This window comes from Panthera uncia, chromosome D1 (assembly GCF_023721935.1).
Source record: "Panthera uncia isolate 11264 chromosome D1, Puncia_PCG_1.0, whole genome shotgun sequence".
Taxonomy (NCBI): domain Eukaryota; kingdom Metazoa; phylum Chordata; class Mammalia; order Carnivora; family Felidae; genus Panthera; species Panthera uncia.
Genome location: NC_064808.1, coordinates 19,069,984 through 19,142,072, shown reverse-complemented (window position 1 = coordinate 19,142,072; position 72,089 = coordinate 19,069,984).

The window sequence follows — 72,089 nt, the reverse complement described above, 5'->3', positions numbered from 1 at the left end:
GCATGTGTGCACATATGTGCAGTAGGAGAGAGAAGGAAAAAAGAAATAAATATCTTGGGTAAGTCATTATAGCACATAAAACCAATATACATTTACTATGAACCCGAAATGTAATAGGTACAGAGAATACAAAAGTAAATAAGAAATTACCCTGGCCTCTAAGTGACAAATCAAAATTCCTTTGACATTTTCAGTTTCCTAAATGAGACAGTTGGATCACATGATATTTAAAGTTACCTCAAATGCTAACATGGTGAGAGTGTACTTAATTTTTACATTTAAATTTCCTTTATAAGAAGAAGGTTATATCTTGGCTTCAGCCGGGGAGGAAAAGTTTTCCTTGAAGGAAATGGAATATGGATCCTTTCCTTGAAAGGACCACATTAACCAAAACAAAACTTCAGCTTGTCAGGGTTGGAATCTTTTTTTTTTTTTTTTTTCATCATTAGGAGTGAATAACAAAAAAGCATCAATGGGGGGAAAAACCTGATGGATAGCATTTTTATTTTTTCTTCCTTTAGTTATCTGTTTACTGTTTATTCCAAGGCCCCAAATTAGACCCAAAACCAGGTGGACAACCCAGGACACTGGGGTAGATCAGTGATTTTGCCCAATGGCTGCCCATTAGAAAACAGCAGCACCTTTAGAACAAATATGGCTTTCCTTGCCCTACCCCAGATCTACTAGAGTAGAATCTCAAAAGGCAAGGCCCAAGAATCTATAATTTTTTAAAGCTGCCAAGTCAACTCTGATCAATCTAATTTGGCAGAAGTCTGTGGATGACCTTTGGAGAATCCCTGCATTCCAGTAGTTTGCTTATGATGTCATTTGTCCTCTTCCTCGCAAATTCAGTGGTTCCACTTTAGTTCATAGATAGAATTGTTCATCTTTTCATCTAAGCTTATTTTTTTCTCCCATTTTTCCCTGGATTAATTTTATCTCTATTCCAGCCTGGGCATCTCATTTGATTTTCCTTCTTTTTCACCCTAAAATGACTCGCCAAACTCTACACTGAAATTGTTTAACAACTGCCGGATTTGACCTACGTTTTCCCCGACATGTTAGGTCAGAGTTGGTGGTCTTTCCCCCTCTTCCCAGGAGTACTTACTTTTAAATATATAACTGATTTTAAAGTGGATGAACTCTGGTTAAAGTAAGGGTATGAATCACAGAGCACCGCCACTCATTTCTACGTCCTGCATTTGAGAGTTCAAAAACCAGCAAACCAGACTATTTCAATATTCTCCTAACTGCTCACATCTGATCAGGATTTCCTTTGGTTCAAACATTCTTGCTGGGTTTCTGAGAATTCAAAGTCATTTATTATATCATTCCACATTTTCCCAATTTGTTTAACATTAAACCTCAAATCTCCCCAAATCTGATGCTCCAGTCACAAGATGACTCACTCTTCCTGGAACATGCCCTATATGTCTCGACTACCAAATCACACTGGAGGGCAAAGGCAGTGTCTCCATCATTCATTTTTTTTAATATTCTATAGCTCCTAAAGCTCTCCATCTAGTCTGTTCTTACTATATGAATGTTACATTATTGCTTATCATGCATCACAGTCTGTTTTCCTAATCTATGCATTTTTATTATTAAACACATGCTTATTGAACATCTATTGTATGCTAGGACTATTTCTTGGTACCACAAAGTACCTGCCTCCTAGAAATGCAAATTATTTGTTACAAGTTCGATCTAGCAAAATAATATGGACTGTCTCGTGCAATTCTATCACCTCTATCGGAAAAGCAATCTGAAGTACCCCCTATGATACCTCTAGTGATATGTAAGTGTTATTGTTTCTTTACTTAAAAGGGAAGGTTTTTTCTCCCCCTGAATGATTAAAACAGTAGCTACAATTTTTGAGCACCTCCTATGTATCAGAAGTATTATATACACTGTACAGAGGTATATCTTATTCTTATTCTCATTTGTTCTCACAAAGGTGGAACAGAAAGATCCAATCTTATAATTTTGAATCTAATATTTGAACCCTACCTTGGCTGTTGCCCTTCCTGCAGGCTGCTTTTCAATACACATGCTCAGAAGTTGCCCCTTGTGAGTTCTGATTTCAGGAGAACACTCTGCTCCCCTAACACATCCTTCATGTTCCCCTTTGCCTGGCACCCTAAGGGGCCTTGAAAAAGGGTAAGAGTTTGTGGGGGCTCCTCTTTCATAGTGAGAAGCCTGCTGTGAAATCTATCACAGCAGCAGAAAGATACAAGTAAATGTTTTCCAAATAAAAATCCCTCAGTAAATCAAAGAAAAAAAAAAGGTATAATTTTCCTTTGGTAAACGCAACATGCACAAGTTATTTGAAACAGCTGGTTCAAGTGGAAATGAATGACTTCCCCAGGGTCACAATCTGACAGTAAGTGCTTGCTGCTTACATGTGTGGAAGAGGGAACGGGGACAGACATTGTAACGGAGCAGAACAATTTCTCCGCCTCATCAGTTCATGAATATTTGAATGGAGAGGGTGTGATTCGGAGAGTTCCTTCATGGCTTTGCTTTTTATTTTCCCTAGAGTCTCCCTCTCATCCAGCAAGTATCCATCATATACCTCCTATAATGTAGGCATATTGCTAGGCACTGTGGCCATAGAGTTCAATATGATATATTCTCTTACCTCAAGGAGCAACCTTCTTTGTATTATTTTTCAAATTATCATACAACTGTATTAGACAAAGGAGGACAGCTATCCTTGCTTATATGGAGTGAGGATGAAGAAATAAAGGCATCTCAGCCCCCACCCCCTCTACGACTGCACTCTGTGCTACAATACATGCACAAAGTGGGAACTTTTGGATAGAAACATTGAACTGTATCTCCATATACTTTTCTAAGGAACTTAACTTACTTGCTGTGTCATTCAGTTCAATACATATTTTTTGAACATCTATATGCAATGTAACACTCTCTAGTCCAGGTCTTTTTCAACCAAGTCCTTTTATATTCTCCATCACAGGCTGTCTTTTGCTAGGAACTTATGTACCTCTGCTAAGAAATGTTTACTGAAAACTACATTCAAAAGCTTTACATTGGTAATGGTGTTGGTTAGCAAGGACTCTTTACAGATAGCAAGTATGGTTGTTACTGTTCTCCTTACACCTACTTTCTAAAACATTTCTCAGAGACTGGGAATTACACAGTGAAATAGAAATCTAAGCTATTTATTCAATCCAAAGCTGCCAGGAAGTCAGAGTCATTTGTTTCAAGTTCAGTGGTTTGGAGCTGGTGACATCCTGGCTCTATTTAGCTGAGGAAGGTGGATGTGTGTATTTAAAGGAACTAAAGGTGGGGGGAGACAACAATTTGTCAATGTCCAAAAAAGAAAGAGATGAGAAGATTAATGTAGTAAGTGAAGAGGAGACTGATGTAGGAAAATCCCACTTACCAAAGTTTGTGTAAAGAGCCAACACAATCTACTAAAAGACAGGAGTCTGGAACTTTAGAACAAAATGAGCTAGAGGAGTAACTAGCAGAGACAATCACTTCTAGTATGAGGTATAAAAAAGAGAGAGGAGGTACATTCTCAGTTCAGAACTCTGAGTAATAAATTCTCATTGACATGGGTTTGGGATTCACAATAATCTTTCATATGTAGAGACTTCTTCGGTTCCATCGACGGGCTGAGAAATTTGTGATTCTAAGAGCAAAGTGTGATACCAAGAGTCAAACTAGAACCTTGTAGGAAAAATTCAAATCTACTTTCTCACAATTGTCTATTTGCCAAATATCATATTGGCTAAAAAAAAAAAAGTATGCACTTTTTTGCCTTCTTTCTTCTTTTTTAAAGGAGGTTAAAAACTTGGAGATGATTTGGAGGAAATATGCCCTGTATAGACTGGGAAAATCAGTTGATGACTAGAAAAAAAGCACTGATCATAAAGCCTTAGTCCTCATGTGGAGGCGTGGCAGATCATAGAACTCCAAATACATGAAACCAAAGAGCTGAAGATTAGTGTGAGAACAGATGGTTATTCCATTGTCTTCCTTGATTTCTGAAACAGACAACCATTCACAGTCCAGCTCCAGAAAAGGGATACATATGGTAAGGATACAGAAGAGATTTTATAATAATCAAAGCGCAAGAATTGCAGCCTACTTTGCCTCCTCAGAATGGAAACAGGAACATATAGCAATTGTAATGGTTCCTATGTATGCATTATTACCTTCTTTCCCCTAACTTCCTTGACTTACTTTTTTTTTCCCCTCCCTCAAAACTTAAGACAACCATTTCTCAACACAGCAGTGGGTAAAATAACTTGTAATTCATTCAGTTCCAAACAGCTACTCACATGTCAGTCACTGCAGAAATGTTGCATTTCAGTTGAATTTTACTTTCTTTGAAACTGAAGATTACAACAAGAGAAGTGGCAGCAGACAGATGAGCCAGTTGTCATGCCAGTAAGAGATACAGCATTGCCCATACTCTTAGATATGAATTAACACGTGGTACTTGGCAATCAATCTATAGATGGTGGGAAAAGGCAGGTGAATATGAACTTCATGTTCCTTAAAAATTGTCCTCCAAAACTCAGGAACAAATCAGTGACCAGGAAGGGAGGAAGACAATGGTGGTTAAGAGCTTGATCAAAACTGGTGCAAAAGTAAGAAATATAAAATCATGACAAGTGTACCCTCACCCTCAGGGTTAAAGAGTGGGGTATGTGCTCTAAATGGTCCAGAGTAACAATATCCAGGGAATTCATAATCCCATGGGCTATATGAGTCTGTTCTTGGCCTAAGGAGATAGTGATCATATCATAACATAGGATACAGTGATCTTCTACAGAGTTTCATTCTTTATATGGGGACACCAGAAACCACTGTGCTCAGTATCTCAAATGGGCTACAGAGTCCATTTAAGTGCAGATCTGGAACCTTACCATTGCTTTCTTTACTTAGGGCATACAGTGATCCAACATCATGTAGACAAATGCTGTCCAAAGTGTTGTACCCAAACCCGCAGCTTAACCATCAGTCTTGGGCTTATTAGAAATGAAATGCATAAGCCCTGCCCTAATTCCATGAATCAAAAGGGGGGGGGGTGGGCATGGGAGAGAGATAAGAATTTTTAAATATGCTAAAGTTAGAATGCATTTGTATAAAGATGGCTTTCTTATCATTCCACCATTCATCCCAAAAGTATTTACTTTGTGCAAAGCACTTTTCTGAAAACTGGAGATTCAGATAAGCAAGACAAACATGAGTCTGCCCTTATGAAGCTGAATACATTTTAGCAGTGAAGAAAAATATTAAACAATAATTTCTCAATTAATGATTTCATTACAATTGTGGTCAATATGTTAAAAACAGACCAAGAAATATTTTGAGGTATTTGAAAACCTATGATTGAAACCAATGATGTCTTTGGTATATCTTGGCATTGTGATGATATATATGAAAAAGTACAAACTATTAGACAAAAGCCACACGCACGCACGCACACACACAAATAAAACACTTCAATTGATGCTGGTGTGTAACCCAGGGAATGATGACATTCATTCATAGATGAATCATCATTGTTCATAGATGATAAATCCAAGAAGTGGAGGCCTGTATGGAATGGTCCGACTGGCTTCCAGACATTTCCCACAGTTAGGCTTCTCTCTCTCCTTAAATAGAATTAAAGTGATTCAATAAAACCAATATCAGAATCTATTCTCAGTCTCCAAGGGATGATTTAACTCTTTACTGTGCAGTGCAATGATTCTTAATTGATCTGTCATTTACTAATCATAGCAGAAATCTCAGGATGCTAAGACCTGAAGATTAGGACAGGGCATATGCAAAGACATAATGGGATAGACGTTTGATTCCATCATTGAACAAGGTACCGTCCCTGCTTCTGTGGTCCCTATTGACTATTTCACAATTTCATCCTTTTAACTTAAAGGAACTATTTAGATGAGATAGATAAAGAATAATGAGCTGAAATAAATTGAAATGTACTTTCCAAGTACATTTTTATAGCTTTTATCCTTTTTTTCTTCCTTATGAACCTTTCAGTTTTTTTTCAAATGTGGTGTTGAAAATTCAGAATAGAATAACCTATCTTTGCAGACTGATATTTTCCTTCTTATTCTTGGGGGTCAGGGAGAGGGGTTCTGATTCCCTCAATGCTAAAACTTTCTATTCCTCTAGTTATGAAGGAGTTTTCTTTCTTCTGCTGCTCTCTTCCATTTAAATCAACATTTCATTCTCTGATGCTATGTTCTATTTGATTCAATACTTCATGGTACCAGCATAATGTCAGTTGTGTAATACAAATACTGATGCATATTAGTTCTTAATAAAGTTTTATTTGGTAAATGAATGAATGAATGAATGTGTATTGCTTTCACCCTATTTGACAAACCTTCTAGAAAGAGTTGGAATGGTGAAGGATCGTTTGTAAGGCTGGGTTCAAACCTGGATAATGACATGAAATTATGATGAACACAAGGGGCCTGATATATTTTATTAGCACTAGATTGTCCCTATCTCATCTCATGTCTCCTCATAGCACTTAAACTATTTTAATTTCTTCTAACATGATGAATCTGTCTCCATTGAAATGTTGACTCCATGACAATAGGCAATTTACTTTATACTGCTTTTTCAGAAATGCAGCAACTCCTACAATGCTCTTAACTTGGAAAATGCTCAGTAAATATTAGTTGAATGATGTCTTATCTTGAACTTGACCCGGAGGCAAGGATTTAGGATAAGTATTTTATTTGGGAACTGAACAAATCATCTGCAGAGGAGTGGGGAATTGAAAAAGGGGGGAAATGCAGTTAATAGAAGATATGATATGGAGTCCCGACTACCACCACTGGGTACCACCTCATTTTGCTTCACTGAGGCCAGATAGGGGTGGAAACTCAGCTCCCCACTCTACCCCTGTCTCAGAGGTAGGGAGTTGTGTATGACACTGCCTTGGTCATTCTCAGTGGTGCCAGGTGGGTTAGTGGAGGTTCATCTCCCCACCAGGTCCCACTGACATCAGGGTGGAGAAAAGTTGGGTACTGATTTCCTCTTACTTTAACTATCTAGTGGAGTCTCATTGCTATGGGGTGGGTGGGGGTGGGGATTCAGCTAGCCACTGGATCCTACTGACATGACATCCACAATTTGCTTCTGCTGGGTGGGGGATGGAGGACCAACTCCCAGTTCAGACCCCTTATACTACCTTGGTTGGCTAGAGAAATTGAGTACCGCCTGCTCATGTTGAGCTGGGATGGAAGAGGCACTTGTTCTCACAAGGTGGGGAAATGTGCTTCCTAGGGTTGGCTTGGTGGACTAGAACATCAACAACTTAATCAACCCTCCTGGAACCATGAGGGAGGGGATAGCAGTTTCTGTGTGGGTGTTTGGCTTGAGTAGGATGGGTATTGCCAAGAAAGTTCTTTTGCTCTTAGGCCATCACTTCCTCAGTCACTTGACTATGGATAACAGACTTTCTCAAAGTTTCTTTTGATCTCTTGACTGCACTGAACTGAAGCCTTCTATAGAGTCCTGCCTATAATATACAGGAGCCAATCAGGAAACTCAATGGCTATGTTGCTCTCAAGTTCCAAGATCTCTAGGCAACCCACCTTCTTCCTACCTTTTCACCTTCCTGTGATTGTTTGTTGGGTTATGTCCAGGGTTTTTTACTTGTAAGGTGGAGAACCAGGAGGAATGGGCTACTACATTTTGGCCAGAACCAGAAATCTCAAATTATCTTTAAAGCCCAAATGCTTATAGAAAACTTCATAAATTCTGAGTTTAACACGTTTTCTATTTATATTATTCATTTTCCTCTATAGTTAGAGAGTTAGATGAGTGGAAAAAGAAATTTCTATTTCATTTTAAGTGGTGCCACTTGTGCAAGTTATTATACATTTTTCACTTATGATGTTCCTAGCTGGCTTTTTTTTAATGTAAGGGAAGATAAACAAAAGATATTACAGCCCCACTCCATGTGCTAGGTTTTTAAACCGTTCTTCATGTTTTTTCTCTGTCACTGGATTCAGGGTACCCATAGGTGCAATGTACTCTATTTTTTCAGCCTCATTTATTTAGAAATTAATCTCACACTCAAAATCCAAAATCATTTTCTATTCCCAACTGCAGTGACCTAAAAAGTTTGCCTTAAATATGACTCCATAGATGTATTTATATTTAATCAAGCCTCTTTACTGACACTCCTGGTTACAGCTGCTGATTCTGCTGCTGACAAGGGCAGGAAGGACTTTGAGTAAAATGTTATGAGATCTAGCAAGTTCAGGGCAGGAATTTTTCCTTTGAACATTGTACATGAGTCATATGATATCATCTATTTACATCATCACAATTTCCAATAATGTGGCATACAAAACAGAGATCCAAGAATAAGGAAGGGTTAGAAAAAACAACAACAACAACAACACAATGACAACAACAATACTGAAGAGAATACATCCAGATAATTTTACTCCTGATTCTCAAAAAACAGTCATGTGAGTGAAACATTCATTAAGTTCAGAGGGCACTCTGCCTAAGTTCAAATTCTCATATTCCCACTTGTTGCACATGTGAATTTTGGACAATTATTCAATGTCTGTGACTCCATTCCCTTTTCTATAAAATGGTCATAAAAATAGTACCTACTTCAGAGATTAAAATGAAGAGCAAGTGAATTCATAAATGTGATGTACAAAGAATAGTGCTTAGCAGGACATTCATACTCAACAAATGCTGGTTATTATTCAGTAATCATTATGGCAACCAGATACTAAAATTTTGCTAACTGTTAAAAAAGATTTTAAGTCCACAAACATTCACAAAGTTATCTGGGACATCAGTAACAAATAAGCATAGTCTCTAACATCAAAGAAATTAATATATGCTAGAAAAAAAGGAGGGAGAAATTATAAAGTTGATTTACAGTGTGGAATGAATACTATATAACAGTTCATAATAGTAATTATTGTCTCCATTTTGCAACAAGAGTCAGAAAAGTGGAAGAATGTGGTCAAGACCACATGGTTGAATTCAAATATCCAAAGACAGATGTATTTGAAGTCAAAGATTACAGAAAACTCTTATAACATTAAAGTAATTAATAATCAAAGCAAAAATAAGCATTACCTATAGGGTTGAAGGTAATTCTAAACACACCATGAGCTGATGTCAGTTGTACCTTGTCTATGGCCAATGACTTGCCTGAAGGATATTCTAAGACCCAGTAAAGAGAAACTCTATCAGCCCAGTCTCCTCATCTGTAAAATGAGTTGAGGAGAATAGATATCTCTAAGGCCCCGTCCTGATCTAATAATCTGTAATCCTCTGAATGTTTATGTTCTGCAACTCCATTCCTATATTATTAGCCACAGTATTGGATGCTGTTTGATAAACTGGAACAAAATTTAGCAGAAGGGCTTACTGCCAACTGTGAAGGAGGTCAGTGCCGTTAGAGAAAGTATTTTCAAAACTTTTATAACATGAAGTAGGAAGGAGCCCAACTATTACAGAGATTAGGGGTGGAATAGGGGAACTAAAAGGGCAGGACAGGTGTGAGATTCTTGAAGGTTCCACAAGCTTCTATGCTCCTTTATTGATTTAGTAAAACCTATGACTACACCCAATGGTTAAAGCATATTACCTTAGGTAATCCTTAGAAAACCCCTATGGAACTGGAATATTTAATCCCCAATTTTATGTGAATGACTGAGCCTCAGAGAGGTTAAGTAATCACTGCTACAAGGTCACACAGCGAGTTTGCAGGGATGCTGAAATTAAAATTCAAGTCTACATGCAGCAATGCCCATTGTCTTTCTAATGTTTTATAAAGCCTCCCAAAGTTTTCTATGTACACAAATCATTTTTACTCTCAAGCATTTGTGTAAATGACAGTATGGGTTATTACTGATGAAATTGTTATTTATAATAACTATTGACATTAACCTTTCTGAACCCTGAATTGAAAGTGCTATTTTCATTCACTGATGAAGCTGGTCCTATTAAACATTATAATCTCCCATTGTAATTTTCTTAGGAACTATTTTCAGGGGATAGAAAGGCAAAGGGACTAACATTTGTGAGTACTTACTACGAGCCAAGCACTTAATATGTATTATCTTATTTAAACATTACATTTTTGGAAGGATATTATTTTCCCTTTCTAGTAGATGAAAAAATTCAGGTGCAGATAGGTTAAGAAACAAATTTCAGGTCCCTATTATTCAAAAGCCTCTGTTTTATGGTACCTCCCAGTACTTTCCATGGCCAGTTTCAAAAGCAGCCTCTAGTTTTCTTCTGTTTCTCTGAACTTTTAGCATGCATGTTCTTCAGATTTTTATTTTAGGGCATCTCTAAAAGTCCTGAAATATACATTGATATTAGTAATTAAAATATATGTTGTTCAAAAAAATAAAATGAAATATATGTTAAGAGAGTGATCAAATCATAGTCTCAAGACTCACATTATTAGTGTCTGACTTATGCTTTTAATGAACATAAAGATATATAATTTCTTTAGTTCTTGATCATTTTAGGGCCTCAATATGCATTTGGTTATTGAGTGAATTAGCAATTTGTATTGCTAAACAACAACCAGCTTTGTTGAGTACTGATGTCTGACCACAATGCTGAATCTGTTTGACAGTAAGTTGTGCTGGTTCCTTTTCCTTCCCCTAAATAAATCTTTTATTATTTTTTTTTCTACGAATACTTGTATTCAGCCATTTAAAATTTCCCCAAGTCAAAGAATACACATCCCTAGATGGAGACACCTAAATCTTTGTAATTTTTAAGCAAGAACTTGATTTGCTATATGCCATAAGCTAAATGGATAGTTTGGGGCACACATTTGTCTGGAGACAAAGTCTTGCTCTAAACAACAGTTTAAAATGTTTCAGTGAGCACCTATTGAAAGTGATATATTATGCAAGCAATTTCTTTGTAGTTATGTGTAGAAACAGCTCAGCTACTTAGACATAAATGAGTGGTGAAGCCAAGGTGAAGTGTTCCCCAAATTCCCATGCTGAGTTGTGTGTTCTGTCCTTTATGCTCCTACAGCACTTTTTTCTTACTTCTGAAATAGCATTCACCAGCTTGTACTTATTTGTTCACATATAAATCTTCTGCCACATCTGACCATTAATTGTTCATGGTCAAGGACAAGTCTTAATCCTCATTATCTCTTTCCTCTCTAGTACCTAGCACAGTGCCATATACATAATAAGAGCTCAATAGATATTTCTTGAGTGAATGATTGAATGAAAGAACAGAGATCTCCATTTTCTTCTAATGTATTAGGATTTGTGGGAACCAATGTTATATGCTATCTTCAACCTTTCACCCCAGCTCATGGGAATGTTGTCATCAGCCTGCCTTCAGTTATCAGTACCTTCAGGGACTGCCTCTGCTGCAAAGAGCTATTTAGCTCAAGGTCACACTCATTCTCATAGTGGGTCATGATCAATGAGGGACTATAAAGGCTTGGCCACCTAGGCCAAACAGGGAGCAGATATGGGGAGTCATTCAAACTCCAGAGTTCCCTTAGGGTTGGTGAAGACTGCAATTGGATTTACATATCAGTATAACTTTTCCCCATACCCAATCCTGTTTTATTCCCTTCTATGAGTGTTTATTCCAAGGCAACTCCTTAATAAATATATTTCAAGTTAGTCTACGTCTTAGTTCCTAAAGAACTCAATCTGCAGCAAGTTTAAAGAAACACATTTAAGCAAAAGTTGTATGAATCTGCTTTAGTGTCTTACCTCCAACCTTAAAACCTCTAGTGGTCATCAATGCTGATTTATAGATCACATGCCATGAACTATATTATGTAGTTTCACCTACATGATTTTATATAATTCTCACATTAGCTTTGAAGACTAGGATTTTTGTTTTAATTCCAAATTTTATATATGTGGCTTAGAGAGCCTAACAAAAATGTCTGAGATCTTACTGCTCATTTTAAAGGTAGTAGTTAAATTTCCCTTGATCCCAAAATAATATTAAAAAGGCAAGAACTAAATTTGAAGTCTGAGAGATTTTATATTATCTTCCCTACATGCCAAGAGACCATGGGCTTGTATAACATGCCTCTTTTAACAGGCATTCATTGAAATGTTCAGTAGACAAAAAAAAAAAAAAAAAAAAAAAAAAGAAAGAACAAAAGAAAGAAAGAAAGAAAAAGAAAGAAAGAAATGCTCTGCAAAATAACCTTTTCCATTTCACTGCCTTCTCTATCTTTCTTCAAAAAATAGTTAGAAGAGAAGGTGTCTAAATTTGTTTCTTGTAAATCTTCATCCTCTTTTAGGGAATCTTAGGTGGGTTCCCTAGAAGTAGAGCTTGAGATGAGAACTCTTATTCAAGTGATTTATTGGAAGAGAAAACTGAGGAGAGGGAAGTGAAGAAACCAGGTGGGGAGAGGAAAAATGCTAAGCCAGGTTATGTTCTCAGCTGAAGACTACTTGTAATCTGATCTCCACGTCTGGACAACTAATGCACCACAGAGCCAGTCCTGTGAGGCTAGGTTGCAGCCTTTTATACAACTGTGTAACCAGACATTAGCTATAGGCTATCTCCATACGGACAGGTAACCAACCAGGTAGCACCTGGTAGGCAGAGATGAATCTTCAGAGAAGGAACCACTGTATGCCATTAACAAAGAACTCAACAGCAGCCAGGGATAAGTGCACTGCTCAAAAAAGAAGACATGTGAAAGGCACCAGAATATATACTACATTAGGTATTTTTAATAGCCTATGGTCTACTTTATTCAATTAGTATTTATTGACCACTTACCAAATCTGGGCTCATCTTAGGCACTAGAAATATAGAAATAAATAAAACAAACAAAAAATCTTGCTCTATTGGAGTTTACATTCTAGTAGAGAGAGATAGGTAATAGACAAAGAGGTAATAGATCAGTAATAAATAAATTATTGATTTAATGTATCAGAAGTTAAGAAGTATGAAGGAAAATAGAGGAGGGACTACAATTTTAGATAGCATGATCAAGGAAAGCTTCATTAAGAAGATGTTGGAGCAAGGACCTAGAGGAGGTGAGTGAACAAGTCATGCAGATGTTCTGAGAAAGAACCTTCTAGTAGGAAGAACTACTGGCACAAATTCCTTAAGGTGAGAGTGCTGGTCATTTTAGAAAGACAAGATGCCAGTGTGACTGGAATAGAGAGATCTGTGGGGACAGCAAAAGAGATGGGATCTGGGACAGAGCAGCAGCAAGGCCAGGTAGAATCTTATAGGTCACTGCACATACTTGATTTTGCTTTGAGTATGATAGAAAATCACTAGGAGGATTCTCAGAAGAGTGACATGACCTGACTCACATCTTAAAAGAAACACTTTACCTGCAGTTTTGAAAAGAGGTGGGTGGACAGGGAAAGAACACAGACACCCATTAGAAGGCTATAACAGTATCTAGAAGAGAGCTATCTGTGGCTAGGGTCAGGATTAGAGCAGTGCAGGTGAGTGAGAATTTTTTCCAGATTCTGAGTACATTTTGAAAATACAGCCAACAGAACTTGTTGACTGAATATGGGGAATGAGAGCAGGAAACAAATCGAATGTGGTTCTAAACTGCAACACTCATAACAATTGACCAACAACATTGATCTTGGTTTCAGACCCATAGTCAAACTCACTGGATATAGTGTTTCACTATGCATCATGCTTACTGAGCTTTAAGAAAGGATGTAGGAGAGGAATCCATGTAGAACTCACGCCAATGGCATAACAGAGATCTTGTGACTCACATGAGCAACTTTTAAAACCCCCCAAACACTTTGCATTTGGCATGTACAAGTTCATAAGAGAAGCTGAGTGAGAGAGGTTGACATCGGCTCAGTTAAACACATCAGTTCTGTAGTCCCTTCAACTTTTATACTTTGTGCCCATTTACTGGTGCAGCTGTATCTCATAAATATTGGTTAGTCATTACTTGATAAACAATCTCAACAATGAGATACAGGTGCTTGGTCCTATACATAATAACCTTGGCCAGAATCTCACCCAGCTTGGATCTGTTATACTCCCATAAGTTTCATGAGTTAGTGTAGTACAGGAAGATTTGATCAAGATTTGATTCATCAATTGTCCCTGAGAATAAGAGAGGCCACTAATCAGCCACTGACACTTTCTTTCCATAAATATTTTGGCCACAGCAATTGGAAGGATGGAGTTGTCATCCTATGGGAGTTGTGGCTTTGGAAGGCATAGGAGGAAGAATATCAAGAATTCAACTTTGGACACATTAAATTTGAGGTATATTTTATACATCCAGTAGAGAAGATGAGTACAAAATTGGATACATGACCCTAAATTTCAGCAGAGAAGGGTTGGGATACAGATATATATATTTGAGAGTTAACAGCAAATAAATGGTATCCAAAGCCATGAGTTTAGATGGGACAAGGAGATCCAGAGAGAGTGAATATAGATAGAGAAGTATAAGAATTGAGAATTTTAGTTGTTGGAGAGATTAAAAAAAAAAAAAGGACTAGCAAAGGACACTGAGATCAAGAGGCCAGTAAAATAAGAGAGAATCAAAAGTATCTGATACTCCATATGCCAATGGAAGAAAGATTTAAAAATTAAGGACACAGAAATCAACTGCATCAAATTCTAATAACCAGATCATTAGAATGAGGACTGTTGGATTTAGTCACAAGAATGTCAATGCTGACATTTACAGAAGTGGTTTTGTGGAGTGGTGTAGAAAAACTGATTAGAGATGACTCAAGAGAAAATGGGAGGAAAAGAATTAGAACAGCAGTTATTGGTAAACTTGCTGTAAGAAGAATAGGATCACAGAATTGCAACATTAGCAATAGGAGAGATGGTCTTTGCTGTTGCTGCTGCTATTGTTTAAGATGGGAGCTATTGTGGGCTTGGGAGAATGATCTGTTAGATAAATAATGAAACTAATAATGAAGCAGAGAAGGAGAGTTATTGGAATAATGTTCTTAAGTGGGCAAGAGAGGATGGGACTAATGGACAAGTGGAGGTGTGGATCCAGAAGGGAGTGCAAACAGTTCTTCCATTTTAATAGGAGGGGAGGAAGAAATGCATTGGCAAAGATGCAGGTCAGTAGGTGGAAACTGGAAGATGTTCTTTCCTCAGTTTCTATTTTCTGTGAACCAGAACACAAAGCAAACATTTGAGAAGGAGGAGGGAAGAGGAAGTGCTGGATGTTAAAAAAAAAAAAAAAAAAAGGCTGCAAACAGGTTATGTGGGAGAGTGAATGGGAAAATAGGATTATTGGATGCAAGAGTCCACCTATGAACAGTGGCCAGGGTTTTACAGCAAGACAAAGCAGGATGGTTATATATTTTTCTCCAGCCATGTCCAATTCAGTGGTGAGGTTTAGTCAAGGCATGGGAAGAGAATTAGAGATCATCAAGGATAGATTTTTGTCAGGTGAGTATATAATGTGAGAAATGAGCAAAATATTGAAAGTGTGTACATGCAAGGGAGTTATTACAATGATAGGCCACGAAACCCAAACTGTTCAAGAATCCAAGTGAAGACCTAGAAGGTAGGGGGAATGAAGGACATTAAAAAGGAGACAAAATTGAAAAGACTGAAGGTCTTGGCAAGGTGGAATATTTGTTAGAGTCAAGTGCTACAGGGAGTAACTTGGAAAGATGGATTAAAGGTTATGGTCTAAATGTGGATTTCCTAAAATTTAGAATACAGAGGAAACTCATTTACAGGTCATAACTGTACCTAGGCTATGACTCTTGCAATGAGTAGTTAATGTAGGATAGAGGACACAATGAATCAGAGAATGCTAAGAATTTAAAGTCCAATATAATAGAACTCTCACCTAGATTGGCACTAAAATCACCAGTAGTTATGATGGAGGTAAGGTGGGAAAATGAAACTGTGAACCAAAGGTTAAAATCTTCAAGGAATCAGGGAATTATCCAAGAATACGTAAGTGAGCACATCAAGGCTGGATGGCAGGGACTTGTATGAAGATAGGAGGAAGAATAGTCAGAAAGCAGCAATTGGAAACAGAGGGACAGAGAGTCCATACACTTGCAGCCCAATGGTGGGCTGCATGGTATGCAGTGTCACAGGAGAGCGTGCGTATTATACGTGTAATGGCACACAGACTACCTCATTCATAAGCAATTCCAAATTCTGGGAGAAAGAGTCTTTTTAAATTTTTTTTTTAACGTTTACTTATTTTTGAGACACAGGGAGAGACAGAGCATGAATGGGGGAGAAGCAGAGACACACACACACACAGAATGCAAAGCAGGCTCCAGGCTCTGAGTTGTCTGCACAGAGCCTGACACAGGGCCACGAACTGTGAGATCTGAGCTGAAGTTGGATGCTTAACTGACTGAGCCACCCAGGCGCCCCCTGGCAGAAAGAGTCTTGACGTGGTTTTGGAGTGATGGTGGAGATCCGGAGCCTATGGCCAAGAAAGAATTCTTGAGACATCTTCCATACAAAAAAGGTGATTTTATTAAGGCACTGGGACAGAACCCATGGGCAGGAAGAGCTGCCCTGCGATTGTGAGGAGTGACTGATTATATACAGTACTTGGCAGTTAGAGGAGATAAAGGCAAGGGGAAATTTCTAATTTTTTTTTATGTTTATTTATTTTTGAGAAAGAGAGACAGAGCATGAGTGGGGGAGGAGTGGAGAGAGAGGGAGATACAGAATCCAAAGCAGGGTCCAGGCAATGAGCTATCAGCACAGAGCCCAACGAGGGGCTTGAACCTACACTGTGAGATCATGACCTGAGCCAAAGTCGGACGCTTAACTGACTGAGCCACCCAGGTGTCCCGGCAAGGGGAAATTTTCAAAGGAATTTTCATAGGCTAAAGAATACTCACAGCACACTGGAAGCCTAGCTATTGTCCAGCTAAGCTTGCCATTTTCTTCTGCCTTCGTTTCCCACATCAAGTCATATTTGTCCAACTTGGCTTTGTTGATGACATCCCTGGGAGCAGTCATGAGGGACTAAGGGCCTTCTCCTGTTACCTTGTAGATAGGGACAGAATTCTTATATATACTTCCTAACTTCTTCCTACTAAGGAAGAATTGCTTCCTAAAATAGCATTAACCTTTCTTCTATAGTCTCTTTTCCCTTTTCAAAATTCTAAACCAGCCAATTCTCTGCTTATCTAGGAAGAGCTGAGTCAATGGTCAGGCAATGGTCCACATGGTTGAGTTCCAGTTGGACATCCTAACACCATTATCCATAATTACACAGCTACCCCACATACAGAAACTTCCCAGCTTGAAATGAAAAGCTCAGTAAGAAGCTGTGGCAACTTACCTGGCATTGGCACAGTTTATTGTTGTGCAAGCAATCTCGCTTGGCACAGGACATCTTGATTTGTGTTAACATTCTAATGCACTAATCTTCCTAATACCCCTTATATTTATTTATGACATAAATCAAATCTTGCTCAGAACTAAGTTGTTGCTTTTTTTTCTCTCCTACTCTCCTGCTGGGTGTATTTATGTTATGCTGTGTTGTGTTGCCACCCTTGCTGCAAATTTATCTGAGCTTCGACTTTTACTGCTGATTTAGCAAACATTTTATATTCTGCAATGAACTGTAAACATTTTTTTTTCTGACAGATCCATTATGACAAGTGTTATAAACTCTTCACTGCAGACTGTATCTCTTCTATTGAGCTGCTCTTTCTATCAATTTTACTATGCACAGAAAATGATGCTGGTAGTATTGCACCTATCTGAGCTTGGCCAGGACAATCAGTAAGTCCTGCGACATAGAGCATGTATATACTTAGTTTTATTACATCTGTTTCTGGTTTATACAGCATGTTAGTGGAAATCAAGTTTTAAGAGTAGTCAAATGAGCTGAAACTAGCCTGTGAACTCCAATTTCTTTCCATTTAAAGTTTGTCTGTCTATAAACATACAAAATATTTTTCAGTAGCTCTTAAGGTTTCCCATCCCCCATCAGGTATAAAATGTCATAATATAGCTACATTAAACCCAGGTTATATCTGAGAATAAAAACTGATCCCAAAGAAAAGCCTTCATCCTGCCAAACCACACCTATATCCTTTGCTAATCTTTGCTGGTGGTGGTGGGAGGGGATTCATTTACAAGAAGTTTTCAGTAAGTTAGAATATCAAAACTACTCAAAAAAAAAAAGTGATGGAAAAACAAAAACACACAAAAAAGAAACTCATATATTATGTGCCAAATTTTGTCCCTACCAAATTTCATATGTAGAAGTCTTAACACCCATTATCTCAGATTGCAACTCTATTTGGAGATAGAATTTTTAAAGAAGTACTTAAGTGAAAATGAGTCAGCCCTAATCCAATATGACTGGTGTCCTTATGAGAAAAAATGAGATTAGGACACAGACACACACAGAGGGAAGATTAGATGAAGACACAGGGATTAGGCACCTGTCTACAAGCCAAAGAGAGAGGACTCAGAATAAACTAACACCGCCAACATCTTGATTTTGGACTTGTATCCTCCAAATTGTGAGAAAATAATTTTTTCTTTGTTTAAGCCACCCAATCTGTGGTATTTTGTTATAGCAGCCCCAACTAATTAATTCACCATGTTTTTTATTTCTAATTTTCACTGAAACCTTCACACATTATTTCATTTGTGCAATAATCCTGAGATGTGTCTACCACCTTCATTCTTAAAGATAAAGAGACTCAGAGACATTAAGCAATTTCTCTAGGTCATCCAGCTAAATGCTAGATTGCTGTGGTTAAAATCTAGGTTTTTCTGACTCAAAATCTATGCTCCTTTTCCTTTACATGTTGCTCATCTATATGTTTACTCCTCTAGCCCAATGGCTCTATGATGTAATGGGTAGTGAAATAGGATGGAAAAGAAGGGCATGTCTAGGCTATCCACAAGGCTTCAAAGAAGTTCTCCACCTATAGTTACTCCCCTATTCCTGCTAAATAAGGTGTGCATTTAGTGAGACTTTACTTCAAATACATATAAGAACAGCCCATTTAAGCCAGACATAATTTCATATTCATGGAATTGCTTCTAAGAAAGAAAAGACTAGAAACCAATACTTCATTTGAAGAAGACATTCTTTTTTTTCTTTTATTTTCTTTTCTTTTTAATTTTGGAGGGGGGAGGGGCATGGGGGGGAGAGAGAGAGAGTGAGAGAGAGAGAGAGAGAGAGAGAGAGAGAGAGAATCTTAAGCAGGTTCCACACTCAGTGCAGAGCCCGAATGCAGGGCTCAATCCCACAACCCTGAGATTATGACCTGAGCCAAAATCAAGAGTCAGATGCTTAGCAGAGACTAAGCCACCCAGGTACCCCTGAAGAAGGCATTCTGATTGAAAATATCACATAATCTGAGAATATTTCTAGAGTTTCACTTTTCATTCCTAAACTTAAAATTGAATAAATAGCTGTTGGTTACTATCTGCATTTTGGGCAAAGGATACAAAGTGGATAAAACAGATATGGTCCCTGCCCCCACAGAGATTTCCTTATGATAATCACACTGAATTTGGTGGATTTTGTTTGTTTGCTTGTGTTTGTTTTGCCTTTGGTTTTAAACATGTCTTTCTTCTGTCTAAATGAAAACCTTTGAGGTCATGGACTATGTCTTGTTTGTCTTTGTGGCTGCAATGCCTTGGCAGAGTGCCTGGCACATATTAAGAGCTCAATAAATATTTTTAAATTGAATTGGGATTCCAAATTTATAGCTGATGAAGATGAATGAATATCCAGTTACCTGACAAAAGTTCAAGTGACATTCTGAAAACTGCTGATGGCAGCTCAGCCTTTGTGCATTACACATAAATACCAACCATCTGAATGGCTCATAAAGCTGCACTAATGTGCAAAGGTAATCTTAGACACCAGATAAGTAATTGTTGCTTTTTTCCTTACTTTTCCCATTCCTATTTTAGTAACATCATGTGATTTTATAACGTTTTTTACTTTGATTTAAAAACAACAATTAGAGGGAATATGAAATGCACAAAATATAAGATAGCTCATCTTTCTGTCATAACCTAGGGATAAACACTTTTACAGTTTCTGAAATTTATCCTTCTAGTCTTTTATGCCTAAAGTTATTATAAATATATTATTTTATATGTGGGAATCATACTATGCAGAAAATTCTGTAACATGTCTCTTTCACAAAATATTTATTAAAACATTGCCCCATACCATTAAATATTCAAGTGTGAGTTAACAGATTTGAACAGACTTAATAGATTTAATGGGTAGTATCTATTTTTCATTTATTTATTCAGTGCATATCTACTGTTTACCAGACACTATGGTAGATACTAGAGCTACAAAGATGATGAAGCATAGGACCTACTCTTAAAGGTTATATTATGACCTTTGGATATTCTGTCTTCACTGTATGCAATTATCTTGCATGAACTTATTTCTTTGTCTGGTATTAATTTCTCCAGTAAATATTATTCATTGAACATACTTTATGTGCTAACCCCATTCCTTAAACCCATCATTTTACTCAAAAACATTTACTGAGTGTAAATATTTGAAAGGCTCTGTTCTAAGCAATGACAAGATATCAGTAAAGGAGACTATTCATGTTTGGGAAGATATCAGTGAATAAGACTGTCAATGTTTTTGTCCCCATGAAGGTTATTTTTAATGGAAGGACAGAGACAATAAACAAAATAGATAATGTCAGGTGTGTTTAGGGGTAAGAGGTACAGAGAAAGATAAAGCAGTGTTGAGGTGTGGGGAGAAAATACAGTATTATACAGAGTAGCTGGGGAAGACCAGACATAAGGTAGCTGTGACCTTAGCAATGTGAGAGAACAAGTTCTTCAGATGTCTAGGGAAAGAGTTTCAGGCAGAGGAAACAGCAAGTGCAAAAGCCCTGAAGCAGGAATATACACCTGGTTAGCTGGAGAAATACTGAGGAGGCCTGTGTGAGTAATATGGCAGGGGGCAGTGGAAGGGAATGGGATGGGATAGGTCTCAGGAAATCATAGGGCATTTGAGCAGTAGGGAGATAAAACTTCTAGAAGTTCTTTTCTACATACTTTCATTTTCTTAGTTAATAAAAAAAAATAAAGTCATCATTTGAAAGCAGAGAGTGAAAGGAAAAGTTTTGGAGATTTAAGAAAGGGGGCAGGAATCTTTGAAGGGAGGAGGAGCCTGAATGAATGGCCAGGATGTTGTACAGGACTGCAAAAAAGCACTAAGATCTCATTCTTGGAAATGTGACTCGTGACACTATTAAATGGCTCTTCCTATTTAGTCCCATGGGACTTTGCACATCACTCTTTTATGGTATGTATCCTGTGTTATTGTAATTAGTCTCTCACATGGGTTTCTCCCTGGGCAGACTGTGAGCTCTTCAAAGGCAAGGGTAATGCTTGATTTACCAGAGTAACCAAAGCACAGCTTTTAATGTACAGTAAATACTACTAAATCTTTTTGGCATGAACATGTTTGACAAGCGGATGTTTTTCATAACCTGTTTCCATTCCAATTTTTTCCAACAGTCTCAGCAACCAAGACCAAGCATGGATATTAAGATTTGTCGGGCGCCTGGGTGGCGCAGTCGGTTAAGCGTCCGACTTCAGCCAGGTCACGATCTCGTGGTCCGTGAGTTCGAGCCCCGCGTCGGGCTCTGGGCTGATGGCTCGGAGCCTGGAGCCTGTTTCCGATTCTGTGTCTCCCTCTCTCTCTGCCCCTCCCCCGTTCATGCTCTGTCTCTCTCTGTCCCAAAAATAAATAAAAAACGTTGAAAAAAAAAAATTAAAAAAAAAAGATTTGTCATGCAACCTCACTGGAAGCATTTTGGTCTTTTTTAGAATTATTATTATTATTTTGGAATCTAGATTACATACTTTTGTCAGCAGCAGTTTTTTTATGCTTCCAAAAATGGTATGGAGATGTCAACATAGCACAAAAACCATGAATGAACCTAAGAGGTTTAAGAACATTGTCACCCATTTAGATTTAGTCCAGCACATGGAAGAAAAATAAGTTTTATGCCACATAGCAACTTCTGGTGGTTGGTAGTGGCTGCATATATAAATGGATTTTAACATCTTAGTTGGATTCAGAATGGAAGAGTAACATCATGAGTTAGGGATGTCTACCTTGGATTTGTAGTAATGGATGGTGGCATGAATGCTATGAAATGTCAAATATGGATTATGGTATTGTTAGACTTCTGCTAAATCCCAAAATATGTTTTTTTAATCTTTCAGTTACCCAGTTATTCAGTACCATTTATTAAGAACTTCTCTGATTATTGTGGTATATCCTGAAAATACACTGATGAATGAATTTGGATTCTTCATGTCTGCTTACAGTCTACGGAAATAAAGCAAATAAGTCTAATTATAACGCAATGCAAAGGGAACTTCTTAGGGAAAGTTTAGGGTGCAGCAGGAACACCTATAATGAGGTACCTAAATCAGACTTGGGGGAAACAAAGAACCAGTCACTTCCAGTTTTCCATTCTGCATATTAGGAGCTTAGAAGTTGCCACTCTGTCCTAACAAGTAAAAAGCTAAACACACTGAATAATCAACAACTTTTCTCAGATCTGTAAGAGAGAGGAGGACTCAGGGCAAATCACTGCCCTCAAGATTGGAGAGAAAGGCAAATACTGGAAGTGATGGTTTGTTGGAACAGAAACTAATGGGAACCAGTGCTGGGTGGGAAAGTAGAACGTTGGTAGCTCAGTGTGGACAATTATTAGGGTTAAAATCTCCAGAGCCCCTCCCTCCCAAACAATATTGTGAGACTTAATTCCAGAGGCTTGACCAAGTTCTCACAGTAAATACCTGAGAAAATCCCCTCATGGTTGCAGCACAGGGAGGGGAGAAGGAACCATTTTGCATTATGCCAGAGCATTGTTCTTTTACAAGGCCTGTCCTAAGGGAAAACTAGTTAACCAGAACCAAACAAGCTGTGGTATTATCAACTCCTAAAATACCTCAGGGAAGGGAAATACCCAACTCCAGGCTGCTGTAGCCATCCTGTTCTACCTAAGCAGAAAGAACATGGAAAAAATCTTGTGAAATTCACAGTTCAGAGGCATAGGCTCATTGAAAGACTGAGTCCTATGCATAGGACCATAGAATACTTCCCCTCCCCCTACGCCTCACAACCACATTACTAAAGGGCTATTTATAGCAGCTCCTTATACTGTGTCTGTCATGCCTGGCTATCAAGAAAAAAAATGACAAAGTTTACCCCCCAAAAAAGGAATTTCTGAGCTAAAAAAAATAAAGAATGGATGACTTAAGTAATGCAAAAGGTTGTCCTTTTTTTTTTTTTTTTAATCTACTGACAAGTTGCTCTAGTAACCTAAAGAAGTGAAGGAGAAAGCAGCTGCCTCACTGCCCAGATATTGATTTGTTTGGATGTTTCAATGCCTCATGATACAATAAAACCATAAAAAGTAGGGGCGCCTGGGTGGCGCAGTCGGTTAAGTGTCCGACTTCAGCCAGGTCACGATCTCGCGGTCCGTGAGTTCGAGCCCCGCGTCAGGCTCTGGGCTGATGGCTCGGAGCCTGGAGCCTGTTTCCGATTCTGTGTCTCCCTCTCTCTCTGCCCCTCCTCCGTTCATGCTCTGTCTCTCTCTGTCCCAAAAATAAATAAAAAACGTTGAAAAAAAAATTAAAAAAAAAAAGGAATGGAAGTTATCCAAGAAAAAAATAAGAGCATGGTTCAAAACCAGTAAGAATACTCCAGGCGGAGAGGAAACTATATCCAAAGACCCGGAGGTAGGAAGGAACATGGTTACATTTGAGGAACTGAAAGAAGGCTAATGAGGCTAGAGTGAGAAGCAAGGGGAAGAACAGTGTGAAGTAATACTGCAGAGATAAGCAAAGTCCAGATTATAAATCTTCAAATTGGATTAATACAATTGGATGTAATTTTAAAGACACTGCAAAGACTTTGAAGAGGTGTAATAAGGAGAATAACAAAATTAATAATGCATGTTAAAATTACCATTCCACCGATGTTAGGCAGAGCAAACTGTCATGAACCAGGTTTGGTGCTGGGCAAACAACTAAGTAGTTGCTGCAAATATCAGACAACAGGTAATCATGGCCTACACTGGGATAATGTCAAGAAAGAAATGAAAATAAGTGAATGTAATTGAGTGGTATTTAGCAAATAAAATCAACAAGACTTGGTCTATGATTAAAAATTGGTAAAACAAGAGAAAGACAAATGACCTTTCGGTTACTTGTTTGGCCAATGAGATGAATTAAAATAACATCAATTAATATGCGGGGGAAGGAGAAGCAGGTTTGAAGGAAACAGATTATGACCTCAGTTTGGCAGGTTGAAATTTTGAGGTTTATGTAATATTTAAGAGGAGATGTCCTCTACACAGTTAGATATAGGAATGTGAACTTCAAAGGCAAAAATACAGGTGGGATGAATAAGCCTGGGAGTCATAGCCATAAATAATTATTAAAATCACATATGATGATGAAATGATCCAAGGAAAGGATCAAGGAATGACATGAAAAATTGTTGCAAATATCTGCCTGATTCCCTAAGTCTCACTGCTGTTTTTGGTTCTGGAAAAACAAACAAACAAACAAAACCATCTATTCTGAATTGCCATTAGATGCCAAGCCCATGGCTTCTCCTCAGCCCATGACCATTGGACATCTCAGTTCTGGTCTCATTCACATGGCTATTGACTATCAAGGAGCATCAGCATCTAATGCTTCAAAGGCAGTCCCCATGCTCGTAGGGCAAACAATAACACCAGAGCTGGAATCCAGTATTTTGAATGGATGTCCCTTTTAGGTTGAGTGGCCATGGAAAATTGGAGGATACCTGCAAAAAAGAGATTTGGCCCTGAATGTTTCTAATAACTCTTAGGACTGGATCCCTATAGGAACTATTCTTATCAAGAGCAGCAAAAGCCTCTTTATTACTGAATCTTTTAGGCAGTCTTAAAAATTGTATCTCTTGACCTCTCCTGAACATTTATTAGTGTTGAGAATTCCCATCGACTTGAAACAATCTCTTCCCTTAATTTTGTGCCAACACATACTTCACAATTTATTGCGGCCTTCTCTGGATACTCATCAATCCCTTTATAGTTTCCTCCTTTTCTACCTGAAACACAAATTTTAGTTACTCAGGGTTATTTACAAAATTCATTTTTCTTTTTTTCTACGTTATTTTCTTGAGTCATCAATTTGCACGATTTCCTGCTTTTTCATTGTTAACCCCTTTGGTCATGTTCTAAGTTGTGGTGCTTTTCCCTACTAAAATACTGATTTCCATTCACTTATCTTCATTTTTCTTGATATTATTAACCCATTCTAGCTACTACCACATCTTGTCTTATCATTTCAATACATGGGTAGGTCTGTGAGGCATAGAGAACAGGAGCTCCCAACTCCACATATGGTCAATTAAAATAGCTATGTTATTTTCTGGCTTCTTTTAAAAATGTATTATTTAATTAACAAATTAGTAAGTTAAAAAAAAAAGTAATTTTTGGACTCTCCAGCTGCTGATTTTAACCTATTTTAGATTTTCTAAGACAGATGATTTCACTAACAAGATGTATCACAAGACCAGCTCAGAAGTGCATTATGAGTAATTATATCTCAAGACAATTTATACTCTGGCATACAGTCTCTTATGGCATTAAAGCCCCTTAGGAAATGATCCTATTGTAATATTAATTCCATTTCATAAAGCTTTGGTAGATGTCAATGAGATTATAACCAACACTATTCTTTTTAAATAATAAGTCATATCAATGCGTGTATAAAGCATGTTTTGACAAGACAGTACGATGTTATTATTATTATTTATTGTGTCCAAGGCACCTCTCAGCCTGTAGGAAATTAGCTTTAATATCACATTACTGCTCTTCTAGCTCCCGCTTTAATGGGCTTCCAGGCAAAAGCAGCCTTGTTTCCTCTCCTTCGTGATGGCTTAAAGAATCTGACTACTCCTGCTGAGCTGGTCTCTGTGAAGTGTGAAGTTTTTAATCTGATCTCTGTTCATCCTCAAGCATTTAATTTGCAGCTTAGGAATTTATAGAGGTCTGCCATGCAGATCAACAAGGGTAAAAGCTGTTAAGATTTGCCAATACATTTTGAAGAAAGCTGAGTGAGAAACAGCAAGCCAATTTCACTGGAAGAAACTATACACCAACACCTGAAGGACTGATTCTGCCTTCCATGTAGAGTTTGAACTCTTCCTGCACTGCCCTGAGACATTACTGTGCTCTCTTCGAGGAAGATCCTAAGGTGGAAAATTAGTGCAAGGATACCTTGATTTCCTGCAGCTCAGGAAAATGAAAGGTTTCAAACCAAAAGAAAGCAAATGAACAAAAAAAGGGAGATTCAAACCAAGAGAAAACAACTGGACCAAAAACAAAAACGAAACAAAAAAACAAGAGAGGTAGAAAGGAAAGAAAAGAAAAGAAAGGAAAAAAGAAAAGAAAAACCAAACACCTAATAATTACCCAAGGATCAATGTTGTTAAGTTTGTCAAAATAGAATGAATGAATATACACTTTATCACTGTCTCCAGTTCTGACCTTCTGATACCACAAGAAAGGTCTGTTGCATCCACCCTCTACCAAAGCTCCACCAACACAACATCACATTCATTTTATTAAAGGCCCTCCACCTAACATCCCTCCATCTGTCTCTCCATTATCTAAATCCTACTCACCGCCATGACTCACACTACATATTTCCATATTCATACCTCCTTAGAAGATTTCTGGACTATGCCAAAACAATTCCACACCCAATTCTCTCTTATTTTACACATATAATACATCTAACTATATTTACATAATACATACAATTCAAAACAAGTGATACCATGTGTGATACTGATTTTATATATATATATATATATATATATATATATATATATATACACTGTATCACATCATTGTTTTGAATTGTCTCAGAGATATTGGTTCTTCCTCCACAGTTAGATTATAATTTCAAAAAGAGCAGGTACATTCTCTAAGGGATGGCCTGGTTCTTAGCCCTGACTCTGATATTAACCTGCTTTGAGGCTTGCTCATGGCTGCCATAAAATTATATGCATCTCTGCCTTGAAAAAATCACTTCCTATTACTTGGAACCTTCATTTTCCACCTTCACAAAGATAGTGTTAGAGTAGATGAATCTATTTTCTTTGACAGCTCAGATTTTTATATGATTTATTATTCTGTTTCTCATATTTCCAACAAAAGTTCATATAATTCTGTATGCATTGTTATTTCTTAATAAATAAGTGGATTTCATTGTAGTGGTTGGATAGCTGGACATTTAGATGAATGGATGAAATAACAAAAGGATATCTGTATAAACTAGCTATTTGGAAGTCTTTCATTTCTTCTTAGCATTTGGTAGAAGGTATAGATTGACTTACAACCGGGTTCTTGCTTTACCCAACATTGAATGTTGAGTGGAACCCTAGACTCTTTGCTGGAGACACCACAGGACAGAAACTATCTGCCTGAAAAATAAACTTGTGTGATGTATTTCTATGGAGTAATAATAATCCCCAGGGGTTTCAAAGGTAGTACCCAAATACTAAAAGAGCCTTAGATTCTTATCTAGGGAATAGAAAAAGAAATATTACAAGCCATTTATTTTTTCAAAAGGAAAAGGCACCCACTTGTCCTGCATTCAGGTATCACATAATGAAAATGTCTCCCGGACATCATCAGAGTCCATTGAAACTCATAACCCCCAAGCTCATTTTTCACCCTGTTGCTGGCTGATCTATTTTTCATATTACCTTAGCCTTTTGACAAGTCATATAAAAGAAAGGGTGAGAGAATGTTTCTGGCGTCAAAGACTGCCTCTATCTCTGGAACACACCATATCAGGTGGCAGGTAAGAAATGACCCTATTATCATTTCCAAGAAGTAAAATGGCCAAGGCTTTCCAAAAGAGCTGTTTTCCCTGAACAAGTGTATACCACAGATGGATAGCAGCCTATTTATGTGCAAAGCCACAAACACCACTTGGCCACATCGCCCAGTAAAAAAGAGTCAAGTAACCTTACACAGGTGCTAATTTTTAGACATTGTCTGGTTGAGGGCCCATAACTTCATTTACAAGTGATCTAAATAAATCTATATTGATGTTTCCCATATGTTCCTGCTGCACCCTTACCTTAACTTTCAACATGAAATGGAGTAGCATAAGGTAACATCAATAAGGATGATCTGGATTGTTTCTGGGCTACTTAATGTCCCTTTGCTTATTAACAATCTCATTTTCCCTTAATAGATAAGCCAAACTACCTCACAATTTCCTATTCTCTCAGTTTATCCACTGACAAGAGAAGACTGACATGTCCAAGTAGAATACTTAGCTTTAATTTAATAGAATCTGTGTTCAGGAACAGTGTTGGGTTCCCTGGTGGACGCATTCATATTTTGAGCATTAAGATGTCTGTGTTTACAGGATCCAGAGTCACAGAGCTTAAAAACTAAATTAAACTAGTAGGTAATTAGGGATAATAACACATGGAATGACCTTTGTTTCTGTCCTTTGGTTCCTAGAACCATGTATACATACTTGACTGTATTCTACACATCATATACCAGAGCATCCCAACATTATAAAGCACTATCTCAAAGCTAGAGCTTACATGAGTCTCTCTAGCCATTCTACTATTATGCAAGTCTGTTTCCTTGGGTGATATGGATATGGTGAGACCAGTGATTCCTATAGATATGATTGCTTCATTCTTTCTCTGAAAAGTGAGTTTACTTTGCATGGCCCAACATGGTAAGATACTCAGTTTCAGGTGACAGTTCAGGCAAAAAAAAAAAAAAAAAAAAAAAAAAAAAAAAAAAAAAAAAAAAAAAAGGATGATAAGCTAGAGGAAGCAACTAACAACTCAGATGTGTTTCAAGTTAGCATAAATGACTATTTCCTAACTGATGGATGGGAGTTCACCTGTGGCTTTTTTTTTTTTTTTTTGAAAAAGTCATATTGTTTGGGGGCTGAAGTTCAATTTCTATTGTTTGCAAGCTGAAGAGTAGAAAGAGAGAAATCAACCTTGTGGAAGGAAGTCCATATTACTGAGCACATGCATAGTTTTCATGACTACTTAGTTCACAAGCCTAGTGAGCAATCTTTGGAGAGCTGAGGAAGAAAGTTAAGTTACCTGTCTTCTCCTTAAAAACCTTCTTTATGAAAAGGGTATTTAGTAAAATTTCACTTGAGAAACCAGTATTACCTAAATGCTGGGCCCATTTCAAGAAATTCACCCTTATAAGTCTCCACAGGTACCTTTGCCACGAACTCTAGCTCCTCCCAAGACTTTGACCATCCATCAAAATCTTTACCTCACCATTCATAAATCACTGAGAGGATTCCCCCTTCCCCTAGCTGTTTATCAATGTCTTATTGGCTAAGAATGTATTAGCAGTCATTTTCCATTGGATATCAATTTATTATGCATATATATATATATATATATATATATATATAACATTATTGACTTCTTTTTTTCTTCCTTAGACGACTGGTCACAGGTCACTACCCACGAGGCTAAAATTACAGGTTCAAGGAGGCATGACATTGAATTTGAAGTAACCCATTGAAAATATGTGTATGCTATGTCTTTAATACCTTTTCAACTTGGATCTATCACTTTCACACGATTATTAAAGGTTGTTGGGCACGACCAATCTGAAAAATCAGTGGATCAAATAATAAACATTTTATGATAGGTAACTTGAGCTACATGGTCAATGGTATCTCATACTAGGTATTTATTCTATCTTAGTGTGTCAAGGTAGAGAAAATCTGCTTTGTTAAATGACGGTAAGTTAAATTTATATGATGGCACAATTTTGTCCCCAAATCATAAAGACCTTCACTAGAAATTAACCACTGGAGGGAGCATCACAGGTATGATGTAACATATCCATCTTCCCCAGACATTCCAAGCACCCCTGGGTCTCTCCATCTATAAGAACCAACTGGCAGTACTACTTGTTCATGTACTTACTGGAGTATCTTTTCATATCCTAGTTTCCTAACCCGAAACTAGAAGTGTTTCAGGTCATCTGGCAAATTGGTCAGAGTGTGGTTTATGTGGTTTATTCTGCTCTCAAAACTCAAAGATACACAGTAATCATTGGATATACTTCTTGGTATGGGAGTGGGCAATGTTGTAGGCACTGCAGGTGATATTCCAACATGTTTCAGGTTATTGAAAGCACAGAAACTCCACTAATGTGGCATATAAATATACTGAAGTTTATCTCTAACCTTATTGTGTGCATATGCCATGCTGAAACATCTAGGATATCTGCTACTTCCTGCTTTATAGCTTCTATCAATATAAAGTTATCACTGAAGTCAGTCTGTATAATGACCTATGGGTTGATAAGACACTCAAGGCATCAGTAAACTAAATTGTGATACAGAGCTAAAAGGATGGCATAATTCTGATATTTTATAGCAAAGGTGTATTGCCATTTGAGCCAAATAACTATAGAATAGCTAGTATTTTCAGTTTATTAGGATAAAGGAAAAATATCAGATCAATAGCTGTACAAAGACACAGTGATTAATCTTTCTCAAATGAGGAGACTATATCTGGAACCAAGCCATCAGCTTCCTTCAGTCCCCTTTTGAGAAGTGTGGAAGCTTTGAGAAGTGGGATGCTCCACTTAGGTCCCTCTTCAAGGAAGGCTCTGCTGCCCAGCTGCAAGGAATGGGTGTAGCAGACAGCTTCCAGCTGGTAGCACCTTCCAAATTCCCATTTCCACTCAGCTGAGGTCATTACTGTTTTCAGAGCAGCCCTGGCCAATGGCGTAGCAAGGTGATGGGTGGCAAAACAGCCTGGCACTTTTTGTTCAATGTGAGACTTCTCTAATGGGCCATCTTTGCCCTAGAGCTCTCCTTTGGGCTGACAGAGATTTTCTCAGATCTGCATCATGGTTTTATGGATTCCCTTGTGCAACCCTGCTTTCTCCGACTTTCTGTTCACAGATGTTACAGACCAATAAAACTTTTGTGCTCTTAACTCCATCTCAGCCTGTTTCCTAACGAATCTAACCTGCAGCACTAAGTTTGCATTAATTTCCTGTCTTTTTTTTTACAAACTGCCTATCCTCTGCACCCGAACTACAGTCTTGAAGGGAATTTTTAAAATGGAAACCATCCCCTCTCTACCTGTAAATTTTCTGGTGATAGCATAAACTGTCAGGTTTTTCAGAGATGAGATATTAATTCAAATGTGCTATTTTGGTGGGAAGGATTAGCACTAGTGCTCCTTCCTTTGCTTTTCCTGCCATAGTAATTGCCACTCTATGGGTTAGGACATCACTCCAGGAATGCTACTAGGCTCCCAGTATGCACCAACTATATATTAAGGAACTTGGAAAGAGACAATAGGGTTATAATCTGCTCTGATCCCTGCACTGTTTCCTCTCATTTCTTTTTTGTTGTTGTTTTTATTTGGTGTGTGTGTGTGTGTGTGTGTGTGTGTGTGTGTGTGTGTCTAATGTTACAGGATGCTCTCAAATGTTGGTGATCTTTAGGACTCTGCTCCTATTTAAGACTGAAACAGGAAAGGTTAATGAGTAATGTTTTATGCATAGCCTGAGTTTGTCAAATGGTGGACTTCACTATAAGATGATCTTGTTGAGCTGTTTCATAGGAAGGACATCTAGCTATTTATTTTTATAGGTACTTTTTTTTTTTTGAGCTAGCCAGTATGACTACAAAAGAAATATCTATCCTTCTGCCTGAATGATTTAAGCCTGGCTACCAGCATTCTGGAAGCTTAGCAGAGAAAGAGGGCAAGTAGTCTCACTTTTCACTCAACCACCCTGTGTTAATTACGACAGCCCTGCCCAGAGCTGTGTACCCTGTCACCAAGAGCAGTGCGTCTCACTCACTCTCTCCAAGGAATCATCTTCCAGATTCCTTTTTGAATATGGTGTCTATATGATTCTTCTATAGGCTTCCAACCAATCTCATGGCTTCAGCCACACGTTCAGGACTTTTTCAGAGTTATTTTTATTCTTAATTCTTGATGCTTTTTATGCTTCTGTGATGGTAATCCTCTCACTCTGGAACTTCTACCATACCAGTTTAGGTTTCTTTGTTATCTGCCCTGCTAAGCCCATTGCTAATCACCATACATTACTGCTCTCATCTCCTCTCCTTTTATTTGTGTCCTTGGGAGTTACAGTTTACTGCTTTCTACCAGGTTTCAGACATAACAATTGTGTCCAGTTCACTCTGTGAGGTAGAAATGTCCCTTGCTTATTTTTGTCACTCACTCCCAAGCATCAAACTGACAGAACCTAAATATATTCTTGAGCCCTAGCTGCTAGAATTCTCAAAAAACAAATCAGGGTGGCCTTGAAACAGGCATCTCTCACCAACACCGATACAATAGAAGCTCTAAACACTGAAGATTTCAAAAGAGTTTTGTAGGGGAGGCAGTATTGCACTGTTCCAGAGCTCCAATATTCTTCACCTAAGGCCATACCATCCAAACCTGTCATCAGTGAGTAGTTTCTTCCTGAGCTGGCTCTCCACCAAGCTGCCCCTATTCAAGGTTTCAATCCTCAAGATGTTGGTCTCCATACGTCTATGTAATTAGTAATGATGATAATGATAATAACAACACCACCTACATTGGTACATTGGTACAACTTGTACCTTGGTACATGTGCTTTTTGCGAGGTTAATAAACATTAGAAAAGTGTCTCATTCTCAAACCAATTTATAAACTTGTAGTAAATAAATATAAAAAGGCTTCTTTCTAATAGGACTCTTCAGATCCTTTTAAAATATATTAATGTATTAAAATGGAAATAAAAGAATGTAATAAGAAATGATAGAATACCAGAGCTGAAAAATGTATCAAGATCTATTTAGCCTAAAATCCTAAATTTACAATGATGTAACTCAGGTCTACTGTGGAAAATTGACTTGTTCCAGGAAATGCAGCCGAGTTTTGAAAATATCAGACAAGGTACCCAGGACTGCTAACTTCTAGTTAAAGGCTCTTTTGAATTTCTATTTCTTGCCTTCAAGGAACTTATAAATGGAATATATGTGAACTGTTGAAGGTAGATACATTGTTATAATTTGTGTGTATTTTTTCCTAATACTTAAAAATTAAGGTAGATGTATCAATTAAGAACAAGGGTTAGGATCTGGAATGAAACAATTCTAGGTTCACATTGGAGTCCCAATATTTATTTGTTTGTTTATTTTGAAGCTTATTTATTTATTTATTTTGAAACACAGAGAGAGAGAGCACACATAGGGGAGGGGCAGACAGCGAGACAGAGAGAGAGAGAATCCCAAGCAGGCTTCACACTGAGGGGTCTTGAACTCACGAACCGTGAGATCATGATCTGAGCCTAAACCAAGATTCAAACACTTAACCTAACTGAACCACCCAGGTGCCCCGGGTTCCGCTATTTAATATTTAACAACCTTGGACAAGTCACTTAATCACCTTAAATGCAAGTTTTCTCATATCTAAGAAGATAATGAAACTGACTTTATGAGTTTATTAAGCCTACATGAAAAAAATTAATAACAACAATTTATATAAGTCCAATACCTAGAACCTAAGGATCACTTAATAAATTATATATTTATTATTGGCATTATTTTTAATTCCATTATTATTCATGAAGTTCAAGTCAGATTCTAATGAACCATTTTATATGGAGGTACAGTTTCTATTGCCCACACCCATAATAACTTATTAAAGGAACTCCAAGATTTCTCGATTTGTCTTATAGCTAAGCTTCTAGATAAAGAATGGACATATTGCCTACAGTTTTGTGCTTTCCACTTACTTTCAACCAGCTTAAAATAGGTCATACCCCTATCTCCACAGAAAGAATACATGTTAACGTTATCAATGACCTTTATGTTGATAAATCCAGTACATGTTTTTTTCTTGCCATCCCGATCTTTTAGCAACATTCAACACAGCTGGGCCCTGTCTGTCTTTCTGTGTGTTTCTGATTTTTTTTCCTCACCCTACCCCTAACCCCTAAACAGTGTCTTTTAGAATGCTGTGCAGTTTAGAGGAATGGGGTTAGTAAGGAAAGCTGGGGCTTGGAATGCAATAGACTTAGGTTTATATCTGCTGACCTCTTTATTTGACAGAGTCACTAATCATGTACCATGTGCCAGACACTGTGCTAACCACCCAGAGGTTTCTCCTTAGCCTCTTTTTTTCCCATTCTACATTCTATGTGGTCTAATCTACTCTAACGGGTACAACTCTGAAGTCTATACCTCAGCCCAGACTTTGCTTCCTGAGCTTCTAATCCATGCATCTGCTTACCGATGTCCCCATTTGGATAGTTCATAGATAATCTCAAAGTTAAAGTATTTAAAAATGAATTCATCAGGGGCGCCTGGGTGGCTCAGTCAGTTAAGCGTCTGACTTCAGCTCAGGTCATGGTCTTGCTGTCCGTGAGTTCGAGCCCCACATCGGGCTCTGTGCTGACAGCTCAGAGCCTGGAGCCTATTTCAGATTCTGTGTCTCCCTCTCTCTGACCCTCTCCCGTTCATGCTTTGTCTCTCTCTGTCTCAAAAATAAATAAATGTTAAAAAAATTTTTTTAAAAATGAATTCATGAGCTATAAAGACAACATGAATCTGCTACTCTTCTGGTGTTTCCTATATTAGGAAGTGGCATCAGCAAACTTCCAGGAACTCAACATAAACAAACACCTGGGAGTTTTCTATGACACCACCCCCTCCCAACAGTCTCTTCCCCAGCATCAATACAATTAAGCACCAAATTCAGTTTCTTTTCTTGGAGCCCTTCAGGTCTGTCAGCTGCATTCATTTATTTATTCATCTTGCATTAATTCAGTGCCTCTTTGTGCTAGAACCTGTCCTGGATTCTGGAAAAATAAAGGTAAACCTGGGTTCAAATTATGATGGCAAATGACCATTTCTTTCTTTTTTATTCCAATAAGTCACAGATAGATTCTTTGATAAAATAAAATGAAATCAATTAGTAGACAAGTAAAATGAAAATGGAGATACAAAATACAAGCCCTAGTTTTCCTTATTAGATTCAATAAACATAAATTATTCACCAAACTGCTGTAAAAGTTTGTAAACGCTTTTTTCAATTTCTGTACCTATCTCCTTACAGACTAGTAAATTTTACAAACTGATGTCATCTATGATTGCACTTTGAGTACCACTGAGGAGAGAGCCTGACTTTTTTTTTAACATCAAAAATATAACAATAACATTATGCCATTAATTTGTGCTTACACTGAAGAATCAAAAAGTAGAAGCGTGTAAATAGAAAAACCAGAGTCCCATTTTTCCTATTCCCTAGTCTCAGTTTTAAGAGTTTGTACATTTTTCTAGAAATTTCCATATGTTTGGAAGCATATTTATTCTATATGAAAAAAATAAGTGGATGAGGCACCTGGGTACCTCAGTCAGTTGAACGTCTGAATTTGGCTTAGGTCATGATCTCACCGTCCGTGAGTTCAAGCCCATCAGGCTCTGGGTTAACAGCTCACAGCCTGGACCCTGCTTCAGATCCTCTGTCTTCCTCTCTTTCTGTCCCTTCCCAGCTTGTACCTTGTCTCTTTCTCTCTCAAAAATAAACATTAAAAATATTTTAAAAAATAAGTGGAGTCATAGAGTGCATTTTCTTCTAAAATTTACCTTTTTATTTAGGTAAGCAGATTTTGAGAACTTTTCTTTTGTAAAAACATAACACATCAAATTTCTTTCTTTTATACTGCTAGATATTGGGTGATGTTAGATGTTAGGTGAACCACATGGGATTGCTGATATTCAATACTTTTGATTTATAAAATGGCAATTCCAAATGGTTCAGTGTCATATTTTATTGTATGGCCATACCATAATGGAGTTGAACAATCCTCTATCTGTAAATAACATGATTGACTCCAGTATTTTATATGTAACATACTTACAAACTTTGAAAGAATACTACTCCTGGTCCATTTAATGGGAATGATCAAGGAAACATTCTTTCTCCTAAAAGTTTACATTGTTTTTAGAAACTAAAAACACAAATAAAATGTTGTTGTTTTTTTAAGTACACCGTGTCTAATTTGATTGTTGGCCTTGAAAAATCTGGATCTTTGTTACTATTGAAAAGATTGTACCAATATAAGGGAGTTCTAAAGTATATTTTAATAACATGGGGCACCTGGGTGGCTCAGTCGGTGAAGCATCTGACTCTGGCTCAGGTCATGATCTGGTGGTTCATGAGTTCAAGTCTTGTGTTGGGCTCTGTGCTGTCAGTGTGGAGCCTGCTTGGGATCCTCTCTCTCTCCCACTCTCTTTGCTCCTCCCCCACTTGTGCATGCTCTCTCTCAAAATAAATAAATAAATAAATAAATAAATAAATAAATAAACATTTAAAAATTTTTAAAAATAAAGTACATTTTAATAACAAACTAATAGTTTCACACATATAAATGCAAATAACTTCAAATGGCAGAGGGAAGTATTTATAAAATTTGTCACTGTCAGCTCATATAGAGAAAAATGCTAAAAATATCTCTGCAGGCAGCAAAATAACTGGTAAACAACTAGCAAGAAAGGTTATCTGTAGTACAAGCTTTAATATTCATTTGTTACCAATTACAGGGTCCAAAATAAATATCTGAGATAATGAAAAAAATCTGATATTCTCTTTTTAAAAGCAGCAGCTGGAAGAATATGTTTATGATAGGAACAGAATGAAAAAAAAATAAATTAATAAAGTATATGTCTTCCAGACTACAAAACCTGGTTCTCAAAGCACTTTTTTTTTGTTTTATTTATTTTGAGAGAGAGAGAGAGAGAGAGAGAGAGAGAGAATGTGTGCACACAGTGGAGGGGCAGAGAAACAGGGAAAGGGCGAATCCCAAACATATTCCATGCTGTCTGTGTGGAACCTAATGCAGGACTCAAACTCACAAACTGAGATCATGGCCTGAGCCAAAATCAAGAGTCTGAGGCTTAAATTATGGAAAGAGCCTAAATGTCCATCAACTGATGAATGGATAAAGAAATTGTGGTTTATATACACAATGGAATACTACGTGGCAATGAGAAAAAATGAAATCTGGCCTTTTGTAGCAACGTGGATGGAACTGGAGAGTGTGATGCTAAGTGAAATAAGCCATACAGAGAAAGACAGATACCATATGGTTTCACTCTTATGTGGATCCTGAGAAACTTAACAGAAACCCATGGGGGAGGGGAAGGAAAAAGAAAAAAAAAGAGGTTAGAGTGGGAGAGAGCCAAAGCATAAGAGACTGTTAAAAACTGAGAACAAGCTGAGGGTTGATGGGGGGTGGGAGGGAGGGTAGGGTGGGTGATGGGTATTGAGGAGGGCACCTTTTGGGATGAGCACTGGGTGTTGTACGGAAACCAATTTGACAGTAAATTTCATATATTAAATAAATAAATAAATAAATAAATAAATAAACATTAAAAAAAAAAAAAGAGTCTGAGGCTTAACTGATTGAGCCACCTAGGCACCTCTCAAGGCACTTTAGAAATAGATGATGAGAACTTGGTTGTTATTATATTTTCCCTTTCCCTCTACTTCATTGTGGCATCTTAACACATTTTCTTCTTCATAGAACAAGACAAAAATGTGAAATTTTTAGTGAAAGAAGCTGGAAGCCTACCAGAGTGTTTGAGGTTGCTTTTATTTATTTGTTTATTTTTTCAAATTGGATAGGTACTAGAAAAATAATCTCTGGTGATAGTCTTAAGAAGAAAGGGTTATTGGATCCATTTAGAACCTGAGTAAACCTTTTGTTATAGTCAGATTTTAAGTCAAATGAAAGACATTTGCAAGAGTTCAGTTTTTCCCATTTCCCAAAAATGACAAATGAAAAGGGGCCATTTTGAAATTTCTAAGCATGTACTGATTATGTTTGGTCATTATTGTTTATAGTCTTAGCCCAGCCAGCTGCTGACTTCAGGGGTAGAGATGTTCTCACAGACTCAATTCCCCCCGTTTGCAATATTTGCATTCAAACTGTTCAGGCTATTTAAAGCTATTTTTAAAACAATACTGTAATTAAGATTATTAGTCATATTTCTAATGATCAGAAGACAGCTGATGTATGAATAACAGTTTGGTTAAATGACAAAATTGGGTACCTGAATCATTATCCTGAGTGACCAAAATTATTTCAAGAATTACAAGAGGGGCGCCTGGGTGGCTCAGTCAGTTAAGCTTCCTACTTCGGCTCATATTATGATCTGTCAGTTCATGGATTCAAGCCCCACATCGGGCTCTGTGCTGACAGCTCAGAGCCTGAAGCCTGCTTCGGATTCTGTGCCCTTTTCTCTCTGCCCTTCCCCTGTTTGCACTCTATCTATCTCAAAAATAAATAAACATTAAAAAAAAAGAATTACAAGAAAATCAGCTGACTGAAATAAAGGAGCCTTTAAAGTCATTCTACATTTAGAACATTATTGCTTAATCCTACATGAGGATTTTTATGGATATTGAGGGTCATGTCTTGAGCGAGTGGCTCCCTGTCCTCCTGCCTAGATTAGACTATAAATGTAGACCTGACTCACTCTCTCTCATTTGTTACCTGGGAATAAGCCAGCTTCCATATTGTGAGGGAATCTCACAATAAAGAGGGCCATGTAACAAGGAACTGCAGAGAAGATTCTAAGAAACCTATGGAAGCAAGAAACCAATATATATAGTACCAGATGGATTCATTCATACCGTCATATATTTACTATTCACTTCATATTTATTTGCTTATGTATTTGGCACATATCCGTTGAGTGCATATCATGTGTCAGACATGGAAAGCAGTGAGGAATAAAAGGCAAGCATAGTTCCAGATAGATAAAGCACAAATGAATAATTACAAGTTAGGAAAAGTGCTAGGAAAGAGGAAAAGGAATGCAATGATGGATAAAAACATTGGAGGGGCATAAACTACAATGAAGTGGTCATAACACTTCTGTGAAGGTGAAATTCTGAAACTAGAATAATGAAAAGAAATCACCATAGAAGGCTTATGAAGGATATTGAAGAAGTTACAAAGAAACGGAAAAACATTGTGTGCTTATGGGTTGGAAGAATAAATATTGTTAAAATGTCAATACTACTCAAAGGTATCTACACATTCAATGCAATCCCAATCAAAATTGCACCAGCATTCTTCTCGAAGCTAAAACAAGCAATCCTAAAATTTGCATGGAACCACAAAAGACCCCAAATAGCCAAAGTAATATTGAAGAAGAAAACCAAAATGGGAGGCGTCACAATCCCAGACTTTAGCCTCTACTACGAAGCTGTAATCATCAAGACAGCATGGTATTGGCACAAAAACAGACACATAGACCAACGGAATAGATAGAGACTCCAGAACTGGACCCACAAAAGTATGGCCAACTAATCTTTGACAAAGCAGGAAAGAATATCCAATGGAAAAAAGACAGTCTTTTTAACAAATGATGCTGGGAGAACTGGACAGCAACATGCAGAAGAATGAAACTAGACCACTTTTTTACACCATTCACAAAAATAAACTCAAAACGGATAAAGGACCTGAATGTGAGACAGGAAACCATCAAAACCCTAGAGGAGAAAGCAGGAAAAAACCTCTCTGATCTCAGCTGCAGCAACTGCTTACTTGACACATCTCTAAAGGCAAGGGAATTAAAAGCAAAAATGAACTATTGGGACCTCATCAAGATAAAAAGCTTCTGCACAGCAAAGGAAATAATCAACAAAACTAAAAGTCAACCAATGGAATGGAAAAAGATATTTGCAAATGACATATCGGACAAAGGGCTAGTATCCAAAATCTATAAAGAGCTTACCAAACTCCACACCCGAAAAACAAATAATCCAGTGAAAAAATGGGCAGAAAACATGAATAGACACTTCTCCAAAGAAGACATCCAGATGGCCAACAGGCACATGAAAAGATGCTCAACGTCACTCCTCATCAGGGAAACACAAATCAAAACCACACTGAGATACCACCTCGTGCCAGTCAGAGTGGCTAAAATGAACAAATCAGGAGACTATAGATACTGGTGAGGATGTGGAGAAACGGGAACCCTCTTGCACTGTTGGTGGGAATGCAAACTGTGCAGCCACTCTGGAAAACAGTGTGGAGGTTCCTCAAAAAATTAAAAAAAGATCTACCCTATGACCCAGCAATAGCACTCCTAGGAATTTACCCAAGGGATACAGGAGTGCTGATGCATAGGGGCACTTGTACCCCAATGTTTACGGCAGCACTTTCAACAATAGCCAAATTATGGAAAGAACCTAAATGTCCATCAGCTGATGAGTGGATAAAGAAATTGTGGTTTATATACACAATGGAATACTATGTGGCAATGAGAAAGAATGAAATATGGCCCTTTGTAGCAACGTGGATGGAACTAGAGAGTGTTATGTTAAGTGAAATAAATCATACAGAGAAATACAGATGCCATATGTTTTCACTCTTATGTGGATCCTGAGAAACTTAACAGAAGACCATGGGGCAGGGGAAGGGGAAGAAAAAAAAGTTACAGAGAGGAAAGGAGGCAAACCATAAGAGACTCTTAAAAACTGAGAATAAACTGAGGGTTGATGAGGGGTGCAGGGAGGGGAGGGTAGGTGATGGGCATTGAGCAGGGCACCTGTTGGGATGAGCACTGGGTGTTGTATGGAAACCAATTTGACAATAAATTTCATATTAAAAAATAAAAATAAAAATAAAAATAAAGAAATCACCAATAGTTAGCAGAGAAAGAGAGAGAGCAAGTATCATGACATTGAGGTAGTAAAGAGCTTAGTATGTTTGAAGGACTGAAAGAGAGTCTATATATGGCCTCAGGTGAAGAAGAAAATGCAAAGTCATAACTGGAGATTATAATATCCTTCTCTAAGTAATTAGTAGAAGAACCAGACAAAGAAGTCAGTGAGTTATAGAATATTTGGAAAATACTATTAATCAGCTTGATCTAATTAAAATTTATAGAGCACCACATCCAGTAACTGAAGAGTACATACTCTTTAAGTACATATGTAATGATAACAAAGATATACTATATAATTGATAATAAAATGTTTCAATGAATTTCAAATGACTAAAATTTTATAGAGTATTTCTTATCACAACAGAATTAAAATTAGAAATCAATAGCAGTATCTAGAAAATCCACAAATATTTGAAAAATAAACAACACAATTGTATATAACTTATATGTCAAGAAAAAAAAATAAATGGGAAATTAAAACCATAATCTCAACTGAATGACAATAAGATTACAGCATATCAAAATTTATGGGATGAGCTAAAACAGTGCCTATAGAGACATGTGTAGCTTTATATCTTCATATTAGTAAAGAAGAAAAAGGCTCAAAATTAATATCTAATTTCCACCTTAAAAACCTGGCAGAAGAAAAGTAAATAAACCGCATTAATTGGAAGGAGGCAAATAATGGTCAGAGGAAAAACCAGTGAAAAAAAATTAATGAATAAAAGAGAAACAAAATATATGATGCTAAAAACTGATTACTTGAACAGATAAATAAAATTGATTGATTAGGAAAAAAGGAAGAGATATGACTAGACATCTTACACGTATTAAAAATATAGTAGGTAATATCACAAAAAGTATGCCAAAAAAGTTAACAATTTAGAAGGAATGTAACTGAAAAACAGAATTTTTCAAAACTGATATAAGAATAAACAGATCTGAGTAAGTTTATAAACAAGAAAGAAGCAATATTCATAATCCAACACCCTTCCATAAAGAACATTCCTAACTTGATATTTTTTCAGGGAGTTCCATTACAAATTTAAAGAGAATATAATCCTAAATTCTGACTCTTTCACCAACTAATGGAGGACAAATACCTCCCCGACTTATTTTAGGAAAGCAACATAATCCTACCACCAAAATCTTATAACCATACTATAAAAAAGAAACAAATCAATATCCCTTATGAACATAAACATCCCAAAGAAAACTATCAAAAAATCAAATCCAGAAATATATAAACAGAATAATATATCACCAGTGAAATTTTCAAACTAACAAATGAATTTAAGCACATTAACAAAATAAAGGAGAACATCCATAGGATCATTTCAAAATGAACAAAATTCAATACCCTTCTATGGTAAAACTGTGTGGCAAATCACAAATAGAAGTTTCTCTTTTATGCCAATTCTGAATGTTCACATTTCCTTCCTTGGCTAAAGGAATAAATAATTTCTAGACTTTTCAGATGAAGCATTCTGGTACCTTCATGTAATGAAAACAAATGGAAAACCTCTTTTTTCAAAAAACAAAACAAAACAAAACAAAACACCTTTCTTCAAATGGGAAATGAAGTTTTAATTCTGTGGGGTTTGCCTACTTCATGGGTGATCTTTTAAAACAGATTCTACTTAGGTAAAGTCCTAGAGATCAATTCACATCTGAGCAAAATATCCATACCTATTTTAGTCCTTCTTGAACTCAATTATATATTCATTAGACTGTAACAATGTTCCACTGGTTATTTATAATCAGTTTTTCTTTAATTTTTAAATTTTTTTCTATGAACTTCTGTTTAGTTAATTCTTACTGACTTGTTTTCAAGGTCACTAATCCTTGCTTTTGTAGTATTCAATCATCTATTAAGTCTGTCTAGTGTTTATTGTTTTCTTTTTTGGTTTTTGTTTCTTTTTTCAAGTATGAACTGTTTTTACCTATAGAATTTTGACTTGCTTTTGTAGATTCCCATTCTTTGCTGAGACTTTGCATCTGCTCACTTATTCATCTTTTCCTGTAAGTCCTTGACATATTTAAAGTAACTATTGTCAAGTTCCTGCCTGCAAATTCTGACATTTATTGTATATTTCACATTTTTAATTACAAACAAGACGTTGCATGTAGAAGAACAGTGATGTTTGAAATACACTATTTTTTCTGGTTTTCCTAGAAATACTGAGCTCTTTTCCTATGTCTAGCACCTGAGTTGAAGTGCCAAGTTGATCTACAACTGAACTTCAGATTTAATAAGATTAATGCATTTGTGGTTAGCTCACCCACCAACCAGTGTGTTACTGTGGCTCCTCTTATGAGGGGCTAATCTCTTTTATTTTATTAGGTTTGATCCAAGAGGCAGTTGGCTCATGCTTTCACCTTCAAAGTCAGGGGCAGGGATCACTTTTTTTCCAAGCACAGTGAAAATGCTCAAGACGGCAGAAATTATACTCTGTAGCCCTGCCTTCACTGTCACTTACTTTGACAAATTGGGCATGATTATGAATTGCCAATCTAAAATTATTACTTTTACTTTTATTGTACTTGAAACTCCAAACCTCCTTACCTTCCCTATCATTGCCAATAGCTTGACCTTGTTATTAGTCTCTCCTCAACCCTGAAAATTATCTAAAAGAAATTCTTCTATCGCCCACACCCCAGACTTGGTGTTTCTCTCCAGAAAAGAGCCAGGACTCTCACCTCACTTGCGAAGGGCTCCCCTCTTCTGAAATTAGTGCTTCTGAACTTTCTTGAATTTACCATTCTTTTTTTAATGTTTATTATTTATTTTTGAGAAAGAGAGAGACAGAGCACAAGTTGGGGGGGCGGGCAGAGGCAGAGAGAGAGAGCGAGACAGAGACTCTGAAGCAGGCTCTAGGCTCTGAGCTGTCAGCATGGAGCCCCATGCGGGGATAGCACTCACGAACCATGAGATCATGACATGAGCCAATATCAGACGTTTAACCAACTGAGCCACCCAGGTGCCCGATGATTTCACCATTCTTTAACAGTCTCACATACAATTTCAATTAAACTAGACTTTTTTTTTTTTTTCATGTGAAAATCCTTTTATGTCCTATCTTGAAATGGAACTTTTATCCACTCCTAGACTGTTCTCTGGAATGTTCCCATTTGTTGTTAGTTAATGGTTCAGTCTAGTCTCTAGTCTGATGCATTTACTAATGATTTAAAAGCATCTGACTAATCTCACCTCTGTTCATTTGTTTGTTTTAATCAATATGCTACAAAACCAGAGCACTGGATTTTCTTTAGTTCCTAAATTCCTAGATAAACTTTTGGGGTTGCATATCTTTGTTCTTCAATTCCTCACTGTATCATATTTGATATCCATTTAGGATAGGTTCTCTAGAAACAGAGCCTGATGTTGACGTTTGCATGCACGTGGTTTACTGTGAGAAATTTCTCTGGAGAAGCTACTAAGGCTGAGAGAAACAGGATAGGAATAAGGTGTCAGTGAAATTTAAATTCAGCATGATCGCTCAGGAATGTCTGGAGTCTGTACTCTATCAGAGGCTGTCCTTTCTAGAAGCAAGGGGAGTAGAGTGACGTAACTGCCAAGCCTCTCTAGGTAAGGAAGCTTTAATCTCTCAAGGACAATCTTCAGGGAAAATATGCCAGTGGGAGCCATCAGTAAAATACTCCTCACAGCTGGGGGATGAATGCTACAACAGACTTGGTGACAGGGATATCAGGGAACTGGGTGGGACACACATAACATTCTATTAATGTTTCTAATTCTTAAATGGCACATTGCTTCTACATTTAATCCTCCTGGGAACCACCCAGGAATAATCTTCACTATAGACAGGCTGTCAAAAGATCTGGAATACTAAAAGTTAATTACCTAAGACACAGGTTGTCTCTATCTTCCTACAGAAGATACTTATATGATGGGGGAAAAAGACAAATAAACCCAGAAACATTACCGCTCCATTGCAGACAGAAATCCAAACAGTGTGGTGTCTTCAAACAACAGTTGGTAAACCAAAAGAGAGGTCAAAGCATAGGTCCCATGTTTTATTGAACAACATTATCTGTTTAATAATTGGGGGTTAAAAAGAATCTGTTGGCCCATTTGGACTGACTTGGGAGAAACTAAAGTTAACTTTCTTAATGGATCATGACCCCCATTGCCAATTTTTTAGAGCCACTGATTCTAAAGGAAGAGACCATCTTAAAAGGCTATTCAAATATAAATCTTACTTTTCTTTAATAAATTGTATTTTACTCCCCTAAATATGTATGTATATAGTCCAATAATAATTTCTTGTTGAGCATTAATCACACTGCAGGGGCCAAAGGCAGGCCACACCAAGATGGACCAGTTTGGCATGAAGATTATTTCCAGCTGAAAGCAATTGAAACTTTGTGGGTTCGAGAGAAACTTTTGCCCCTCCCTTAACTACCTGAAGAATCTAAACTGGGGCTCTTTCCCAGTATAAGGGTTATTAGCAAAGATAAATTTTATGTGAGTGACCCATAATTACCAAACATCTCCCATTCTTATTACCCAATGAATTGCATTCCTCTCCTCTGAAGTTCCAGACACCCTCTTCTCCTTAGTTCAGGATGACATATATATTTCATTTTGCCTGTCTTTGAAATTTCCATGTCTGAGTATTTTTCCTGTATGTACAAAATTAAATTTGATTTTCTCCTGTCTCATGTCAATGTGGTTCTTAGTCCAGATAGAAGGACTTTTGAAAGGGACAGGAAATTCTTGCTCCTGACAACATAGAGACTGAAAGTTTAGAAGATAGTCTATCACATAGTTCTGTTCTTTAGAGTGTGTGGCCCCCTTTTGATGGAAGGTAAGGTTATAGAATGGGTTTTCTGTCTGGGAATATGGGCACAGTCTTTATAATTAGACCACTAAGTGATAAACTATTCTGGTTGTACTGCATAATTCTGTTTGGGATAAAATTATAGATATATTTTTCTTAATTTTTCCTGTGTAAATCCTTATGTAGGCTAGCTCCCTAACAGGTGGATAATTTCTTAATGCATTCTGAGGTGTGTACTGTGAGACACTATGACATGCCTCATAAGAAAAATCAATAAGATTTCATGGTCAGTTAAGTTACCATCCCTTACACCACCACATTAAAAGCACAGAAATGTTTTAGAGCAAAGAAATACGTTTACTTTTGAATATTTTAGTGTTGGTGGGATAATACTTTGGCAGTCTATATTTTTATGAGTGTTACTTTTATTTACTATTACTATTAACACTCAAAAAACTGGAATATCATTTGAGAAACAGGAATTGGAATGATCATACAGGCATTCGGTATAAATGAAATCTAGAGGAAGTTAAAATTTAGAATGTTTTACTTCTTTTTTCTTTATTTTCCCTCAATGTTCTTTTTGTTCCTACTATTTTGCTAGATGGACCATGCTCCCACAATGCACTAATACCAATGGAAGAAAGATGGAAATAATAAATCTACATTAATTTGTTTCTTAGGTACTGGAACGCATGCTCAATTTGACTTAAGAAATCTGAATTCGAATAGCAGATCTGCTGGGGTGCCTGGGTGGCTGTTGGTTGAGCATCTGACATTGGCTCAGGTCATGATCTCATGGTTCCTGACTTAGGGCCCCTCATCAGGCTCTGTGCTGACAGCTCAGAGCCTGGAGCCTGCTTCAGATTCTGTGTCTCCTTCTCTCTCTGCCCCTCCCTCACTTGCACTCTGTCTCTGTCTGTCTCAAAAATAAACAAACATTAATATGAATATATTATGAATATAAACATGAATATGAATATATTAATGTTTCTTTATTTTTGAGAAAAAATATATATTCAAAATAGCAGATCTGCTAATGACTAGCCATGTAACTTTGGGCAAGTTAACCTTCAGATTTCTTTTTTTTTTTTTTTTTTTTTTTCAACGTTTTTTATTTATTTTTGGGACAGAGAGAGACAGAGCATGAACGGGGGAGGGGCAGAGAGAGAGAGAGACACAGAATCGGAAACATAACCTTCAGATTTCTATACCATAAAAAAGAAAAAGAAATCATGCCTCCATCTGCCTCACAGAGTTAAAATGGTAAAGAATGCAAAGCTTAAGTAATAAGTGCTCATTTGTTGGTAGTGACTTTTTTTGACATTAAAATGCTATGAAAGTTTAGGATAATTGTTATATGTATATAGTTGTTATACATACATAGAATATATTATATATGTTGTTATATATCATGGCCTTGTTGCAAAAGCATATGTCAGACAGTCTTAAAAATAAATTATTTTCATATATAAAAAATGAAACTAAAATCAGATGCAACAAAAGATAAGGACCAGATAGTGAAATGAAATCTGTAAGAGTTAATATACAGATGTGCACTCTGTATGGAACTGCCTGCTTAATTGATTGAATCATTACTATTTTTTTTTAATTCCAGAATAGCTAATATATAGTGCTATATTAGTTTCAGGTGTACAATATAGTGATTCCATAATTCTATACATTACTTAGTGCCTATCATCATGGTAAGTGTACTCTTAGTCCCCTTCACCTATTTCACCCATACCCCCACCCACCTCTTCTCTGGTAACCATCAGTTTGTTCTCTACAGTTAAGAGTCTATTTTTTTTGTTTGTCTCTTTCTTTCTTCGTTCTTTTTGTTTGTTTCTTAAATTCCACATATAAGTGAAATCATATGGTAGTGATCTTTTTCTGACTTCCTATTTCACTTAGCATTGTACCCTACAGATCCATCCATGTTGTTGCAAATAGCAAGATTTCATTCTTTTACATTGCTAATGTTCCATTATACCACTTTTTTAATCCATTTATATATCCATGAAACTTGGGTTGCTTCCACAATTTGGCTATTTGAAATAATGCTGCAATAATACGTTTGGGTGCATATATCTTTTCAAATTAATGTTTTCATATTCTTTGGGTAAATACTGGATCATATGGGAATTCTATTTTCAATTGTTTGAGGAACCTCCATACTGTTTTCCACAGTGGCTGCACCACTTTGCATTCCCACCAAAAGTGCACGAGGGCTCCTTTTTCTCTACATCCTCACCAACACTTGTTGTTTCTTGTGTTTTTGATTTTAGCTTTTCTGACAGATGTGAGGTGATATCTCACTGTGGTTTTGATCTGCATTTCCCTGATGATGAGTGATAATGAGCATTGTTTACATGTGTCTTGTTGGCCATCTGTGTCTTCTTTGGGGAAATGTCTGTTTACGTCTCCTTTCCATTTTTAATTGGATTATTTGGTTTTTGGTGTTGAATTGTATAAATTCTTTATACATTTTGGATACTACCTCTTTATATATATCATTTGCAAACATCTTCTCCCATTCAGTAGGTTGTCTTTTAGTTTTGTTGATGGTTTTGTTTGCTGTGCAAAACCTTGTCATTTTGATGTAGTACTAATAGTTTAGTACTTTTGTTTCCCTTGCCTTAGGAAAATATCTAGAAAAATGTTGCTATGTCGGATGTCAAAGAAATTACTGCTTGGGCTCTGTTCGAGGATTTTTATGGTTTCAGGTCTCATATTTATGTCTTTAATCCATTTTGAGCTTATTTTTGTGTATGGTGTGAAAAAAGTGGTCCAGTTTCATTCTTCTGCATGTAATTGTCCAGTTTTCCAACATCATTTGTTGAAGAGACTTTTTCCCATTGCATATTCTTGCCTCTATGTTACAGATTAATTGACATATAATCATTGGTTTGTTTCTGGGCTCTTTATTCTGTTCTATTGACCTATGTGTCTACTTTTTTTGTGTGCCAGTACCATACTGTTTTGATTATTACAGTTTTTCAGTATAACCTGATATCTGGGATTGTGATACCTCCAGTTTTGTTTTGTTTTGTTTTGTTTTCCAAGATAGCCTTGGCTCTTTGGGTTTTTTGTGGTTCCATACAAATTTTAAGATTATCTATGCCATTCTGTGAAAAAAATTCTGCTAGTATTTTGATAGGAATTGCATTAAATATGTGAATAATTACTAGTCTTAAATGCTCTAGTCAAAAAACAATTTTATAGCAAAAGTGGGGAAAATATGGAGGAATAGTTTAATAGAAAATAAGAATGGAAAGAAATTTCTTTAGGGACAAAAAGGTCATTTAAATCTGATTTCTTAAAACTCCAAAATTATCAGTAACATAAAATAAATCTATTCAAATGAAAATTATTTATCATGTAAAATTCCCCAAACATTTTGTAAATCAGTCAGAGAAGCTGTCAAGTCCCTGGTTTGATCCAATGGCCAACATTAAAGACTTTAGTGATTAGTGTAAGAATTCATGGGGCATAAATTAGCTTTTACTTTGTTAGCTATTGAAAAGTAAACATGGAAAACATATCTGGCTTTATCACTATAAAGCCTAAAGGTATTTACCCAAGTATTTGCCTGAGATAAATGCTTTCAATCTTTAACCCAGTGTTCAAGTAAAAATCTACTTTTAAAAAATATTTTACTTCATCTGCTACTTTCATAGCTTTTGCATAGTTTGGCATTATTTATTAGATTTTTAAACTTATTACTATATATCCAGTTTGTAGCCTGAACAGTCCCAGAACAAAATACCATGACTTCTTTCTTTGCCATATTTTGCCCTCCAACTATTATGCTTGGCTTCCAATAACCACATATTGAATGAATATGTGAATAAGTTACTAAAAAGCTATTCTCTAACAAATATCTGGTTAGCAGATAAGTGTGAATGAATTAAAACATAAACATGATATTGAGTGAAAAAAAAAACAGACTAAGACAAAATTCTACCAAATGACTCCATTTAAAATAGTTCATAAACAGGCAAACTCATGACATCAAAGTGAGGATATTGCTAATTTTTGAGAAGAATAGTTATGGAAGGGAGCACTATAGGGCTTCTGGATACTGGAAATGCTGTTTCTTAATCTGCTGCTGGCTACACAGGTATTTTCAAGTTTGTGTAAAATCCATTGAGACTTGACCTGTATACTTTTCTATATGTATGCTCTCCTTTATAAAAATATGTTCAAAATATACTTAATCACCTGGAGCAAAAATAGATTAGGTCATTTGACTGCCCTTTTTTTCTAATGGGAAATATTAGGTGAATATTCTGTCAGTAGTCATAAAGATACTTCATATCCTCTCCTTAGCTTAGCTTTTATGAGACATTTGCAAGGAAAGAGGCAAACCACCAATGATCATCCAATCACAGATCTTATAGATGTGCACTTGAGCATGACAACCTTCATGGCAGACTCATTTTCTATTTCCTCAATACCTACTTCTTTCTTCACATTCCTATTGTGCTACTGACTTTAAACTGGATTTCTCCCTGTTCTCTCAGCTATATGCCATGAATCACATATCTTCTTTTCTACAATATCTCATGCTTCAAAGATATTCAACATATTCCCAGACACAGGAACAATGGAAATATTATACAGTAGTCAAAATGGACAGACTGCTCTATCATTCTTTCTTAAATTTTCCTCTCATGGTTGAAAACCATGTTGGTTCAGAGACTGGGTGTTGATTTTTTAAATTTCCAATCAAAACACAATCTTGGATCCTCCTCATCCCTGGAAAAACATCCATATCATTGGCATTTAAAGCAGTGCAAAAAAAATTGTCTTTCTTAAAGACGGATATCTTACAAAAGTGCTCTGGGATCAATCCCATGATGAAAGTTTGTTACTTCACATGGAGGGATTGAAAAATTCATAGTTTAGGTTATGTGTGTCCTGAATTAGGAATACACATTCACAAAATCACAAAGTAAATGCCATCGTTTTGCATCTACTTGCTAGACAGAAACACTGGCATCAGTAACACAACTGTGAAGAGCCAGTCTTCCTATTTTCATATGTGTATATGCAACTCTCTTTGCATTACTATATACCAGATCATTAGATACCATTTGTTTACCCCAGCTTGTTTTACTTGTCATCTGCCCAACCCTCCCCTACCAAACCTTGAAACTGCTAAAGAGGGATAACTGGCAAGACCTGTCTGGTGGAAGGGAGAAGAGTAGTTTAAGAAGTTTATGAAGATTCAACTTATTTCCTCAGGGGTTTTAAACCAATACAAAAAAAATGTATGTTGAAGAGTTAAGATTAAGATTTGCATCTGGGTTTCATTCTGATACACTTTACATGTCATGCACCCTTTGTAAACGTTAGTTTCCTATCGGTGAAGTGAAATATGATCATGATAACAGCAAACGTTTATGTGGATACTGTAAGAAACAAGTACATTAGAAGTACTGGAAATATATTGAAGACAGTATAAAATGTGAGTAAACATTGAATGATTTATTTGACAAATTATAACAAAAGGGGATATGTGGCAATTCCTCAGATCTTTCTTTGATATATCACCTTCCAAAATAATCATAATTTTTCATTTTTTTAACTTTTTAAAAATGTTGATTTATTTTTGAGAGAGAGAGAGAGAGAGAGCGAGCAGGGGAGAGGCAGAGAGAGGGAGACACAGAATCCAAAGCAGGCTCCAGGCTCTGAGCTGTCAGCACAGAGTCTGAGGCGCGGCTTGAATTCATGAACCGTGAGACCCCATGACCCTAGCCAAAGTTGGCTGCTTAACCAACTGAGCCACCCAGGTGCCCCTCATTTTTTTAAAGGTAGCTTTAAATTACTTTCCTCCATTTTTCATTTTTATTTAGTGCATTAACATAATTGAGAGCAGAGTTATAGAAAGATTACTAGGACTTAACAATGACAAAAAAAAGTGTTGAGTGGCATCATTTTGAGAAAAAAAAACAGTAAATTTTAAATTGCATTTGTCTTTCTTATTAACCACGTGTAAACTGTATTGTCCTTCTTATTAACACATATTTGTATAGCACAATATTCACTTCAATAAGCATTTCACCAAAGAATAGTGAGTTACTATAATCATTTATTTCTCCCTATGAAAATTTAGAAATATATTTGTTTTTAGTGATCATATATTTAATGATTATTTAAAAACATAAAAGTTATGTAAAATTGACAGGGAAAATGATCCAATGGTGAAACTTCCTCAAGAGTGTGATTTAGGGACAATCCTTAAAATGTGGTTGATTATATAATATATTAATGTAAATAATAAATATATATAATACATAATAAATATATATTATTTACATATAATATATACCATAATACATAACAAATATTGTATCTTTATTTTATTTCAGGTTTTCTGAAACTGTCCTGTTACAAAATATCCAAAAAAACCCACTATATAAATAATAAAATATTTGCCAAAAGAATAAAAAGTATATAGGCTAAAAAAGTACAGACTAAGGAAGTGCTAAAATCAAAGTTTTCTGATGTTGTCTGTCATCAAATTGGGTAACCAGGTGCTTTAGTATAAAAGGTTACATACAGTGGTCAAGAGACAAAATACTAAATTCATGAAAGAAGGAGAGTAGGATAGACGACACATGCATAAATCAGAGAACCAATGAATTACAATCTCACGTAAAGTTTAAACAAGGAAGAAAAATCTTCCCACTAAAGAAAGATGGGGAAAAAATCTGATTGACTTACTCTGGGCTGCATATAAAGAGGAAAATATAGAAATAAAATTTCTTCAAATTTAATATCTGCAAAAAAGGCTAGTAATTGGGCCTAAGTTAAGGCTATCTTTGTAAATTAAAAAGGAGGCAAGCAGAAAATTTGGTTTTTCCCAATGCGTAGTCAATTTGAAGTAGATAAAGCTGATATGTGCTTTATGAATAATTAAGATTTATTTTGCTTTTCATTTCTTTCTATCTACAAGTAATACTGTCATTTACTTCATCCTTTTAATCTATATTTAACACATAAACGCTTATTTATTCTATCCATATTTAACGTGTCCTATAGGTTAATAATGCACTTATTATCTATAGTTAATATTTTGTTTGAGTTTCATCTAACCCATTTGTTATTCTTTTCCTTAAAATCAGCAAAGACAATTCTGAAATAATGTAGCAAACACACTATACTATGGATGAAACATATATCTGAGGCACAGGGCATATATCTGAATCACCACAGTTTGGTAGTATGCCCAGATACTGTGAACTGTAGAGTTCCTACAAATAACTTTAAATAGCAATAGCTGTTAATAAAATTCATAGAATTTATCAGAAAGTAATTAGAAACTGACAAACAAAAGCCAGAATCAGATACTAGAATTACTGGGTGCATAAAATGAAAATCAATATTTATTATGTTTTAAGGAAATCTAATGCAGGAGCAAAAAGCATAAATTAAAAGATTGGCATCTATGAAAAATGATCAACTACAAGTTTTATTTTAATCAAATAAACTTCTATAAATGTAAAACATAAAATTAAAGTAAAAACTAAATAGCAATAGCAAACAAACAATCCAATTAAAAAAATGCACAGAGAAAAACTACAGTGAGATACCACCTCACACCTGTCAGAATGTCTAAAATGAAAAAAAAAAAAACAAAAACAAAAACAAAAACAAGAAAAAAGTGTTGGCCAGGGTGTGGAGAAATAGGAACCTTTGGTGGTGGGAACACAAACTGGTGCAGCCACTGTGGAAAAGAGTATGGTTCCTCAAAAAGTTAAAAATAGAACTCCCCTATGATCCAGTAATCATGCTACTGGGTATTTACCCCAAAATACAAAAACACTAGTTCAAAGGGATATGGGCACCTCTATGTTTATGATTATTTACAGTAGCCAAATTATGAAAGCAACCCAAGTGTCCATCCATAGATGAACAGATAAAGAAGTGGTATATATACACAATGGAATATAATTCAGCCATAAAAAATGAATCTTGCCATTTGCAATGACATGGATGGAGTCAGAGACTATAAAGCTAAGTGAAATAAGTCAGTCAGAGAAAGAAATAACATATAATTTCACTCATATGTGAACTTAAGAAACAAAAGAAATGAGCAAAGGGAAGGGGAAAGAGAGGGAGAGAGAAACCAAGAAATGGACTCAACTATAGAGAACAACTGATGGTTATGAGAGGGGAGATGAATGTGGGGATGAGTGAAATAGAAGATGGGGATTAAGGAGGGCACTTGTAATGATGAGCGCTGGGTGATGTATGGAATTGCTGAATCAATATATTGTACACCTGAAACTAATATAACACTATATATTAACAACATTGGGATTAGAAAGAAAGAAAGAAAGAAAGAAAGAAAGAAAGAAAGCAGAGTATCTGAAAAGAGATTTTCCATAGAAGACTTACAAATGGCCACCAGGTACATGAAAAGGTGCTCAACATCACTAACTATAAGGGAAATACAAATCAAAAAACAGTTGTTACAATGGTTATCATCAAAAAGACAGAAATAACAAGTGTTGGCAAGGATGTGGAGAAAAGGGAACTCTTGTGCACTGTTCGTGGGAATGTAAACTGGTGCAGCCACTATGGAAAACAATATGGAGTCTCCTCAAAACATTAAAACTACAACTACTGTATGATCTGGCAATTCCACTTCCAGATATTTATCCAAAATAAAAATAAAAACACTAACTGGAAAGGATATCTGTACCCTTATGTTCACTGCATCAATATTTACAACAGCCAAGATATCGAAGCAACTTAAGTATCCTTCAACAAATGAATAGATAAAAATAATATGGTATAGATCCATGATATAGTATTATTCAGCCATGAAAAAGAAGATCTTGACATTTGACACAATATGAATGGATCTTGAAGGCATTATTATGCTAAGTGAAATAGATCAGACAGAGAAAAACAAATACTGTATGATCTCACTGACACATGGAGTCTAAAAATAAAACCCAAAGAACAGAAAAACTGAGTTCATACATAACAGAGAAAAGATTGGTGGTTGCCAAAGTGGGTGCTGGAGGGTGGCCAAAATGGGTAAAGGTGGTCAAAAGGTACAAACTTGCAGTTATAAAATAAATACTACGAAAATGTAATATACAGCATAATAACTGTGGTTAATAGCATTGTATTGTATATTGGGAAGTTGCTAGGAGAGTAAATCTTAAAAATTCTCATTGTTAGAAAAAAATTGCAACCATGTGTAGAGATGGATGTTAACTAGACTTATCATTGTGATCATTTCACAATATGTACAAATATGAAATCATTATGTTTTATACCTGAAACTAATATAATATTATAGGTCAGTTATAATTCACAAAACAAATAATACTTTAAAAAGGATATACAGATAGTAAATAGGGCCACAGAAATGTGCTCAACATCATTTTTTATTAGGCAAATGCAATTAAAACCACAATGATATACCACTACTTACCAACTAGAATGACTTTAAATTAAATTTAAAAGAATGACTTGATTAAGTCTCATGAGAATAAATGAATTGCTAATATTCCATTTGTATAAAAAATACTCTGTCAGTAATGCAAAATAGAAAACAAATTTGAAAACATTTTGGGAGTTTCCTTAAAAGTTAAATGTAAAGTACCATATGACAATCCAGTTATTCACTTCCTTGCTTCTAACCAAGGAAAATGCAAGTAAATGTTCACGTAAAGGTGTGTATGTAAATGTTCATAGCACTTTTTTTTTTTTTTTGCAAAAGCAGAAACAACCCAAATGTCCATCAACATTTACCCAACAATTTATAAACAAATTGTATTATATCCATAAAATAAACCTCTTCTTAGCAATGAAAAGAATTAACTAGTGATAAGCACAATATGGATGAATATCAGAATAATTATGCTGAGTGAAAGAAGCCAGACCATAGAAATGTATAGCTTTTATGATTCAATTTCCATATAAATTTCTTGAAAATATAAACTAGCTTACAGGGATAGAATGCAGAAAAATAAAACTGCCTGGAATGGAATTCAAAAGGTCACAAGGAAATTTGAGGGCATAATTATTATGTTCACTTTCTGACCATGGTGTTGGTTTCATGGGTGTGTGTGTGTGTGTGTGTGTGTGTGTGTGTGTGTGTTAAAAATCAACAAATTGTGTATTTTAAGTATATATGGACACACACACACACACATATATGTGTGTGTATCCTTAAAGTTACTAAAACATTTATTAAAAATCAAAACTGTAAAATAAACTATATATATATATATTTTATAAAGTATACAGTTTAAAATAAGAACCAAAATATCTTGAAAGTAAGAGAATAAGAACATACAATGTAAATACTAATTAAAGGAATATTCACCTAGCTATATTCATATGAGGCCAAGAATATTTTAAGGTGAGAAATATTAGTAGAGATAAATAAAAGTATCCCATAATATTTTGAGCTAAAGGATCAATTAAACAGAGAAAAATAATAATTCTTAATTTATTGGTGCTATAATATGCTTTAAATTGATGTCAAGCTAACAGAGCTAAAAGTGATAACATAATGATCTACAATTATATTTGGGTATTTTAACATAGCTTTATGAGAAGTTGATAGAGAAAATTAATTTATAATTAGCAAGAAATAGATCTATAAAATTTCACAATAACATTCTTCTTAAATGTTATGAAACACTTACCACAACTATACATTGATCTAAAAAATAACTTCCAATAATTATCTAAGAATGAAACTATGCAGAGTATGTTCTATGAACTCTTCAATTACAATGAAACTCTATGAAGACATTATAACTTGATAAATCTTGAATGTCTGGACATGATGAAACTAACTTCCAAATATCCAATGGGCAAGAAGAAATATCAAATAAAAATTTGGAAATATTTTCCACTGAATTATAGTAATATTATGGCAAGATAAAATGTGTGAAATTCAGCAATTTCAGTGTTCAAAGGAAAATGTATGTAGTATAAAACAAGAAAGTTTAAAAATCAGGGATCTAAACTTTCTTTTCAAGAAGCTAGCAAAAGAATATCCAGTTAAATCCAAAGAGAGTAAAAGAAGAATGTAATTAACAATAGAAAACATAGGGATGCCCGGGTGGCTCAGTCAGTTAAGCATCCAACTCCTGGCTTCATCCTAGGTTATGATCTTCTAGCTAAACTAATTAGAAATAAAAATTAAAGACAAATAGAAATATCAGGAATAAAAATGTTAACATTATTTCATATTGTACATAAATTACAAGAGTAACAAAAGTACATAATTAGCAAGTCTACACTATAAATTTGACAATTTGAAAACCAAGTAATCAAAGTTGATATGAAAAAAGAAAATTTGAATACCTATATTTTTACTAATAAATATGTACATTAAAATCTTCCCAGTGAGAAAACTACAGGAGAGGATGGTTTCACCAGTAAATTTTTCAAATGTTTAAGGAAGAAACACACACGTTTTCAGAGAATAGAAAAAGTGAAGACACATCAAAACTCATTTTATGAGCTAGTATAACTTTGGTATTTAAAACCTGACAAGAATCGTATGCAAGAGAAAATTTATAGGCCAATATCTCCCAAGGACAAATACACCAAAAAAATCCAAGCATTATTTAAGCTATTGTAATCCAGTGTTAAATAAAAATGATTTTTCATCTTTACAAATGGGGTTTATTCCAGGTACATAAAACTGAAATTATAATCTGAAAACCCATCAGTGGAGTGCACCACATAAACAGAATAAAATGAAATAACATATCACTATCTCAATATAAATGTAGAAAAATCACTTGATAAATTTTAATATCTATTCATTAAATAGGAACAAAGATACTGCCAGGAAACCAGAAATAGAAGAGCTATTGTTTAGCCTACTAAAAGCTATCTACAGACAAGGAAACAATAGACAAACAGAAAACAAAAACTGTCAGAAAAATGCAGTGGAATATTGAGCATTTTCCTTTGGAGGCTAGAAACAAGTCAAGAATGTCCATTACTTGCAATTCTATTAAACATTATACAGTGACAAGGCAGTCAAGGTTAGTGCGATAGGCGAGAAAATAAAATAGTTGCCACAAAAATCAGAAAAAAAGAGATTAAAACTCTCATCATTTACAGATGATAATCATGCAATTAAAAAATCAAAATGATTCTGAAAAAAGATGTCAGAAATAACAAAAGAATTTATCAAGGATTCTAAATAAAATTTCAACATAGGTAGAAATCAATTATATTTCTAGAGATTAGTAGAAGACAACTGTAAATAAATTTTACAGGTATTATTTACAATAATATTTAATTTTTTTTACATTTATTTATTTTTGACAGAGAGAGAGAGAGACAGAGCACAAGTTGGGGAGGGGCAGAGAGACAGAAGGAGACAGAGAATCCAAAGCAGACTCCAGGCTCTGAGCTGTCAGAACAGAGTCTGATGCAGGGATGGAACTCAAAAACGGTGAGATCATGACCTGAGCCGAAGTTGGACACTTAACCAACTGAGCCACCCAGAGGCCCCCACAATAATATTCAAAGCATCAAAAACCTCAGGATAAACCTAATGAAAGATGTGTACAACATATACATAGAAAACTACAAGAATTTTTAGAAACATCACAGAATACAATACAGAATGCAAATAAATGAAGAAACACACTGTGTCCATGATTTAAGGGTTAACTATTATGAAAAATAAATTTTCCCTAATTTTATTTAAAAATGTAATGCAATCCCAGTCAAATCAATAAGGATCTTTAGAAAAAATCTGTAAGCTCATTTTAAAAATTAAATGGCAATGAATATTACCTATAATAGTCAACATAATCTTGTAAAAAAAAAAGAGTAAAGTTAAATGACTTATAGTACTAAACATCAAGAAATACTGTGAAGCTAATGTATTAAGACAGTGTGATATCCATGCAAGAATCCAATAGAAGGCAAAGAATCCAATAGAACAGAATACACAGCCCAGAAACAGACATGCATACACAAATAAGTTTTCAACCAAATTGCCACTGAAATTCAGCATAAAAGATAGTCCTTTAATGAGTGCTGCTTGCCTAATTTGATATCATATTACAAAAGGAGCTTTGACCCTTCAAAAGACAAACAAAAATTCATCCCATATGGAATAGAGTATAAATTAGGGGATGCAATATGCCATGAAATAGAGCTGGAAGCTTTTTAAAAGAGTAATAAAATAGAAAAATACTTGGAAAAATTCAAAGAAATATGTTAATTCTTGTTTTTTCCAAACATCCATAACCACTAAGAAAATGAGAGTATTCACATTCAATTTAAATTTCTCATAATCCACACTTACTACATATAACTTTTAAGTATAACATGGAAAATGGTACCTTGACTAAATGGTCCAAGATTGAAACTCAGAAAATAGGAATTAAAAGATATTTAGCAACACCAAAGACACAATCCATGAAAGAAATAATTGATAAGATTTATTAAAATTTAAAATTTCATTAAAATTTTAATAAAATTTTAATAAAAATTTCATTAAAATTTAAAACTTCTGCAAAAGACAATGTCAAAAGAATGACAGAAGAAGTCACAGACTGGAAGAAAATATTTGCGAAAGACACATCTGATAAAGGATTTGGATAACATTCGTTATCCAAAATACACAAAGGACTCTTAAAACCCAACAGTAAGAAAGCAAACAACTTGATTAAAAGACGGCCAAAGACCTTAACAGATACCTCACCAAAGAAGATATACAGATGGTAAATAAGCATATAAAAAGATGTTCCATACCATATGTTTTCAGGAAAATGCAAATTAAAACAATGGTAAGATACCAATAAACACCTATTAGAATGGCCAAAATCTGGAAAACTCACAACATCAAATGCTGATGAGAATGTGGAACAGGAGGAAGTCTCATTCACTGTCAGGGATACAAAATGATATAGCCTGTTTGGAAGACAGTTTGATGGTTTCTTACAAAACTGAACATATTTTACCATGTAATGCAGCAATCATGCTCCTTGGCATTGCCCAACAGTGTTGAAACTTATGTCCACACAAAAACTGCACATGGTTATTTGTAGCATCTTTATTCATAATTGGCGAAAGTTGGAAGCAATGGAGATTTTCTTCAGGAGGTAAATGGATAAATAAACTGTAGTACATCCAGACAATGGAAGAATATCCAGTCCTAAAAAGAAATGGGCTAAGCCATGGAAAAATATAGAAGGACTTTACATGAATATTACTAAGTGAAATAAGCCAATCTCAAAAGACTACATCCTGTGTGACTCCGACTACATGGCGTTCTGGAAAAGGCAAAACTGTAGAGACAGTAAAAAGATCAGTCATTGCTAGGGTTGGAACTGAGTGGGAGAGATGAATAGGCAGACCATAGAGGATTTTTAGGGCAGCGAAACTACTCTTTATGATACTGTGATAATGAATACATGCCATTATATATTTGTCCAAACTCATAGAATGTACAACACCATGCATGAAACCCAATTTAAACTATGGACTCTGGGTGATAATGATGTGTCAATATAGGTTTACCAATTGTAACAAATGTTCCACTCTGGTGGGGCATGGGGATAATTGGGGAGACTATGTATGTATAGGAGCAGGGGGTATATGGGATAACTCTTCACCTTCTTTTCAACATTGCTGTGAACATAAAACTGCCCTTAAAAAAAAAGACTTGTTTTCAACATATTAACATTTGTATGATTTTTAACAATAAAATAATGTGTATATCCCTGAGCAATATCTTTAAACTTAGAATGGTTAGTATTATTAAGATATTAAAATTTCAGAAGAAAGAGCATATAGTTTTTGTGTTGTACCTCCTAGGTTTAATTGCTTTGTAGTTGAAGGGGAACAGAATTTGCCACCCCAAAATATATCCCTATGACATAAGGATTATCTTGAACTGGTTATTTTGAAGAAGAAACAGAACACAGAAGCTCTGAAAATCCAGTAGAGGTTACTTTTTGTCCAAGAAATTTATATTTATAAGGGAAATATTCATTTGTAAGTATGTCTTCCTTTCTGTACCATGAAAAGAAGAATGACCAAATCTCCAGAAACTTTTATCAATGGAGAAGGCAAAGGCTTAGATTTGCAGGACAATCTACTGTTGTTACTTGTTACTGCTTTTCCTGGTAACCTTCCATTAACAGGCCATCCCCCTTTCCCTAACCCATGCCCACAAAACCTTTCTTTTGTCAGTAGCTGAAGATGACATTTAAAGTGATGGCTTGGGCCATTTTGGGGATCTTCTCAATTTTATGGCCATCTTCCATGTACACACAGGACATATACATGTTATTAAACTTCTGTTTGTTTTTTTCCTGTTAATCTGTTTTTTACTACAGAGGAGTCTCAGCCAAGAACCTAGAAGGGTAGAGGGAAAATTATTTTCCTCCCCTACAAAGTCTTGAAAAAGAAAGGAGAGAAAGAGGTGGGGATGTGAGGGAGGTAGGGATGAAAGAGGACTTAGACTACCTCCATTTTGACCTTAGTCTGTACTTCCTAATTAAGCCCTTCTTTCTAGTTTGTCTCTTTACTCAGGCAAAAGACCTAGCAGGCAAAGCATCTCATGATGGGTACCAAAACTATCCCCTTAAACAATAAGGACCGCCCTGCACCAGCAAGACCCTATGACTGACCCCAAGACAATGATCAACCTGGCTTTTACTGCCCACCTGCATGTACCCACTGACCTTTGTCCCACATTTTCCTTACATAAACCTAGAAGCATTTTCAGCACTTTGGAGGTAGTCTTTGAGACGTTAGTTCACTGTCTTCCTGGTGTTGGCTTCACTGAAATAAATTTTTTTCTTGTTTCACCTCCACTTTCTCTGCTTTCTGATTTTGTTAGCGGTGAGTGACCAAACATGGTTTGTTTGGGCTCCTGGAGCCAGGTGCTCTTGCACCCCTGCAACCTGGTGATGAGGGGAGGGGAAAGAGAGGGGAAAAGAGGAGGAGAGGGGAGGGGAAGGAGACAGAGGGAGAGAGGAAGGTAAAAAAAGACAGAAGGAAGAAGGAAGGGGGTTGGCAGGAGAAAATTTGTCAACAGCAGACTTCTTCTCAGGGAAAAAATGGTACATATTTAGGAACCCGCTGTAATGGGTAGGTTTATTCATTCAGATGAAGCCCCCTGTGGTATTATTTTTCAGATAGGACTAGAAAAGACTTAGTTACACTGAAAGAAGTTAAAGACTGATGATGAAGCAGAATCAAATCGGAAGCATAACCGAGGCACTACAAAGAAGGCTGAAGGGTGAGCAGGAATTCTGTGAAGTTCCTAGTGGCATCTCAGCCACACAGAACTCGAAAGTCGGGCAACCTTATTTTCAGTTTTAAATTGTTTGCTGTGTTGCAACACAGGTTGCACGGGGTCTTCAGTAAAATTTCATATACTCGCAAATGTCCTTTACAAATAAGAGCTGGAGAAAATCAAGAGAACAGGGCAGAATATGGTGAGCCAGAGAGAAGAGAAAAAAACACTGGATTTAAGTGTCATTGAAAAGAGAGGCAATGGGTGAATATAAGCATGTGAAAAATTTGCAAAAGTCTTTGTGGAGAGCGCTCCTTTCACTGAATGAGGGGTAAAGCAGTTCAAACCAATTTTCTTTAAATATCAAAGGCCTGCATGACCTTTGATACCCGAGTTGCAGTATAACTAGAGGGTAGAATAAAGAGTAGGAGTAAATGACCTTTTAGGCCTCATCCAACTCCGAAATGCTTTGATTCTAAGAGGAGCATATGACTGTTTAGCAATATATCAAAGACTTGCCACTGTCACTGTGGTTTGGGCCAATTACTACATTTATTTATGGTTTAGGAACTTCATTTAGGGCTTGAGGTACAAGACTAAAATAACTCAAGTTCAAAGAAATAACAGTGACATTGACATTTCACACTGATCAGCAAGTCTTTCAGGGAGTTACAGAATGGCAACATTTATAAGCCACAGTTGCTGCTACTCAAGTAGAGTATGAGATTAGTAGAGAAAACTGTCCCTAAAGCCTCATTACAGAGTGAATCAAACCTAACCCGCTGGCCCAATGTTGCTGTCACATCAGGAGAGACCAAACCACTAAAAATGGCAAATGCAGTCAAGCCCTTATTGCTTCTTTGGGGTAAACCAGAGGAAAAAAAGGCTGAACTAAGCCTTTCCGAAAGCTCATCTTAAAATGTGGGAGGCCCTGGATACTGGCAGCTTTTCAATTGGATTACCCAGGACAGTTTGCAGTTAACAAAGAGAAAAATCAATGTCTCCTTATTAACTCTGGACAAAGAAGTTTTAAGTGTTTGCCATAACACTCAGACTCTAGTTACCTTACACACAAAAGCTCAATGATTAGCAAACATGGCCACTGTCATACTTAACTCTTTACACGCTGACATTTTCAGACAGCACAGAGAGGAACCATTTTGACCTAATGGTAATTTGAAGAATAGAGGGACTTCTGAGTTCTAATACTTTCATGTATAGATAGTATCACGACAAACACCACCACTCTAGGATCACGAAAGAAATGGCTAGGTTAGGCCAGACTATACGAAGCTTCTGAAAAAAAGCTAACTACACATTTGCCAATAAAATTATGTCTTGAACTCCAGAGAGGTGAGTGACAAAGACTGAAAACCAATAGGTATCAAACACGGTGCTAGACATATTTCATTGTGGAAAAAGTAAGCACCTTGCCTACAGATGCAGTAACAAAGCTATGCAGCTAGAATTGAAGCCCGTCTCTCCTTTGTTTGCATTCTAAACTATATAATATGACATAGTACAATGAAATGCAGGAAGGCTAAGATTTAGGAAGCTGAAGCTCTAATTCTTGCTCTGCCACTAATAAGCTGGGTGACACTGAGCATGTCATTTCACCTGTCCGGCGCCACATTTTCCTCACCTGTAAAATGAAGGAAATGGACTTTGTGACCTCTCTTCCAGATGATAAAGTTTAGGATTCATTTGCCACCTTTTCATTACCTCTACCTATGGTATAGAATTCTAATCTGAGTAATCAGAGGAGACCCTTTCTGGGGTCTAGAGACTTAAGGTTCATGCAATCAGTTACCTATGTCTTGCAGAAACATTCCTGTCTCTCTTTTTCCAACTTTAAATGCCCCACTGGACTCATTTAATTTGAAGGAGTGTTCCCGCTGAGCTGTGTGTGAAAAGAAACTGCCATCATATGAATATTTACCCATCCACATTAAACTAGACATGAAAATATTCCAAGTACTCCACTTCATTCTATTAATATTTCAGTCTAATAGATATGGAAGAGGCACTGACTCGTGATCACTTTCCCAGCTGGTCTCTGCAGAAAGAAGTGGAACAGTGTGTACATACACACATTTCACTTACTAATTGCATAACTGGATGTTGCAAGTTCACTCTGACCCTCTGCAGAGCGAGATACTCTACAGTAAAATATTTCTGTGTGGCAGAGACTACCGTAATCTTTCAAGATCCAAAGGATTTATAGTTAGGAGCTTCTTAATTGCAAGAGACAAAATACTGATTTCCAATTGCCTCAAAAACAGAACAAAACAAAAAACGAAGTGGAGATGCATAAATGTTTTAGCTCATATATATGGAGAGTTACGTGATATGTAATTTGACTTTGTGTAAATCATTCTCTTTGTGCCCCACTTGCCATGCATTACCCACCGTTCTTCAGCCTTTTCTATGCCACTAGAGGCTGATTTTTGTTAACTGCTTCATTGACTTTCTTGCTAGCTCTCTTTCAATTGGGTGACGACAAGAGAGTTACTAGGAAGAGACTGGAGGGCTAGCTGAGAAAAATACCACAGCATTTCAGTTCTACTCACTCCATCCTTCAGGGGTGAGTTTCCTTCCCTTTACTACTAATATCCCCACAACGCACTTCAATATTCCAGCTCTTACTGAGCTGGAATAACACTGGGTCTTCCCCCTTGCCTCCTCAGTTCCAGAAATGGTAACAATTTTCCACTTTTCCTAGATGTTGAGTGCCTCATCCTTCCTCATTTATTCTTTTAATTTTGCCTACTGCTCTGTAAATGGTTGTTTCATTAAAATATTTTCATATCAACCATCTGGAGTGAATTCTGCTCCCTCTAGGACCTTACTGACACAAGCGAAGGGCTGTTTGATCTAGAACTCAAACCGTGTTATTAAGACCTACTCTCTCTATTTCTCTGCTTTGTGCTCCTTCACCTTGGTACATTTTTAGGTTTCATGTGGTAGCACGATGGTTACTAATAACTCTGGACTTACAGCTTTCCATGTCGCGGTCCTTAAAAAAGAGTTTTCTTTAAGGGTGCCTGGATGGCTCAGTCTGGCTCTCGGTTTTGACTCAGGTCATGATCTCGCGATCATGGGAGCAAGCCCTGGGTGGGGCTCTGCACCCATGGGATTCTTTCTCTCGTCCTCTCTCTCTGCCCCTCCCCCGCATGCATGCGCTTTTTCTCTCTCTCAAAATAAATAAATACATCGTTAAAAAGTTTTCTTTCTGAGATATTTGAACAGGAAATCTTGAAGTAGCACTCATTAGCCCACAGGGTGGAGTCAACAACAAAGTTCTTCCACTGAAACTGATGGTTCCCAGGAGTATTTTTTGTGTACTAATTACAAAGGAAGGAAAAGAGGATACTGGTGAGTATAAATCATGAATGCACTAATAAAATGAATTTACTTAGTTGACATGAAGGCTGAGCCTAGAAAAAGGTTGTATGTTCCTCTCTTGTAGCTCACTCTATCCTCTTTACCCAGGCCCCAGACCCACCTTTCGTTTTCCTTTTATCGCGGGGTCTCTGTACAACCAGCATGCCATAGTTAGATCACTACTTCCACTTCCAAAACATTTTGTGTTTGGAAATGGTGTTAGGAAAATTCTCTCAATTTTCACTTAAGTGTGCTTGTATTTAATTATTATTAAAAACAATACACTCTCAGAATAAAGCCCTAAGATCTTAGCATGGAAACCCAACTAAATTTGGTTCCTTCCTCCATGATTTCATTTCATGCAAGGATATCCTTTTCTCTCTACACCACAGCTTCATTGATATACTTAAGTTTCTGAAACATATTAAACTTGTTTTCTCCTCAGGGATATTACAAGTAGCTGCTAACCTTTACTTGAAATACTCTTTCCCCCATCTTCACAGGCTGTTTCCTTGTTCATTCAGGTCTCAGCCTAAATGTCACCTTTTAGCTGAGACCATCTTATGCCCCTCACTTTTTTTTATTCCATTTTATGGTCCTTTTATAGGATTATCTTTATTGAAAATTATCTTATTTTTTTCTCTCCTACCAGATTATCTGGTAAGAGAGAGAATATTCATTTATTCATATTGTTCCTGTCACAGTAAATATTCATTGAATGAATAACCATGGTAATGAAGTAACTGAAAGTAATTAGCCCCTTCTTACTCAAAAGGAATGATAGATTTAAAATTTTAGAGGGAAGGACATTTGGGGATCTCTTGATGCCCTACAAATCTACATATTTATAAATATATTATTGTAAATAAAATTTGTAAATAAAATTGTAAATAAAATTTTAGAAATGAAAACAGATAGAAGTATATTTAATGATGTATAAAACAGGTTTGTCAAGTTTTTTGTTTTGTTTTCTGATCAAGTATGGAAAGTGAACAATGGAAGTGAACAGGATAGAAACATAATTATTTATGCTAACATTGGAAACTACTGTTGTTCTTAACAGACATATTAAGCAGTTCAGGAATGGCCACAAAATGACTATTGCTAACCTATCTCCAGATTCCAATATTTCTAGTGCAGACGAGCCCTCCACCCCACTGCACCACACATGCAGGACTGAGCAAGAGTACAGTCAAACATCTAACAGAAATTGACAATTGCTATGGAATGACTGGTGGTATACATGAGAATAGAAAGTTGGGTTGATATGGCATTTTGGTAAATGATATTGTAGTGTATCAACAATATGTGGTAACGCACAATTGAAAAATCTCAGATCAGCATAACACTGTGATTAGGCTGTATAAAATTCTGGACCCTTCACTTTCTGCTTGAGAAATTGGGAAAATTTCTTTGTCCTTCTGAGTCTCAGTTTTCTCATGGTGAGAATGGTAATGATATTGTTCCTATAGCAGTATGATATCAAGCATAAAACATACATTTTGGTATGTTATAACCCATGGAAAGGACTTATAACCTATGTCTGATACAGACAGTAAGCTCTCAATAAATTGTGGTTTCTATGAATATTATCGTCATTACTGCATGCATTACTCTAGGAATTCTAGTTATCAATACCTATTTTCAGTGTCTAATAGAAACCAAGTCAAAATGAGGATTTATTCCTACATACATTATTCCTACCCAAAAGAAACATGATTAAAAATAAAGATTTAATAATAAGTAAAAATATTGCTAGCATTTACATTTGTGTGAGTTATGAAGAGTTTATCTCTTTGAAACTTAGTTTCATTATTTGCAAATTAGAGACACCAATCTATGGGGGTAATTAAGATGATTGAACGATATAACAAATATAAAAGAAACTTAACAGGGAGGAGATGTGGCAAACACAGTAAATGGGCATTAATGTTGCCATTATTATATGTTAGGCTTAACTTTTATTAATTTTTATTTTAAACATTAGGATTAACTTTTTGGTAGTTTTAGCAAATTTTATTAGCACTATCATATGTATCAGGATCCTGACACTCAGAGAAACTAAACTTTCACTTAGGTAGAAGCTAGAAAATAGGATCTTGACCTCAGGTTTTCTCATGTCAATAGCCTTACTCTTTCCATCACACTGTGTCACTTCTGATTTGGGGTTTTATTTAAAGTCTCTGGCATGGTGAAGAAGATGAATCTATTATCTGTCTCTGGCCTTACTAGAGGATAAAAGTAAAGGAGTCCTTCTATAAGCAGCACCAATACAACTCAGATATGTTCCCTCAGTTACGACCATGGTAAGTCTACATTTACTCAGCAAAGGAAGAAATTCTGTAATGGCCAAGAGCAAAAGAGACTTCTAAGCAGTATCCTTGGTCCACTTCTCATTTCTGAAGGAAGATGGTCCGGGTCTCAAGAGTGGTAAAGCACAATTTCTCTGTTGTAGGGATATGCCAGGTCTCTGAATTCCTCGAAGAATGGTGGAACCAGCTCTGGAAGCCCTTGTCATAAGGTTATATTTGTATTAGCTGGAGCTGATCTTTACAAGCTGAAGAAGCTGCCATTTTCATTAGTTCTCTGCAACACAAGACATTCTCTTTCACCGTGTATGGTGACCTCTTCCTTCTGCCCTTTTAAGGTAGATTGCTTTTACATCGTGTTCCTGCGTCTTCTGTAAGCCACTTTTCAACACTTAACCATGCTGTTTCACAGTCCTATATGCATTTGCATACATCGCCTGTGCCTGGAAGGTTTCATTCTCCCAATCCTAGTCCCTGTTTCCTATTCCACACCTTCCCACACAGCATCTCTTCACCCATCAGAATACTGACTCTTCCTGCAAAACGTCTCTCCGTGAAGACTCCCCCAAGGCCTTCTCACTCTTTTACAACAGAGTTTACCAGAGTATGATGCATTGAATATTGTCCCATTTGTAGTAAACTATCCGATATTATTTTTAATGTGCTTACCAAAATTTGTACAGTTGTCTGTCCCAGGACTTATTCCAGACTCTTACACAGTGAACAAGTCAAATGCAGTCCCTGCTCTTGTGGTTTTGCCAAAATAGTTTCTTTTTATAAACTGTTTATCTCACCTTAATATATCATGCATACCATGAAAGCAGAGTATGTATGATTCATCATCAAATCTACAATGTCTAGCACAATGCCGGGCACATATTAGTTACTGATTAAATATTTGCTGTTTCATAATGGTTAATGAATTTTATTCTGTGTTATTATAAGAATTTGTGCTTCAGAGTTATACAATTAAATCTAAGACGTGACTTTAGCTTCTTCTCTGAAGATTCCCAAAGGACTGGCTTCTTACATTAGAGGCAACTGAATCTGCCCTTCAGCACAATTTGTTGACTTTGACAAGTTATTCCCTCAAGTACAACACCAAGTTTTGCTTAACGAGATGCCAGAGGTGCTGGGATCATTGTAGACAGTATTTAGTAGCATGATCACAGCCTTTGTAGCTAGGGAAAGCTGGAAGGACATATGAGGAACATTATAGACAAGGGCAGCCTGGTTTTTATTACGAAAGAAGCAGGAATAAAGTCTCTTTTTCAGAAAGTGTTTTGGCACAAGCTTTCCATTTATAAAAAGCAATTGGAAATAAGCAGGGAAATCTTTTAATTTCCTGATTATCCTCAGAATTGCATTAGGACATCTTCACTTATGGTGGTAACTGAAACCCTTCTAATCCTGTCTTCTCTATCTCTTACTATGAACATATCTTTGAACACAAATATTGTATAACTTAACAAATACAAATAGTCCTTAAATATATTCACTCAACCAATATTTACCTACAAGATGCCAAAGAATCTACTAGATGTCAGAGCCTATGATAGGCATAGAGATTACATAGATAAGTAAGATAGTCACAAATTCACTAATATTCTCTGTTCTTTGGGGGAAGCAGACTCCAGAGCAGAAAAATGTAGTGTCAATTCACCAATGTCATATTGAAGGTAGGACTACATGCTGAGAAACCCCAAAGGAAGCAGCAATTAAGTTTTGCCCATGACTGCAGGGAAACATCCAGAGGTAGATGTTTAACATTTAGCTGAGAGTTGAAAGAGAAGAATAGTGATACATGGACTCAATGTTTGTGCCCCCTTTCCCATATTCATTTGTTGAAGCCTAATCACCAATGTGATGGTATTAAGAGATGGGGTCCTTGGGCCTCCTGGGTGGCTTAGTTGGTTGACTGCACAACTTTGGCTCAGGTAATGATCTCATGGTTCACAGCTTTGAGCCCTGTGTCCAGCTCTGGGCTGACAGCTCAGAGCCTGGAGCCTGCTTCAGATTCTGTGACTCCCTCTCTCTCTGCCCCTCCTCTGCTTGTGCTCTATCTAAAACAAATAAACATTAAAAATGATTTTTTTAAGAGATAGGGCCTTTGGAAGGGAAGTACATTTAGATAAGGTCATGAAACTGGAGGCTCCAGAAAGGAATTAGAGTCCTATAACAAGAGACAAGAGAAATCCTCCTTCATGTGAACATACAGCAAGAAGGTGACTGTTTGTAAATCAGGAGGAGGATCATCACAAGACACCAAATCTTCTGGCATTCATGATGCCTGCCTCTATAAGTTTGAGTAATAAATGTTTGTTGTTTGAGCCACTCAGTCTATGGCATGTGTTACTGAGCAGACTAGGTCATAATGGGAGTAGACTAAAACAGAAGTTGATCCCAAGAAATGGGGTGCTGCTATAAGAAATATCTAAAAATGTGGAAGTGGCTTTGGAGCTTGGCAATGGGTAGAGGTGAAGAACTTCAAGGTGCATGCTAGCAAGAGCCTAGATTGCCCTGAACAGAATTTTAAAGGTGATTCTGGTGAGAGCTTAGAAAGAAGAGACGAGAGCCTCAGAAAAACTTTCTATCTTAGAGAATACAGACATAATCGTGAATAGGCTGTTGATAGAAATATGGATGGTAAAGGCCATTTAGGTGAGGTCTCGGAGATAAATGGGAAACACGGTATTGGACAATGGAAGAAAGGTGATCTTCATCAGATGGCAAAGAACTTGGCTGAATTGTGTTTGTGTTCTAGTGTTTTGTGGAAGACAGAACTTTCAAGCAACGAAACTGGATATTCAACTGAGATAATTTCTAAGCAAAGTGTTGAAGTCATGCTTCGTTCCTCCTGACTGCTTGTTGTAAAATGTGAGAACAGAGAAATAAATCAAACAAAAAATTGTTAATCAAAAGACAAGTGGAACTTAAAGATTTAGATAATTCTCAACCTTCCATATTGCCAAAAAGAGAGAGAGAGAGAGAGAGAGAGAGAAACTTGTTCAGAAGAGAACACTAAGAGAATGGGGAACCAACCATTTGATAAGGAGGTTAGTGTAGGTGTGAACCATAGGTGTGAACCTAATCAGCCAGCTCAGTGGGAACACTGTCAGTTTGGACTGAAGGGAATGGAGACAGAATGAAATGAAGAAAAGCTCTCAGACTTCTTGAATTTTACAGGACTGGACCGTTGAGCTCTTTGGCTGTGAACATGTAAAATTCTTTAAGAATTCACACAAAGGACTAATGACCTTGAACCAGACACAGAAATTATTACCTCCTCAGTTCCAAAAGCTTGGGGCAGGGCATTGCCTCAGTGTCAAGACCGTATAGCTTCTTCTGTAAGCCTTGGGAGAGGGACTACCTAGAGCCTATTCCTTGGACAAGCCAATCTCAGTTTTGTCTTGGTACCTTTACACATGCTATCTCTTCCTGTCTGAATGTCTCAGCCACCCCTACCCTATTTACATGGTTAACTTTTTGTTTGGTTTGGTTTTGTTTTTGCCATTTAAGTCTCACTATAAGAACTCTGCCCAAAAAGGCCCTCTTTAAATGTCCAAACTAAAGATTACTCTTCCCCAACATATCACTCTTTATCCTGATTGTTTCACTCTCAAATAAAAATTTGAGCACCAGGAAATAATTGGTTGCTGGATTCAATCTGTCTTGGACGTGAACCAGAGCAGTCCCAGTACACAGTAGGTTCTCTTTTATCTTCCTTTCATGATTGATTTCTCATCTCTCATCCCTTATATGTTGATTTTTTTTTTTTTGGCAATGACTCTCCAGTTTTTATTTATTATAAAGTTTAGTTATTGTTTTTCTTCCTGATGATGACATTTTTTCAAGGTTAAATTTTTATTTTTTTAATTTTTTTAATTTTTTTTTAATATATGAAGTTTATTGTCAAATTGGTTTCCATAAAACACCCAGTGCTCATCCCAAAAGGTGCCCTCCTCAATATATATGTTGATTTTTTAATGCAACTCTCTCAAGTATACTTTATTGCCCATATTTTTGGAGCTCTTGGGAGACTCCAAACTTCTTTTGAGTTTGCTATGGCTGCCATGAGAAAGTGCCACAGGTTAATTGGCTCAAATAACAGAAATTTATTTTCTCACACTTCTAAAGGATAGAGGTCTAAGATCAAGGTGTCGGCAGTATTGGTTTCTTCCAAGGCTTCTCTCCTTGGCTTGGAGATGGCTGTCTTCTCCATCTGTCATCATAAGGTCTTCCCTCCACTTGTGTGTGTTTCTGTGTCCTAATATCTTCTTCTTATAGGAGTACCAGTCACAATAGATTAGATCCTAATGACTCTATTTAACTTTAATTATCTCTTTAAAGGTCCTATCTCCAAATATAGTTGTATTCTGAAGTAAATACCTCCACATATGAATTTTGGAGGGACACAATTCAGCCCATAGTACCACGTAATACATCCCCAAAATCTTATAGGAAATTAGAGGTTACCATATAAAGCAATTTTTAATTCTTAAAACTTTCTTTTTTTTTTTTTAATTTTTTTTTCAACGTTTTTCATTTATTTTGGGG